Below are 72089 nucleotides of genomic sequence, written 5' to 3' on the forward strand. Positions count from 1 at the left end.
TCACAAGGTATTTTACACAGATGTTCATCAATACTTAATCAAATGCACTTAGCAGCACATGACATATTAAACATATTTTAACATAGTTAACATATTAAATGCTAAAACTGCTAGCATTAGCAAACAAATTGTAAGACATACACAACCTTCTTTTTAAATAGTCTCTGTAGTCACTACAAAATGAGTGTTTATCCTACCAGTAGTCTCTCAAAGTTGATGAACACATTGTGGCTTTTCCCAGCAGTCCTTGAATAAACTCAAAATGTAGTTTACTCCAAACTTCCTTACCAACTTGGGTAAGAGAGGCACATCCACCTTGTAAATAAAGATCCCTCTACATGCTGGTAATCACAGACACACCTGGTTCTATGTGACATCACCGTTTCAATGGCCAATCAGCTTTCTTGTTTCTTCCAGGTTGCACTGTGCTCACAACCAATAGCATCCATTAATTCTGATCTCACATTCAAACTCATTGTATCTGATAGACGTCCTTCATTTGACAATGATGATCTTTTTTAAATTTCAAGTTTAACTTAACAATGCTGTGGCCTAGCCCTATTTCTGAGACCATAGGCAGTATGGTCTTGACTCGCGCGGGAGACAAATGTGCCCGCATCGTTGTCGAGTCCCATACAATCCCCAGGAACATAGTCCTCTGGGACGGTGTCAACACACTCTTTTTTGTGTTGAGTCTCAGCCCCAAGCACTTTATGGGGGCCAGAAAGACATCTTGATGCTGAACTGCCATCTTGTACGACTGGGCCAATATGAGCCAGTCGTCGATATAGATGCCCTGAAGCCTCATTGGAGCCAGAGCTGCATCCATGCACTTCATGAATGTGTGTGGGGAGAGGGCTAGGCTGAAGGGAAGCACTCGATTAGTACGCTTCACCCCCGAAAGTGAACCTCAAGAACTTCCTGTGACACGGAAGGATGGAGATATGGAAGTATGCGTCCTTTAGATCTATTGTGACAAACCAGTCGGACTGGATCTGACTCACGATGATGGGAATAGTGAGCATTTTGAATCTTAATCTCCTCAGAGACCGATTCAAATACCTTAGATCTGAAATCGGACGCAACCCTTCCTTTTTGGGAACTATAAAGTACCAGTTGTAGAACCCGGACTCTCTCTCCAGTGGAGGAACGCGCTCTATGGCTTCCTTCGCCAGTAAGGATTTTACTTACTTTCTTTTAGTAAGTAATCTTTATTAACTTTGAATAAGGATTATATTGTTTGCTTAATGCTAATTGTGCTAATTTTAATTAACATTTAAACTTTTTTTATTATTATTTTGAATATATATATATATATATATATATATATGTATATATATATATATATATATATATATATATATATATATATATATATATATATATATATATAACTGAAACGGATACCTCTTACGCAAACTAACCCTGGAACATAACTTGCTCCGGAGCAGGTTATGTTCAGAAAGTGAGTTGCTATGGCTACTTACATACCCTGAAAGTTACCTGCGTTTTTGGAACCAATAGTTGAGGTTTTCCGCTAACTTACTATTAAAGGGGGGGTGAAATGCTGTTTCATGCATACTGATCTTTTTACACTGTTAAAGACTTGGAATCCCATACTAAACATAGACAAAGTTTCAAAAGTTAAGGTGGACATTTGATGGGAGTATTTCTTTGTCAAAAATACTACTTCCGGTTAGTCATAAGTTTCGGCAAGTTTTTTGAGATCATGCGTCCCCTTTGACGTTAATGGGGGCGGAATTCCCTTGTATGGGCCTTACGGACAATTCTACCGGAAGCGCGTGAGAGAGAGAGAGGGAGAGAGCGAAAGTAACAGGCTACGCCCATCAAAGCGCTGGCTTGTAGGATGCTGCACAGGTGATGTGCACATAACAATGTCACCAAAAAAGTGCGTTTTTGGTTGCCAGACCAAGACAGTCCTGCACAGATTCCCCAAAAACCCCGCGTTAAGGCAACAGTGGATGTAATTTGCTTTTCCAGATCAGCAACTGAGTTGCGCGAATGTTTATATCTGTTCGCTGCATTTCGGTGCCGACTGTTTCATAAACAAGGCCCAGCTCGACACAGGATTTTCCCGATCGCCTAATGCTGAATGATGGAGCAGTCCCAACGATAAAGGTCCCAACGTTAGAACCGCAGGCGGTGAGTGAGACTGCTTCAAATGTCTGTGTTTTTGCCTATGCTCATCAAGTAGCCCAAACATGATCACGTATAGTTAATTGATCAATGGAGCATGCGATGTGTAGTGCGTGTACATTTGTTTAGCTGGCCACTATATGTGTAACTTTATGTTTGTGTATTGTAAAAGCACCCCAAACAACAATACACAAAGAGGGGGGAAATATGTTGAACTAAATAAGCACGCTTCTTCATTCAAATGCGCTACTATTCCGTGTCTTTCTATGTAAACACTAACTTAGCCTGCCGTGCAAAACCAGTCCGCTTACTGTCTACACAAACCACGCGTAAACACACAAACACACGTGCACAACTGCACTTCCCACATGTACACCTTCAACGACAAAAATATGACGATATAATTCAAGTATAAATATGTAAATAACACAAGCCGCTAAGCATATTATATAGTTAGTGTATAACTTGTACCACATAGAGACGTCCTGCTCTAGTCGTTTTTGCTGCTGCTCCTGTTCAACTGCAGCCTCTGGGTCTGATTCCGAATCATAGATGTATGGCTGTATCTGATTAAAAGCCATATTTTTATTTTGAATAAAGTTTTTTTCCCGCTGTTAGGGATGACACAGCTTTACGACGCACTCGACTCAACACAATAGGCTTGTTCGACTTCACCTAGCGATGCGCAAACCGATCGGCGGCTGACTTGAAGCACTGCATGCCGGTTAGAAATGTTGTCCGACTTGAGACAGCGCCGACAGCACGTGACTGTGACGTACGTCAACAAAGTACCGCGAGAGCGATTCGAGAGCAGGGGGCTGATGCAGACGCTGCAGATTCTCAAGGGGGACTGCAAGAGCTCTGATGACGACACAGCTGATCCATGATTGGCCGATTCACCGCATGACAGCGAACACGTGCGTTTCGTGTTTATTCTTCAAACTTATGTCACGCTAATGCTCACAAATCATTTATTTATAACAGTAAAACCTCTTTTCATGTAGCTGCGATGTTATATCATCATGTTTATCAAACTAAAACTGATAAAAACCGTTGACAACACTTCATTGATAGTGTATGTTTATATGTTGAACATTAATCTTGTCCAAATAGACGCTTTATTAAGCAGTACATAAAGTGTTAAATGAAAATGTAATTTGAAACATCTGTATATTTGAGAAATATTGCATTTATTTAACTTCAGCTGTGATAAAGTTTGCAAACGCAGTGAAAGCGTCACCACAGGAAGCAGAAAGTGTCCGACTTCACGTCTCCGTCTGCAGCTCCTCCTGCCCGCCTGCACTCGGCTACTCTCGCCGATCGCATGCATCCAGCCGCAGCCGATGTCGAACACACCTGATAGATGTTACACAGATGTTTCAAATGATATTTTCATCCAATACTTTATATACTGCCTAATAAAGCGTCTGTTTGGACAAGATTAAAGGTTCAACATATAAACTACACTATCAATGAAGTGGTGTCAACGGTGTCAACGGTTTTTATCAGTTTTAGTTTGATAAACATGACAATACAACATCGCGACTACATGAAAAGAGGTTTTACTGTTATAAATAAATGATTTGTGAGCATTAGCGTGGCATAAGGTTTTAGAATAAACATGAAACGCACGTGATCGCTGTCATACGGCGAATCGGCCAATCGTGGATCAGCTGTGTCGTCATCAGAGCTTGTGCATCCTCCTGCAGTCCCCCTTGAGAATCTGCAACGGCTGCATCAGCCCCCTGCTCTCGAATCGCTCTCGCGGTACTTTGTTGACATACGTAACAGTCACGTGCCGTCGGCGCTGTCTCAAGTCGGACAAAATTTCTAACCGGCATGCACTGCTTTAAGTCAGCCGCCGATCGGTCTGCGCATCGCTAGGTGAAGTCGAACAAGCCTAATAGCAGCAGCGAGCACACGTCATTATTTAGCTCCGCTCACACGACACGCCCCCACCCGCTCTACTTTTTTCGGAAAGACTCGGAACAGCGCATCTTTCTTATATAATTATAAAAAAATAAAGACTTTTCGGAGATATGCAGGATGCAATGCTACTCTATAGGTACTCAAGATTGACATGACACTGACTGAAACAGAGTGTTTCACCCCCCCTTTAAATATACCAGGGTATGTCATATAACCTGCTTTCTGGAATACCCCTGGGTCCAAATAAACTGGTACTGACCCATCTTTCAAGAGCAAGTGTTTTTTGAATCCTGCATTAAACTCCGAGATTTGATTATAATGATATTTTTAGGGCAGTGTGATTCTAAAACAACTAGTTTTCACGCATTTCAGAATAGATTCTTTCTTTTAGGAGACAATTCCTTTATTTATTGTGCACTTTTGACTTTACAACTTTGTAGATGTTAAGAATGTGTGGTGCAGCAGAGAAGAGGAGATCCAGGACTTCCACATAGATAGACTTTATTCCAATAACCGTTAAAAAGAAAACCAATCACTAATAACATAGCGTGTAACATAACGTAGACCTGACAAGGGGCCTGTACCATGAAGTCGGTTTAGCTGGCTAGCCAGATTTGTTTAAGCTGGGTTTTAGGTACCATTTAAGTGGTTTGGCTTTTAGCTGTGTTCATCGCCATAGTAACTTGCGCTCCACAGCTAACCTGCTCTGGGGCAGGTTATGTTCTGGATAAGAGATCTCAAACTGAAATTGGGCCAATCAGCTGTGAGTAAAGGGACACACCTCTGATGCAATAAAGTCACTCCCCCTGTTTCTACTCCAAATTAAAGGCCACTACATAGAAAATGTTTTTTAAAGACTAAAGCGTCTCAAATTTAACTACTGTAAATCATGAACTAATAATTTTGAATGATTTAGATATAATTTATGTAATTATTATACCCTTAATCAATTACACATTTATCATTTTAGTTAATCAATCATTAATAGGCACTTTGTTACAATTAATATAAATAGCCTACATAAAGTCATATAAATAAGCTTTAAAATAAATAAATAAAACAATTAAAAAAAGAAGCTTACTGAGCTTAAATGTTCAATTTTCTCTATTCTCTATTTTCTCTCTTCATGGCGGTTCAAGGGCCCCTGGCCATGAGTCTTAGGCTGCATTTACACTGCAGGTCTTAATGCACTATTCCGATTTGGTGACTTTATCCAATTTTTTTGATGACCCGCTTACATCATCTTTTCAAAAGCCACCCATATCTGATATTTGCATTTACACTGTACACTGGCAAAACAGCCCAAGACGTTCTTAACCGGTGAAAGGAAGTAAAACAGTGCGATATGCAGTGGACACAGACAAAATGATTGCACAATGTTTTGCTGTCTGCTCTGTTCCACACATCTTTAAAGGTCGGCAAAACATTTCTTTCTTAAGGCGGAGAAAAAGAGGAGAGCCCTTGATGGGGTTGCCAGGTTTTGACAACAAAACCCGCCCAATTGCAACTCAAAACTGTGTTAAAGTACCCAATTCCGCATGAAAACCGCAGACTTGACAACACTGGATCGCAGTTTGTGTCCACCTGAGTTGACATTATTCGCCTCCGTCCTTTTTTCAATGACGTATGACTCGCATTTACTGGGGAATATCCGATCTGACTGCTTACATGGCAGACGCTAATGCACACATCCGAATCATATCGGATTTATTACCACATATGAGTGAGGCCTGAATCTGATCTGAGGATTTCGAAATTCATGCGTTTTTTTACTGCTTACGTGTTCACATATGTCATATCCGATCTGTGCCACATGAGAGGAAAAAAATCGGAATTGGGTCACTTAAACCATGCAGTGTAAATGGGGCCTTAGAGCGCCTAGGCAGGACATGAGTCTTAGGGCGCCTAGGCAGAACCAGAGCCCCACCCACGTGTCCCACCCACAGGTACATACAACCTGCCCCTAAAAAAATGATTTGCCAAATTTAGGGGTGGATTGGAGGGCTTGTGGACTGGGGCAGGATTGTGGGTGGGAGCAGGCTCGTGGGCGGCAGGAGTTTAATTTTTCAGCTAAACAAAATTCTTATTACAAGTGGTTCCTCTACTCATGCTTATCACATTTAATATCTTACCCCCATTATGAAATGTACTGTAATCCATTTATTCACTACTCCTTTAAATTTTGCCCAATTCCTACCAAAATAGGCTTAGATGATCACTGGTCCAAATCACTGGACTGGAATTGTGATATTCCTTTTTGTTTAAAATGTATGATGTGAATTTAACAATGGTTACCAAACTTTTTGAAACAAAACTCTGAATCAGCATCATGATCTGAGGGTACATACAACATTTAGGGAAAAAGCCACCTATTATGGGTCATGAGATTTTTTTTTTTTTTTTTTTAAATGTTCTTGGTATCTGCAGATTCATTGGGTCATGCTGAATCTGTCTATACTAATTTTGGATCAGACAAATAGCATCTATTTTAAAATTTGACATAAGCAGTGATCATTTTTAAATGCTTTTACATATCAACACAACATTTGGTAGGGTTTATTTGCATCAGCACTTCCTGAAGGCACCTGAGAAGTTTTAACACATCACCATCTAGTGTTCCAGAGATATAATGTTTTATGCAAAAACTTTAACATTGTTCAGAATGCTTTTCTCTGTCATTACTTTCCTTGGTTTATCCCAATTCTGACAATAACAAATTTGTCATTTTCCATCAGTTCGTCTATGCTCAATATCAATTGAAAAAACTGTTTTTTTGTTTTTTTTTTATGTAAGTTTAGTCCAAAATCTAGTCAGTAGATCTTTAAACCAAGCCCAATAATAATTATGAATGGATTTTGGAGCTGTGGTGCAGCAATGAATAGAATTTCAGTCTCATGCAAATATGTCCTGTTATGACAATTTTAAAGCACCATTTTCCTCTCTTACCAGCCTGCATTAATATTGCAACATTTTAGATTATTTTTAAGACATTACATTTCTTCTCTTTTATATATTCAATCTCTTTCTTCCCAGATGTGTTTTTCTCTCTCTGCTTGGCACTGATGGTGGCGAGTCTTCTGGAGACAATTCTCATTGTAAATATTCAGTGTGGCTCCATTAACTATGGACCGTTACCTCGATGGGTCAAGGTGCTTTTCCTCAACTACCTAGCTAGACTTGTTTTTTTAAGCAAGAAACCCAGTGATGACCAAAACTGTGATCCTGCAGGTGAGTCTTACCATAAAGGATTAAATAAGTCTGTCTAGTGTCATTTATAAAATTAAAACCTGCCAGATAAATGTTTGGATGTTGTTTTGCTGTGGTGACCCGAATCATTACTAAATGTATTCTATTCATGTATAAAAATTAATTTCAACACCTTCTCTTGAACCTGTAGAGCAGATAACTGAGACCAAATGCTGTGATCCTGGAGTTGACACCCCTCAGAGCAAAGCGGTCCATATGACATCTCCTTCTCTTCAGGAACTGAGGAAGATAAGCCATGAGTTACTATCCATCCGTCATCAGGTCGAGAAACATTTGAAAACTGATGAGAGCACCGATGAGTGGGTACATTTGGGTCAAGTCATTGATCGCTTGCTTTTTGGGCTGTATATTATCTTCCTCTTAGTGAGTTTCGTCACTATTTTTGTCATTTGGCTGTCCTGGTACCACAAAAATACATCATCAATATAAATTAACTACATGAACATGATTGCTGTATATGCATCACTGAAAGTTGCCATTTATTAAATTAAATAGTCTGTAATGCAAATATTCTGCCAATGTTAAGTTATGTACTTCTGTATTTGTATTTACTGTTTTTTGTATCTCAACTGATTATTCAGCATACATGCATGTTGTTGTTTTTTAGAAGTAACTAGGTAATAAGTTTATAAGTTATGATGTGATGAGTTCCTGACAAAAGTTTAGTATAGCAGTGGAAAATTAAATGAAGCACTGTAAAAACATCCTTCCTATGTGTTAATATGACAAATGGCTATGCAGTTTTAGATAACTGTATGTGAATGAGAGTTTATATAAAGATACAGTTAATGATTTCTGTTTTTGGAAATCACTGGTTGGTTGGGGAACATATTGCAAAACAAAAATTCCTTCTTTCTTTTGTTTGAAACTAGTTGAAAAAATGAATAAATTAAGCAACAGATATGTATGATTTTTGAAATGTGCTACTTTTTCATTTTGAAGGAGCTACCTTCATCATAAAAACTATAGAAAAGAGTCCAACCAAGACATGACCCTGACTTTTTTCAAGGATGAAGTGGCTTTACACAAAACATGAATTGTTACACCATGGATGTCCACCTTCTCATTACATTTCAGCACACAAGTACATCCTTTACATGCTTGCATTTAAAACTATATCAAAAATCATTAGTGTATTAAATATGGTCACACTATTATTGTAATTGTTGGGGTGCGCAGGAACAGGCTGAAGACTCAGAAGATAATAAGCAAACATAATTTTTAATCCAAATTTCACAAAAAACTGAAAATAGGTAACGGGAATCCAACTTAGCATAACAGTGACTAGACAAGACACATTGTCCCAATGTGAAAGCTGTACAGTTCGTAGGCTACATTCGAAGTGCTATTGCGTCACAGTGACGCAACACAGGCCATTCCAGCTTTCGAAGACAGAATGCTTTACCGTGGTGCAACTAATGCTGCTGCAATTTCAAAGCGACTTCAAAATGTGCCCTCCATTTATCAGGTAAAGGAAGGGTAATGCAGGTGGACCCTTTTGCAGCCAACCTATCCTAGAATTCATACCACACTAGCGACAACAAGATTTGTATAGACTGGTCTGAATTCCCACATCACACGATGAGATTTCTTGCAGCGTGGGATTTCATTTTCTGCGGTCGGAAACTCTGGTGTACTTTGGACAGCAGTGGGCGGTCTGAATATAGCCCGGGTGCGCCAGACACAACAGCGCAACCGCGCTTGAACATCCACACAGTTCCCTGCTCTAAGCAACCTTACAAAATAATATTTAAATTTACAATTTTAACTAATATTTTTTTTTATTTCTCAACCATTCTCTCAAGAACAGGAATCAGTCTGTCCATTCTCCCCGGTTTTGCTCTGTCTTTTTTCTTTTATCTTTCGTTTTTCCCTGCACTTTCTTTAAATACAAATTAGAGATCTACGTGGGGTTGTTTATTTTTTCTTATAGAATCTATTCCACACCCTCTCACTCATGTTTAATTTTGACTCAGTGATCACTAGCTAAAAGGATTTTATTCCCGACCCGACCAATCCCGATAAATTTAGGTTTTGTGTCCAAAATCTTTGACAGAAAATTATTTGATTAGCTGAGTACTCTCCACCTGTGTCAATTATCTGAAAGCCCTCCTCCCGAATCTTTGTTAATAAACATTGTTTCATGAGTTTCACACTTACATGTAATTATATAGAGTAAATTTAAATGCAAATTTGGCGTGCTGTCCGGGGGGAGGGATTCAAGCTCGAACTTGGCCCGAATCCAGAGTACCCCCCAAAAAATGCTAAAGAGTAAAGGACAGCCACCTGGCTAAATACCCCCCAAAAGAGCTGAGCTTGGCGGGCTGGCATTCGAGAAGGGGCCTAGTTGCTTGACCAGGAGGCCCCTGGAGTTGGTTTGTGGTTCATGGCTGGGAGATTGCCTAAAATAAGAAAAAAACCGAAAAAGAGAAACATGGGAGAGACAACAACAATAACAAAATTCATTGCTGTGTGAAAACATTCCACTCTTTCATGCTGCGTGAAAACATTCCACTCTCTCACTCTGCGTGGAAACATTCCACTCTTTCACTCTGGTTGAAACATTCCTCTCTTCCACTCTGAGTGGAAATATTCCACTCTTTCAGTCTTCGTGGAAACATTCCACTCTTTCACTCTTCGCAGAAACATTCCACTATTTCAAGCTTTGTTGAAACCTTCCACTCTTTCATGCCTGTGTGGAAACCTTCCACTCTTTCGTGCTGCCTGGGAACTTCCCACTGACTTGCTGCATGTAAACATGCTGAAAAACATGAAAGAAAACGTCTCAGGTTACGTATGTAACCATGGTTCCATGAGAGGGAACGAGACATGGCGTCGAAACGCTAGGGGAACGCCTCTGCGTGATGCGTCAAGAAGCACTCGTGAAATCAGTCCAATAGCGGGGAGATACGTAAATAGGCGGGTGACGTCATCGACCAGGAAGCTATAAAGCACACCCGGACCAAACAGTCATTAGCTTCTGAAAAAGCCAAACAAATCGATCACAGGCATGCCCGGAGTATGGCATAATGACGCCGCATCTCATTCCCTCTCAGGGAACCATGGTTACATACGTAACCTGAGACGTTCCCTATCTCGAGGGAACTTCGAGCTGCGTCGAAACGCTAGGGGAACTCAATACCCATGCCGCCAGAGTCCCAAATGTCTGTATGTGTGAATTTAACCCAGAAACACCCGGAACCCGGGGTAGAGGCCACATCTAGATTATAGAACCTCACAAATGTATGTGGAGAGGACCACCCAGCCGCATCACATACCTCTGACAATGAAACTCCCGAAATAAGAGCCATAGAGGCAGCCATACTCCTGGTGGAGTGGGCGTGGACCCTCATTGGTGAAGGCTATCCGGCCGACTCGTAAGCGAGCAAAATAGCCTCGATTATCCACTTGCTAAGCGTCTGCTTTGAAGCCGGTTTTCCCTTACTCGGGGACCCAAAACACACAAACAACTGTTCTGACTTTTGCCACAGGGCAGCTCTGTGGACATATGCATCTAGGGCCCTGACCGGACACAGCAGATTTAGCTTCTCTTGGTCTTGGTTTGTGAAAGGAGGCAGACAGAAAGCCTGCAGCATTACTGGTCCCGGCACCTTAGTCAGGACCTTGGGAACATATCCTTCTCTCGGGAAGAGAAATGCTTTTACCATTCCTGGTGCAAACTCAAGGCAAGAGGGTGCCACTGACAGAGCCTGTAGGTCTCCTACTGTAGGTCTCCTGTAGGCTATCAATAAGAGCTGAGCCCCGTCCCGGCGGACTCTCTCCAGCACTCCTGGGAGCAACGCCAGAGGGGGAAAGGCGTACAAACGCAGCCTCGGCCACGTCTGTACCATTGCGTCCACACCCCAGCGGGGCTGGATGTGTGAGGGAGAAAAATGCTGGACAGTGTGTTGTCTCTCGAGACGCAAACAGATCCACCTGGGCTCGCCCGAAGCGGATCCATAGCTCCTCCACCACCTCGGGGTGGAGTCTCCATTCTCCCGGCACGTCTCCCTGCCTCGACAGGGGGTCTGCCGCTACATTCAGGACCCCCGGGATGTACATCGCCCTGAGCGAGAGCATCTTGCCTTGGGCCCATGTTAGCATTTGATGCGTCAGCTTCCACAACCGACGCGATCTCAACCCCCCCTGGTGATTTATGTACGAGACCACCGAAGTGTTGTCTGACCGAACTAACACATGGCGGCCCCCCAGGTCTGGGAGAAAGTGTTTGAGTGATCGAAACACGGCCATCAGCTTCAGCTGGTTTATGTGCCAGGAGAGCTGATGGCCGCTCCACAGACCCTGGGCCGAGCGGCCACTCATGACTGCTCCCCAGCCAGTTAAGGCATCCGTTGTTAGCGTTACGCGATGACAAGGAGCCCCCAGAACTGGACCTTGGGATCGGAACCAAGGATCTTTCCACTTCACCAAGGCACGTAGGCAGCGCCGCGTGACCTTGATCAAGCGAAGCGGGTTTCCCCTCGGGGAGAACCCCTTGGTCCTGAGCCACCACTGTAGAGGTCTCATGTACAGCAGGCCAAAAGGTATCACGTTGGACGCTGCTGCCATCAGCCCCAACACTCTCTGAAAGTGTTTGACAGTGAGTGACTGACCTAGCTTTATCTGGTTGACGGTATTTAGGATCATTTTTATCCTGGGCGGAGATAGCCGAGCTGACATCGTTCTCGTGTCCCAAACTACCCCCAGAAAAATAATGCTCTGCTGAGGTGCCAACACACTTTTCTTTTCGTTCAACCTTAGCCCCAACACTCTCATGTGGGCAAGAACAGCATCTTGATGCTGAACTGCCAGCTGTTTCGACTGCGCTAACACCAGCCAATCGTCGATGTAATTGAGCACGTGGATGCCCTGGAGTCGTAACGGAGCCAGAGCTGCATCCACGCACTTCGTGAAAGTGCGGGGCGATAAAGCTAGACCGAATGGCTGCACTCGATATTGTTACGCTTTTCCCCCAAACGCGAACCTGAGGAACTGTCTGTGCTGCGGAAGGATGGAGATGTGGAAGTAGGCATCTTTTAGGTCTATCGTGACGCACCAGTCCTCGGACCTGATGTGACACACGGTCTGTTTTATCGTGAGCATTTTGAATTTTAATTTCTTTACTGCTCTCCTTAGTTGACGCAGATCTAAGATAGGCCTTAACCCCCCATCTTTCTTTGGAACTATGAAGTACCGGCTGTAAAACCCAGACTCTCTGCAGCGGGGAGGGACCCGTTCTATAGCCTCTTTTCGCAGGAGAGTCTGTACCTCTTGTTCCATGACCAGAGCCTGCTCGGGGCTTACTACATAGTAGTAACCCCGCTGAACACGGGCAGGTGTAACCCGAATTTAATTCTGTACCCTTTTTCTATTGTACGCAGGACCCATTCTGAGATATTCGGCAGAAGTTTCCACGCTGCCAGAAAATCTACTAAGGGAACCAGCCTCTCGAGGCTGGTCTCTGGATTCTCCTGGGTGGTCAGCCTGGTGTATGGAATATGATAAGCAGATATCGCCGACACACACTTTCAGTGTCGAAGGGGATAACCCTGCGGATAATTTTTAGTGTGTAGCAACCGAACTGACCGCCCAGGGGCCCTGGCGAGAGGGAGCGAACATCCCCACGCCGCTACGTTTCCGGGCGGACATGGAGATATATGTTCGCCGGGGACCGCCGCGCCCTGAAGCACCAATGGTGGCAGGGTTGGCAGACCGGCCCCCCGATGGCACCGGGAGAGAGCGGGCGCCTCGGTGAGCAGCCCCAGGGGGATATGATTTTCGGGGGAGAAATCTCTGGAATGCCGCCGCCTGTTTACTGGCCTCTTGGTAACGGTCGACGACCGTTACCAGCTGCGGGAACTTCTGCCTCAGCGCGAGCGGAAGAATCCGGAGAGCGTGCTTCCAACGAGCTGAGGCTTGAGATCCAGCGGGTAAGGGCAGAGATAGGGGATCACCCGTCTCTAACCCCGCCACTAGATCTAACTGCGATCCCCAGGACGCGAGCCTTCGCTGCGCCTCGGCAACAGCGGGACCCGAGCCCTGAGGACCGTGAGCCAAAGCACTCTCCTCGAAGAGTGCCCGGCGTGATCTTAGTGTACATTGGGAGTCTCTCGCAATGTTCTAAGCCAACCCCCTCGAGAGCTGACTGGGCATGCTCGTGCCCCAAACACATTACACACAGGTCGTGTGTATCCCCACCCGTGATGTAACGTGGGCAGGGAGTAACACAGCGCCTGAACTGACTAGACATATTTTCTTTTTGTTTGAACACACACACAATAAATGGACATACAATTCACACAGAGCGCTTTGTGAAGGCACAGAAGCTAATGGTTGTTTGGTCCGGGTGTTTTTTATAGCTTCCTGGTCGATGACGTCACCCGCCTATGAAGTATCTCCCCGCTATTGGACTGATTTCACGAGTGCTTCATAACGCATCACGCAGAGGCGTTCCCCTAGCGTTTCGACACAGCTCGAAGTTCCCTTGAGATAGGGAAACGTGTTTGACTGGGAGATTTCTCGCTGCTTCCGCTGGGAGACCAATGCTCACTTGATGGAGAGAAAAGAGGTTGAATTTTTAAAGCGATGGCGAGTTCCAAACATCTAAGAAAACCAAAAAGTTAGGATAAACTTAGCGTTAAGTGTTCTGGGGGTATTGAGAGGTTGGTAGCCTGTGCGGAGTGTACAAATACATTTGTGGAGGATGTCTAGTGTTATATCTTTGATGGAGAGAAAAATCAGGGAACGGTATATTGTAGGAGACGTGGGATGCTCTAAAGTTTCTCCAAACGATCACATAGGATTGCAGGGTCCTAGGAGAAACCACTTGGAGGATGGTGTCGAGCGATGCGTTGAGGAGGGGTTTTAATGGGTGGGTTACGGGAATATAAGTTGCGAATAGTGAGGTATTGGAGTTGTGAATTTGTCCGTCTCTGGAACCAGAGTCCTTGAATATCTGAAATAGAAAACGAAATAGGGAGACAGCAACTTGGTTTCTGGTCCAGGGACATGTTTAGCAATTATGACAACATATTGCTAAATAAATTATAATTGATCGCAATATAATATTGATTATTATAATATTATAATTATAATAATATTGAAATTATAATATTGATAATAATATTGATCGCAAGCTGAAATCCAAGTGAGGCACCATAGAAGTGGCATCATAGCAGGTGCATGGGAACAGCCTTTATTTATGCAATGCACCATTGTGCCGTTGTTGCAATGCCCTAAAATGCTTTTAGTGGCCCCTAATTTTCCCCTAAAGGAATGAGCTACTATAAGCGGTTAAAGCTTGAATGAGGACTGTGTTATGCTGAGGACTGTGTTATGTCCTGGAGCTGCGGTGGGCATGGAGAAGCGAACTAACTACCTTGATGAAATCCACCGAACCGATTGAGGGGGTAGTGTCTGTGAACAATTGGATGTCGATGGGGTATGAAATGAGATAGCTATAGAAAAAAGATAAGACGTTTCATTGATTTAGAAATATTAACCATAACCTGAGTTTATCACAACATGCTTGAGTTATGGAGATGGGATCCTCTAGCGAGTGGACGGAGGACACGAGCGAGAGGAGATGAAATATGAAGGAGCAATCCTGCGGAATGATGTGTAGTGCGAAGTTGAAATTGTCGAGCAGGGATAGAAGTTTACGTTTTGAATAATTGGATTTTCGAGGAGAGCAGAAGAGCAAGAATTAGCCAGAGAAAATGGGGGAGAAAAAGGGAACTGCTGTGGCAGAGGAGAAAATTAGTTAGAGAAACGGAACTCCTATGGGAGAGGAGGAAACAGCACTGCTGATGCAGTGGAGACAATTATTCAGAGAAACTGAGCTCTTGTGGAAGCAGAGGAAAACAGCACTGCTTGTGGAGAAAATTAGCCAGAGAAAATTATCTCCTGCAGGAGAGAAAAAAAGAGAGAAAAAGTTAGATGGGCAAATGGGGAAACACATTTGTGTAACCAGATCAGACTCTTTTGAAATGTAGGCCTGTATGCCTTATTATTGCAAAATGATCATTAAAATTCATATGAGGGACATAAAATACAGCTTTACAACTGTTTACGACATATGAAGATATAAATCACGGACAGTAATAAAACAAGCTTCGCATAAATGTCCAAAATGCTCTAAAGCATTCTGAAGCTCTGTTTGCAAGCCAGTAGAACACAACAGTGCCACGTTCAGATTTTGAAACGTGAACGCTCACATTTATTAAATGAAATCATAGCCTTTGAATTTTGAATATAGGTTCTCATCCTTAAAATATGAGATTGTGTCCAGTACTCATTAATATGCTTGTTATACAATAGCCTAACCTACTGTAAGGTATTGAGGTTACTTTTTTTAACCTGTTAAGCTGAATCCCCAATCCCTTTTGAAAAAAATCTAAGAAAGGCATTCTCAGACTAAAACAAATAGAGTTTGTGAATCCTTTGCACTAAAAGCATAATTATGGTCTCATTTGAAAGCAGACACCTGGCAGTTTACTGTAAAGTCAAAATGATAATATTTTTTATAATCAAAAATAGCTATAATAAGCTTCAAAGTTTTGTAAAGTTATTAGAAATGTATTTGTATGAAATATCTTTATGAAAATAAAATTGAAGTTGGCCTTGTAGCAATCTAGAAATGCACTACAGCTAAAGCCACAAGTCTGACCATGTTATATTTAAGATCTGAAGATGATCAGTCTAAAACTCTGAATTTTATTAAATGTTTTACAAGATCGTTTCATGTGATTTTATTTTGAGATATCTCTAAAATATCAACTTATGTTTATTGCCATGTCTTCTCAGATTTCATTCAGTATTGACTCTATTGTTTAGAGGTGCAAACTGCCCCATTCAGTTTGTCTCCCCGGCACACATTCACACTTCTGCGGACTGGTTATGGCTCTAATTATTATTCTTTTGTCTGCATTGTAATTACTAACGACTCTCTATTCAAACTGTTCTATTCAAACCTCATTTTTTAAATCAAACCTCTCACTTTACTTTCCTTGACTCTATCAGATGCATTTCGTCCAAATAAGTATTTCAGTAGTTTTACATTTAGAAAATGTTCATAAAAAAATAAGTCTTTACTCAGTGGCAGGTGCATCTAGGGCAAGCAAGCATGTTAGCTTAGCACACCAGAAAAACAACAATTTATACGATTAAAATCATGTTTTATTCAAAACTTGCTTCATATCATTTTATAATTTATAAGTAGAGTGTTTTATATAACAATCTGTGATCTCATGTAGTTTCGGGTCAAAAAATCTGACAGAAAATATACAATGCTAAAAGCTATGTGGAATAGCATTGCATTATAAATATAATCTATTATGAAACCACCCAACATGGCATAAAGAACACAGACCAACCATATATTGCAGCGATTTTGTGTTTATTATCTTCAAACGTGTCTATCTGCATGAAATAGCGATCTGACGATCTCTGGAAGCTGTTTTGGTTATGTCCATAGACAGTAAAAGAAATGGACTGAGCGATCCCATTGACGTCAACGGCGAAATAATGAAGTCAACCTAGGGGCACTCACTTCCTGATGGCTGAGTGAACTGCGCCGGCTCAGACTGAGCTTGAGGACGTAGATGTGACGTGAGCCTCCTGTCTGACAGCTGTAGGTCTTCTAGTAGTTGTGGAAGGTGAAAGCTGAATCACGTTATTTAAATGTTTTCTCCCGTTGCTTTTGGCTCACTATGGGCTTCTTCCCATTCTTCCCCCTTGACTTTATCAGACTTTATGTCTCCACGTCCCCCCGACTGCCTCATAGACAGTAAAGATTGCCTGCGAGCGTCTCTTCAGGTCTATACAGTAATTTCTCAACTGTGCGACAGAGTCGCGTTGGTTATGACGCAATCGTTAGCCTATTTTTACAAAAACAGCTTCTGCGGGGCGATAGTGTAAGATACAAGGTAATGGAGCCTTTTATGCATTGTCGTGTTTCTTTAGAAATAAACAATGGACAAATGGAGTCTTTAAACGCCTCAGATGTAAAGTTATTCACTGTCAGTGTGAAGTGACTCAAAAATGAATGGGAGTCAATGGGATGCTAACAGCAGGTGATGGCTTGGTTAGCAATGGCAGCCCCTAGGGGTGGAACGCTTTCCGAGCGCTATATTACCCCCTTGGTTATGTCAGATACTTCCTGAATGTCACATGGTGTGTCTGTTCTTCATGAGCCATATATGGAGTGAATTTTCAGTAGTACAGCTTTGCAGCGCCCTCCGGCTGCCAGAATGAATTGAAAACCAAGCCTGAAGTCTCCCTCTCATTTAATGAAGCTTTCGCGCCTCGATCGCCCCCCGGTGACCAGTCCCAGTATAGCCGCCCCTCTGTGTTTTCTAAAGGATGCTAGGCAAACTAAATAATAAAATTACACTTCTAATATTTTTTCCCCAAAGTTAGTTTATGTCACTGAAGGCAGATTTCATTTCAAGTGTTCGTTTTTAAAATGCCGTGCAGGCCGCCTAAAAGCTTCAAATCTGCCAAGCGGAAACGGATGATGTCGAGTCATCCATATTTTTTTACGGTCTATGTTGAAAACACAGCACATCACAGTCTACTAAGCTCATATTGATACATTCACGGATTTTGGATAAAGATTTAATAAATAATACTTCTCTGTATAGAAATTTGACTCAAACATATGAGAATCTATCAATATTTCTCCACATCTGCACACATTTGAAGTAAAAGCCCTGAGGAAAGTTGTTTTGTCAAGAGTCTTCATGACGACCACAGAGGAGTTTTTTATGAATGGAAGCAAATGACGCGCATATTACAATCAAAAGGTAGCGACGCCGATGATCATATTCATAACTCCTGGCACATATTAACACATTACGGTCACTATAAGACTTTGAGAATAAAACAGGGGTAAAAAAAATTCAACGTTAGTCTTAGATCTTTTTAATGATGTATAGTTGAAGTATAGTGAAGCCCCGACGTTGAGGCTCTGCCGCATGGGACGGTAAGAAGCGCTCATCAAGTTTACTTTTTCTTTGATGAGGCTGAGATCTTTCAACTGGACAGTCGATATTTAACCTGGCCACCGCCCTCGTGAGCACCTCAACTAGCGCCTCACCAGCGGGTGACTGAAGTGGCGATTCTTCAGTCGCGATGCTCTCAACGTCAACCTCCTCAGAGCTGGATAGTTGGAGCACCGGTGCCCCGCCCAGGGAGGAAGAAACCGCAGGGCGGGCTTCCAAACCCTGAGACGAGGCACTGGATCGCACAGGTGAGGGCTGAGATAAGGCTGGGCCCATCTCAAACCCTTCTGTGAGATCCATTTGTGAACCCCACAACTGAAGCCGCCGCTCTGCCTCAGCAGCAGCGGGACCCGAGCCGCAGGGGAACACGAGCCGAGGCACCTTCCTTGAAGAGTGCCCGGCGGGAGCGCAGCGTTCTTAGTGGAAGCTGCTCACAATGCTCACAAGCAGCCCCCTCGAGAGCTGCCTGGGCATGCTGCGCTCCCAAACAGACAACACACATAGAATGTGTATCCCCACCCATGATGTAATGAGGGCAGGGATGAACACATCTAGTAAATTGCTGTTCACTCAACATTTTTCTTCCTTTTTTCTCTTTATGTTATATATATTTATCTAGGGTTGGGCATCGTTTTGATTTGAACGATTCTGATTCCGATTCCGATTCTTACTTTCGATTCCAGTTCTTTTCGATTCTCGATTCTGATTCTTTGAGGGGTGGAGTCAAAACATGTCACATCGATATTCAATGCTATTTTCAATACAACGGGGGAAAAACGCTGCATATACTGTCACCAATTTGATGATAACCAATTTGCGCATCACACCTAGGCAACATTGATGCATGTGATCAATAGGGAACTGCTTAATCATATCAATAGGCGGTTGGCAAAATGGGGATCTGTCTGAAAGGAGGTGGTGTTCCTCCTGCGTCTTCTCTCTGAATGACCTATCTGTTCTGAGATTTAGGTTACTGACATCAGGATATATTACGCGATGGCCATCCCACAAACCGTTTTGTGTACACTTATCACAGCCATAATACCCTGAATACTGTTTGATACTTTTCACCAAAGCCTTGGCGGGAGCGTCACAGGTCAAAGAGCATAGAGACACTTTGATTTTTTCATTTCCAAATTCTAAACCAGTTTCCATCAAATTAGAGAGATCCCTGACAACATTGTCCAGAAATTTGAGGTCCCGCAGCGGAAAGCAAATGGGAAAAATGAATAAGGAGACAAATTAATTTTACACAGAACAGGCCAAAGTGACAAACTGATACTTTTAAATAGAGGTAAACCATCAAAGAAATGTCTAATTCCCTAAGCTTGCTTAAAACACTATGGGGATACATTTTCAAGTGCTTCAAAAGTTGTTCTTTGCAATCAAGGTACACATATTGCATGTCAGATTTTACCTGCAAGTTTACACTCTCACAAGTCTAAAGTAAAGTTCTTGCTGTTTTGGGAAGCTCTCTATGCCCATTTTTCCTAATAATCTTTAACAGTGAATTAACTGCATTATGCTTGATTTGGAATTCACTGGTCCACTGCGAAAGTCTCTGACATCTGACATCTGCATAGATTCTGCATGTGTTGAGTCAGGGTTTTTTTTTTAAATCTTTTTGCTCTTTTCCAGCATTTGGTATAGGCCTGATTTTTTCTTTGCATAATTCTATTTGAATATATATTTGAGTTGATGTATTAAAAAAGAAACTGGGGTCCAAAAATAGAAGCTATGAGGCAAAAACAAAAAACAAAAATTAAGATCATACCCAGTGGTCTATGCGCATGCTCCAACTCTTCTTCTCCATTCTAGCGTATCTCTGTGTCAAAATTACAACACTGCAAACTGGTCTGGCATGTACAATACATTGTGTTGAGTCGGTTTGAGTGGTTTCGTGTGGACACAGATTTTTTTTTACTGAATTAAACTTGATATATGCATATGCAAGAGTAAGAGTTGAACATTTGAGTAAACATTTTAGCATCATAGTCATATACAGTATATAGACATAGTATACCATATACAATTGTAGACAATTGCATGTGTCTTAACCTCAGCTTTGAGTATGCAAAAGTATGTTCCACCACAGACACCCCAGTTACCACCATATTTATTTTTGACACACAATAGATATTTTGCATGCTGGGCTTTTTTCTCAAATGTCTGATATTTCCAGAAGGTTTAAAAGTACAATGTTGAGTTTTGCGAAAGCGTTTATTGCCAGCAGAAGCCGGACGACCTATTCATATTTGCCTAAGCAAATCAGTTATTTGTATTTAGGATACATATGCTACATTCTAGCACATTACCTGTCAAACTGAGAAATGATTCTGAAATTAAAATCTATGGGTCACTGATAGTCACATTACTGACCAAGAAATGGATATAGAACTTCTGTCAATATTCAAGGTAAGAATCAGCAATTAAGAAGGCTGGGAAAGAAAGAGTTTTAACTGACAATAATTTGTTTTGTTTTAAGACTTTGAATTTACTCTTAGGCATGGAAGGAATGGTGGCAGTTCTGTTTAACATTTTTGATGCATGAAAAAGAAAAAAAGATATATACTTGGAAAAATTTTTTTTCCTAAACTTGGTGAATGGTCCTTCAATAAATTCATTAGCCATGTTGAATTTTGTTGTCAGAAATAAAAATAAAATGAAATATAAAGATGACAAAGTTAAAATAATGTAAAGTAATGACTAAAAAAGACATTTTGAGAGTATTGGGACACTAATTATTACTGAATATTGATAATTTATCAGAGTTAAACTATAATGTGGTCCACTGCACTGGTAAGAAAAAATGTATGATTAAAAAGTTATGAAAACGTGTTTTTACATTGCTTTGACTAAAAATAAGTTTAGCGATAAAATATTTTCAATAAGTAATACAAGATTCAACACATGTTTTCAGTTTAAGAATATATATATATATATATATATATATATATATATATATATATATATATATATACATAACTAATTATGCTAATTAAAATTATTATTAATGAAAACATCTGCAACTAGTGACTTTGCCTTTTGCAAAATGAAAGTTTGGGAGCGAATTTATTCAAAGCAGGGAAGCATGTGAAACAACCAAGCGCTTGCTGGAATCAACCAAGCATTGCGACCCAGCAGGTTTAACCCAATGACTGAAACTCCCCAATGGTGTTTAAAATGTGATCAAATAAACCAACAAAAATTACCCAACAGTCTTAACACAGCATTTTGGATTAAAAAATAACCCAGCATTATTTAGAGAGTAGGCTGTATAATATCCTTCCATAAACACAGACTTTACACAGAAAGAAAAATAGCTACTTATTTCAGAAATATTATTGTAGGTTGCCTCCCATCTGCACCCACAGTACCCCTCAGCTTACTTCTTTGACACACCACTGGCTTAGTTGAACTCAATAATCAAAAACAAAATCTCTGTGGCAATAAAGCTGTAGCCATGTTTATTATCACTGAGATGACAAATGTAAGGGGGGTTCAGGGGCATGGTCCCCCAAGAAAATTTTGATTTCTATGATCTACATATGTGTATTTTAAGATGTTCTGAAGGCCAAAAAATTAGATAACAATAGCTTGAAAACCATGTCACTCTGCACCGCTGCGGATTCAAGAACACAGTGACACAAAGACTAAAAGACGGGATGAAGCCGTAGCCGAAGCCTTGCGCCAGTTTCATATGTTTTAAAGGTGAATCACATATTTTTTTTAGGGGGGGCTGAGGCATAAGTTCATAAAAAAGAGCCTAGTGACGCCCATGGTTATGACAGTATTACTTGATCAATTTACATTAAACAGCTATCTCTGATGTAAATATGTTTTGTTTTTTTTAATTAAAATTAACTATGCTATAATGTTCTGCACCTAAAATAAATGAGCATGGCGTGTGGTCCGTCCAGTACTAATATTCAGTGTAATGTTTTGCTCAACGCTATGATAGAGCGACCAGCTTAGTAGAGAACAAGTAACCAATAAGTAGGCTAACATACCTGTATATTTCGCTTTCTTTTTTATATTTCCTCTTTTTACTATACTGAGCCCCTGATGGCTTTGACCTCTTCATGATGATGAAACTAATGCTGCCTTCATGTGCTATCGGAAGTTTCCTACTTCCCACTTCAGAAGTCGTGATTACGAGCTTGTTGTGTTCAGGTGCTTTGTTGTCGGAAAGAATGGAGGACGCCAGGTTCATACTTTTGTGTGTCTTGGGAAAATGTTTTTTTAACACTATAACCATTTCAGTCATTTCCCGGTCCCAGAAAATATTCCCGATATATCCCGATATTGAACGCGCGATCAGTTTAACGTTGGGAATGTGTTGTCGCGTCGCCTCTCGTGCATCTAACAGACAGGAATGTGCTTGTTCGCTCGCGCCAGTGAAAGTTGGAAAGTTGCCTAATTATTTATGACGGATGGCCAATGTGTCAAAAAGACAGAAGCCCTCTGATACAGGAATATAAAGGAATAAGGGGATAAAGACAGAAGTAAAGTGATGAAATGAATTAACAGTTTATCTAAATGCATTATCTAAATATGAATGTTTGCTCATTAATTCCAGTTATTTTTATCTTAAACTTTATGTAAGCAACTTAATAGCCTAATGTTTTTACTCAGTTGTGCAATTGTAAGGGGATATATGGTGTTTGTAAAATTTATTTTCTGAAATTAGTAATGATATTTGTATACAGGTTTATCTAAAATAGCTACAAAAAATAATGCACACTAAATATAAAAAATTCTTAAAAAGTTTAATTCATGGTGAAAAAATGAGGATGCATAGTTTAGTGGAGGATATACATTTACATTTACGCATTTGGCAGACGCTTTTATTCAAAGCGACTTACATTGCATTCAAGGTACACATTTTTTTACATTTTCTCAATTCTTGCTTTCCCTGGGAAACGAACCCATGACCTTAGCATGTGTGTGTGTGTGTGTGTGTGTGTGTGTGTGTGTGTGTGTGTGTGTGTGTGTGTGTGTGTGTGTGTGTGTGTGTGTGTGAATCATTTATCCATCACATAGACATCCAACAGCTTGCTATTCCCATGATGGGATTAGAAGATAGTAAAGATTCATATGGATGGTGTCAGGGTTGACTTCGAGCCTTGGAAAAGCTTTTAGTGACTCTGTGTCCCGATAACAATTTGAATTTATGTCTGTTGGTAATAAATGAGTCCCTTCTTCATGAGGTTCTACTCGCTGTTACGCTTGTAGAACAAAGAGGAAACACGTCATGTGACTCATCTTGTCCTTGTGCTGGTTTTGAGATAACGCAGATAAAGGGGGAGAGATGTTGTCTCTGGGCCAGTTGGGGCATCCTTGATTAGTTTTACGATCGGTTCAGGTTTCGGAGAGGGGGTCTCTGGAATGCTTTGTTGTGTCGACTCACTGCTGGAATATAGGCTACATATTCCTACAATATTTTCATATCTATCATATTTAAGCTTCATCTCTTGTCCAAAACTCAGTGTACTGTCTAAAATAATAAATATGACTGCTGCATATTTGCACTTAAATCGATACTTCGCTACAATATATCTGTTGCTGTCCAGTGGGTCATGCAGCTTTGAAGTAAGCTGATGGGTAATGTTGGTGCAGATGCGAGGTAACCTTTGATGAGAGAGTTAATTTTTCATAAACACTTTAAGAATCCGTCCAGCAGCGAAGGAATGTTATTCTGCACAGAACTGTGGAATCACTTAAAGCGGCACTGGTTGATCTTTGGGTGACCAATCAGTGGAATGGAGCGTTTCATGTCTGCCCACAAGTGGAAATCAAATATTCTATCCCTGAACCTAAAAATATAAAATCAAAACGAATTCTCTTCTTTTATTTTATTTGACGAAACAAAATATTTATAAATGAGCCGTTTGATATTAAATCGAAAAACGAATGAACGCAAAAGTACACAGACCCCAAAAGATACATAAACCCTTTTTATTGATTTATTACAGATTTGGTTGTTTCATGAATATAGAAACAAATGTTTATAATTGTCATTTCAGGCTAGACAATGAATTGCAAATCTTCTACAACTCACATCATCTTCACCTGCTTCATTATGCAATGTAAGATAGTTATTTTAATAATCAAGTCTAAAACATGATCAAATCATAAAAAGAGCCTGTCGTTCATGGCCTATTGGATTGTTCTACTTCTTTTTGGTTTAGTATGCATACATGTTGTTTCTGACTATCTTTGTCCTGTCTTCTCTCTTTGGGGCCGAACCCATATGACAGCTGCACTCATGAGATCTGCAGACACTATAAACTGCTCTCAACCAAACGCGGAGTCTCTCCTACAAGCGCTCAGAGAGAGTGTCTTCAACAAAACTCAAGTGCGGCCAGTTATTAATCCAAGAACGCCTACAAATATCAGTTTGGGTTTCATTTTGCATGCAATTTTAGATGTGGTGAGTACATTTCCATATATACCAATCCCAGTGTGCAGTGGGATTACGTCGATACTTTAATTTTTTTTCAAATGGCTAAATAGAAATTATGGATGTTTTTCTCTTTTAGGATGAAAAAGCTCAAACCTTGGAAACATTTATCTGTCTGTGGTTTGTAAGAGCTTTACACATCTATAATAAACTGTCACCTTGCTGTTTATTATTTGCATTCAGTTCCTAAAATCTTAAATATGTTATTTTGATACTCGTGAAATTGTTTTATATATTTTTTTAAAAATCTATATTTTTGTTTTGAAGGACTGGAACATTGAAGGTTTGAGCTGGGATCCTGTTGAATGTGGAACAGACAGAATCACACTGCCAAGAAAAAAACTCTGGAGGCCTGATATTGTCATCAATGAATTGTGAGTTCCAAAATACATCATTAAATGAGGCGTATTATGCTTTTTTATACCCTACACAACTTTCTTTAGTGTATAAGGTTGCCTTTTTGAAAAGGGTCTGTAAAGTGACAAATCACAAATTTACTAATTTTAAATTGAGTTATTCTCAATTTCAGTGTCACTGTTTCTAAACTCGCCTCCATTATAGTCTTCAGTTCCCTTTCATTTGGTCACTCTCTTCATCACATCAGGGAGTGACCAGACAAACTGGGATCTCGCTTGAGAGTTAAGCATGCTAAGGCATCGTTCATGGACACATCATGTCCCCACTGCAGAAACATGACCATCGCTGTGTTAAGATTAAGACTGAAGTACTGGTTCCTGGTTCCCAGAAGTGATGCGCCTTACAGCCCCTCCCTGATGCATTTATCTGAGGATGGATCTACTTTCTCAGAGATTGGGCCCCATATGGTACCCGCATCCAAATCTCTGGAATCTCCACGAGGTTCCTGGTCTCTGGACCTCTATGAGGTTCCTCTATGTGTTGAAGTGAAACATGTTTACTAAGTGGTGTTCTTCCCAACAGGAAGTCCCCTAGAGATGCTTGATTAGGACTGTGCTTTCCTTCCTGCAGCATAGGTTGGAGTGAAGGCTGTCTCCCTCCACCCTGAAAGTGTATTTTGCCACGTTTACTGTGCATCACAATGCAGTTGAGGGCAAGTCCATAGGAAAGCTTGACCTGATCATCAGGTTTCTGAGGGAAGCAAGAAGGTTAAATCCTCCTCAACCTAGTTCTATACCCTCTTGTGACTTGTCTCTGGTGCTGAGAACACTTTAGAGAACACCCTTTACTGTTGAACCTTTACAGTCAGCTTAGTTAATAATTCTGTCAATGAAGACAGTATTGCTGATCACACTGGTTTCATCAAGAGGGATGGGGACCTGCAAGCATTTTCGGTCAAAAAAATTGTGCCTGGAATTCGGGCTAGCTGATTCTCACATCATCCTGAAACCCTGCCTCAAACCAGAGGAAAGGCAAATCAAACATAAGATCTCCTTCTCAACTCACATCTTTCTCCTAGACAGAAATGAGATCAAGTGAACATCAAATTGAGACATAAGGCTGTCTCCTGCTTCTCACATGTTTCTACTGAGACAAAAAATGACATTCTCTCATGTTTATCTCCTCTAAAGTTTCATAAGAGATCTCTGTAACATTTCGCACTGTGCTCAGATTATTCTCCTTAACCAGAGACACTCACACTCTCATGTTTATCTCCTCTAAAGCTTCATAAGAGATCTCAGCTACATCACTCACTGAGCTCAGATTATTCTCCTTAACCAGAGACGCTTACACTCTCACATTTATCTCCTCTAAAGCTTCATAAGAGATCTCAGCTACATCACTCACTGAGCTCAGATTATTCTCCTTGACCAGAGACACTCACACTCTCACATTTATCTCCTCTAAAGCTTTATAAGAGATCTCAGTAACATCACTCACTGTGCTCAGATTATTCTCCTTAACCAGAGACACTCACACTCTCACATTGATCTCCTCTAAAGCTTCATAAGAGATCTCAGTAACATCACTCACTGAGCTCAGATTATTCTCCTTAACCAGAGACACTCACAGTCTCACGTTTATCTCCTCTAAAGCTTCATAAGAGATCTCAGCTAAATCGCTCACTGTGCTCAGATTCTTCTCCTTAATCAGAGTCACTCACAATCTCATACTCGTTTATCAGATTTTTCTCCTTAGCTAGAGAGACTGGATGGTTCATATTTGTCTCCTCTAAAGTTTCAGAAGAGATCTCAACAACATCACACACTGTGCTGGGATTTGTCTCCTTGGCTAGAGAGACTGGATGGCTCATATGTGTCTCCTTTAAAATTTCAGAAGAGATCTCAACAGTATCACACGCTGTGCTCAGACTTTTCTCCTCAGCTAGATACTCTGGAACTCTCCCTCTTTTCACCTCTAAAGTTTCATTAAAGGGTTACTTCAGCGATTAGCATATGGCTTTATATCAGTAGAAACCCTGGAGTAAATTCGAATGATTGTGCTTACCCCCTCATATCCCCCTGAGACAAGAGATTTATGCATTTCACCTGCACTGAGCCACAGGATCCGACGGGTTGTCCGTGAAGACACAGGTCGATCCTCAACCCAAATTAAGGCCCTTACTGATGCTGACTGCAGCCCAATAACCATAAGACGTCATCTGCTAGAGAAGGGCTTCAAGAACAAAAAACGTCTTCAAAGGCCACGTCTCCTCCCACTACACAAACTTGCCCGTTTAGAATTCGCAGGGGAGCACCAAACATGAGACATTGAAAAGACTGGTGTTGTGGGCTCGTGGAGGGTTGGAGCCGACTCTCGGAGCACTTGGGCGGACTCTGGGAGCGCTTGGGCGGACTCTGGGAGCGCTTGGGCGGACTCTGGGAGCCTCACAGGCGCCTCTCCGCTGCAGATTCCATGGCTGGGGACGCGGGAGAAGTGTGCCTCAGGAACACACCCATTGTACTGGAAGTCTGGTTAGTGGGTCCGGTCTTCTGTTACGGGCTTTTGTCCCAAGGAAGGAGATACCAAGACTTCCAAACTCAAAGACTCTTTATTAACGATATACTTGACTTCACCAGAAACATAGAGCACTTTCGAGACATGAACAACAACAATGTATGTATAACGGAGACCGGACAAGGAAGGACTGAACACGAGGGAACTAAATACACACACTGATGACTAGACAAACGAGGGGAACAGGTGAAACAGATGACTAGACACAGCTGACATAACTAAAGCTACAGGGGACTGAACAGTGGCGGGAAACTCAGAACAAAGGAACATGTGACAAAACAGAAAACCAGGAAGTACAGGGGGAAAAACACAGGAGACACAACTCTGGCACTCTCATATTTGTCAAACAAATTATGTGCCCTATGCACATAAACTGTACAGCTTTCTTATTGTATCAACAATTAACCTTATTTCCTGAGGTCTCTTCTAAAACTATAGAGGAGATAAATGTGAGAGCTTCAGGGTCTTTAGTTTGTGAGAAAAGTCTGAGCGCAGTGTGTTGTTGAGATATCTTCTAAACGTTCTAAACTTCAAAAGAATCTTCAGAGAAGACGTGTGAGGGCTCCAGTGTTTCTCGCTAAGGAGAAAAGTCTGAGCACAGTGTGTGATGATGTTGAGATCTCTTATGAATCTTCAGAGAAGACAGGTGTGAGAGCTCCAGTGTTTCTCGCTAAAGGAGAAAAGTCTGAGCACAGTGTGTGATGATGTTGAGATCTCTTATGAATCTTCAGAGAAGACAGGTGTGAGAGCTCCAGTGTTTCTCACCAAAGGAGAAAAGTCTGAGCACAGTGTGTTGTTGAGATATCTTCTAAACGTTCTAAACTTCAAAAGAATCTTCAGAGAAGACGTGTGAGGGCTCCAGTGTTTCTCGCTAAGGAGAAAAGTCTGAGCACAGTGTGTGATGATGTTGAGATCTCTTATGAATCTTCAGAGAAGACAGGTGTGAGAGCTCCAGTGTTTCTCGCTAAAGGAGAAAAGTCTGAGCACAGTGTGTGATGATGTTGAGATCTCTTATGAATCTTCAGAGAAGACAGGTGTGAGAGCTCCAGTGTTTCTCACCAAAGGAGAAAAGTCTGAGCACAGTGTGTGATGATGTTGAGATCTCTAATGAATCTTCAGAGAAGACGTGTGAGGGCTCCAGTGTTTCCTGCTAAGGGGAAAAGTCTGAGCAGTGTGTGATGATGTTGAGATCTCTTATGAATCTTCTCACATGTGTAAGAGCTCCAGTGTTTCTCGCCAAAGGAGAAAAGTCTGAGCACAGTGTGTGATGATGTTGAAGGAGACAAATATGAGAATGTTAGAGTTTTTGTCTCAGGAGACAAGTGTGAGAAACAGGAGACCTGAGCAAAAGTCTCAATTTAATGTTAATGTATCCTCATTTATGTCTTGCAGAAACATTTGAATTGTTAAAGGTTTTTTCCCCCCTCTGGGTAGCTTATATGTGATTCATCTATGCCATTTCAATCAAGCACAATACATACAAAGAACACAACAACGAGTGGTGTAGTCTACGTGATACGCAGGTATACGCCGTATACCCACTAGGAAAGGACAAGGATTTCCATATACCGACTTAAAAGAGCGTGAGGATACGTAACAATATCATTTTGTGACAGAAATTTCATTCATAAATTCACCACGTCTGTGTTGCGAACACAGACTGTGGTTGCGGTTGCAAATCACTAACCAAATGTGATATTGATCTGACGTCATCTACCAAGGAAAATAAGTTGCTTGGCGGAGTTTTTTGGCACAAGTTTGAAATTAACTAACTAATGTAAAAGAAGATATGAAACGAAAGTAGACTCTTTGAGTGTTTTCGGAAGCCTGCCCGTAAAGCTACAGCAGCTTCGCGTGACACTTCAGCTGTAGCAGATGACACGGACGTTACAGAAAATCCAGTGCGACTCGAAATTGACCAATCACCGCAACCTTTCTGCACTTTGATCAATAATTCGCATGCGTCCTGAAGCTCACTTGCTCATATCTGAGGTAAATAATTAACACCATTACCGCTTACCAGTGGTGGAATGTAACGAAATACAAATACTTTGTTACTTTACTTAACTACATTTTTCACGTATCTGTACTTTACTTAAGTAGAATAAATAGTGCATACTTTTTACTTTTACTTCGTTACATTTTGCAGCAGTTATTATACTTTCTACTCCACTAAATTTTGTAATGTGGACGCAGAGTCCGAAGCAGAATCCATTTGCAGTGTTTTTATTTGAGCAGCAGCAGAACAAACAAATACGTGAGCCAGGCAATGAGTCAATTTCTAGCAAATCAGTCCAATCTGTTAACAAAATCCAAGAGAAAATCCAAAGGCAGAGTGGAAGGCAGATAGCAGGTCAAAACAGATATCAGTCCGAACAGGCAACCAAGACAGGAGGGATAATCAGGTAAACGCAGTATAAATAGGCAGATACGTACACAAGGAAGGCAGTCAGGCAATCAGGAGAACGCTCAGTATGTCAGGGTGGCTGGCAATACTTCGCAAAGAGTGCCTATCACTTCTCTGGCTAAATAGTCACCAAACAGGAAGTGACAGTAGAAGCAGCAGAGGGAGTGGAACCAGGTCAGTATTCGGGAGATGGCTCCCTCTGCTGGCGTGGCGTTACAGAACCCCCTTCTCTAGGAGCGTCTCTTGACGCTTTCCGAGGCCGTCCCCTTGGTCGTGGTGCTGGTTGGTCAGGTCTGGCTCGATGAAATTCCTCGATAAGAGATGGGTCCAGAATGTCACGGGCAGCTACCCATGACCTTTCTTCAGGACCGTAGCCCTCCCAGTCCACCAGGTATTGAAGCTGGCCCCCTCTGCATCTTGAGTCCAACAACAGGTTCACCTTATAAGCAGGAACGCCTTCAATGTCCAATGGTGGTGGTGGGTCGAGCTTGATTGTTGGGGCCAGGCTCCACATGAACTGGTTTCAGGAGAGAGACGTGGAAGGAGGGAGATATACGGTAGTTAGCAGGAAGCTCTAGTTGGTAAGTGACCGCATTAATTCTTCTTAGGATCTTAAATGGGCCAACATACCTTGGGCTGAGCTTCCTGCTTGGTAGCTGCAATTTTAGATCCCTGGTGGAGAGCCAGACTCGTTGTCCAGGCTGGAAAGGGGGATGTGGGCGACGGCGTCGGTTAGCCTGCAGTTTCTGAGCTCTTATCGCTCTCTGTAGATGGACATGAGCACTATTCCACACCCTCTCACTGTGTCGGATCCAGTCGTCCACTGCTGGGACTGATGAAGGTTTTCCGGACCAGGGGAACAAGGGGGGTTGGAAGCCTAAGACACACTTGAAGGGGGTTATACCTGTAGATGAGTGGACAAGTGAATTTTGGGCATATTCGGCCCAAGGCAGGAACTCTGACCAACGGTGTTGATCTCTGCTACAGTATGTACGGAGATACCGGCTGATTTCTTGATTAAGACGTTCCACCTGGCCATTTGCTTGAGGGTGGTAACCGGAGGTGAGGCTGATGTTGATATCCAGTTGCTGACAGAAGGCCCTCCAAACTTGGGAAGTGAATTGGGTTCCTCTGTCACTGACTATGTCTTCAGGTAGACCATAGTTTCGGAAGACATGATGAAATAAAGCTTGAGCGGTTTCCATGGCTGTTGGGAGTCCCTTTAAAGGTACCAGACGGCAAGATTTAGAAAAGCGGTCAATGATGACTAGGATAGTGGTGAATCCATTTGAAGTAGGCAGATCTGTGACAAAATCTATGGTGAGGTGAGACCAGGGGCGTTTAGGAATAGGTAATGGCTGTAGGAGGCCTGAGGGGAATTCCTTGGGGGTCTTGGATTGAGCGCAGACTTGGCATGATTTTATATACTTGGTTAAAGCTTGTGACATAGCTGGCCACCAAAAGGAAGTTTTCAATAACTGGAGGGTGCGAGAAATGCCAGGATGACCTGAAGCAATGGATGAATGGACCCACTGCATGACACGGAGACGTAAACTTGAAGGTACATATTGTTTGCCAGGCGGGCAGTTGGCGGGTGCAGGTTCGACTTGTTGTTCTTTCTGAATTTCTTCCATGATATCCCAATGTACAGGAGTTATGATGAGGGAAGGTGGAAGAATGGGTTCAGGAGGGGTGTTGTCAGTGGGGAGGTCATACTGTCTGGATAGAGTGTCGGCTTTCCCATTCTTACTGCCTGGTCTATAGGTTACAGTAAAAACGGGAGAAGAATTGTGACCAACGGGCTTGGCCTGGGTTCAGACATTTTGCATTTTTTATGTATTCAAGGTTCTTATGGTCAGTAATGATCTGAAATGGATATGTTGCACCCTCTAGCCAGTGACGCCATTCCTCATGGGCGGCTTTCATGGAAAGAAGTTCCTTGTCTCCCACATCATAGTTCCTCTCAGCTGCTGTTAGTTTCTTGGAGAAAAATGCACAAGGAAATAGTTTGCTGGGCTGACCATGGCGCTGGGACAGAACTGCCCCTATTCCACAATTGAACGCGTCTACCTCGACGATGAAGGGCAAATCAGGATCAGGATGCTTTAAGATGGGGGCTGTAGTGAATCTCTCCTTCAGGGACTTGAAAGCCAGGTTGGCGTCATTTGTCCACCGCAGTTTTGCAGGTTTTCCCTTCAAGAGAGAGGTCAGGGGTGCAGCTATCATGCTGTAGTTACGTATAAAACGTCTATAGAAGTTCGCAAATCCCAAAAATCATTGGAGTTCTTTTACTGTGGAGGGCTTAGGCCATTCAATGACTGCTTTCACCTTGGTTGTATCCATTTTCACCCCTTGATGACTGATGTGGTAGCCAAGAAATGAGGTTTGCTTGCTATGGAATTCACATTTTTCTGCCTTGACGTAGAGTTGATTTTCCAGCAACCGCAAAAGGACTGTTCTGACGTGAGTGATGTGTTCTGCCTCTGTCTTGGAATAGATCAGGATGTCGTCAATGTATGCCACAACATATTGGTTCAATAGGTCCCGAAAGATTTAATTGATGAAAGATTGGAAAACAGCAGGTGAGTTAGCCAGGCCATATGGCATTACCTGATATTCTTAGTGCCCCCTGGTGGTCAGAAAGGCAGTTTTCCATTCGTCACCCTCCTTGATTCGGATCAGATTGAAGGCGCTTCGCAGATCCAGCTTGGTGTAGATGGTAGCTTCACGCAGTTGTTCTAACGCTGAGGGAACTAGTGGAAGGGGATAGCGAAATTTTACTGTTACCTTATTTAATCCTCTGTAATCAATTCAAGGTCTCAAGCCTCCATCTTTTTTCTCAACGAAGAAAAAACCGGCAGCGGCTGGCAAAGTGGAAGGTCGAATAAAACCAGAACTCAGGGCCTCCGTAATGTACTCCTCCATGGCTTGGCTTTCGTTTAGGGATAGGGGGTACATTTTACTCTTGGGAGGCATGGCGTTGGGCAGGAGATCAATTGCACAATCCCACGGACGATGAGGTGGTAACTGAGTCGCCTTGGTTTTGCTGAAGACCTCCATTAAATCCTGGTAGCAGGCTGGGATTTCCACTTTCAGGCTGGTCTCCGGGCTTTCTACACGGGTTGCTAGGCATGGAAGGGGGTTTGCAGTGAAACAACGATTCATGCAGCAATCAGACCAATGAGTTAGCTCACCGTGCTTCCAGGAGATGCTTGGGTCGTGAGTGTTCAGCCACGGAAATCCGTGTAAGAATGAGGTCATGCTTGGTAGAGTCCATGAGGTACAGAGAGATGGATTCTTGATGAAATAGCCCCACGTTGAGAGTTAAGGTTTTTGTTTGTTGAGTTATTCCTTATCCAATAGGTGTATCGTCAATAGCTTTGATCTTGATTGGTGGAATGCAGGGTTGAACCGGGATGCCATATTTTAGAGCCAGGTCCTTTTTGAGCAGGTTCAAGGCAGCTCCAGAATCTATCAGCGCTGTCAAATGAACAGAGAGACTCTTAATTCTTAGGGTAACGGGAAGTGTAAAGGACTTATTGCTAAGTAATGCAAAGTGTTCAATATTTACCCTAGAGACAATTCAGCTCTTCTGTGGACATCCTGAGCTGCGTTGACCTGCCTCGCCACAGTAAAAGCACAGACGGAGCTGACGACGTATTGCTCTCTCTTCTTCAGAAAGTCTAGAAAAGTTGAGTTGCATGGGTTCCTCATTGACCGGGGTCTCTGTGTGCATTACACGGAACGAAGGGGCTACAGGACTCTGTGGAACTCCTCTTGTACCTCTTCGTCGAGGAGCTTGTCTCATGAGGTTGTCAATCCGTATTGCCAGACTTACATAGTCAGAAAATGATAAATCATCACCCTTGCATGCCAACTCAGCTTGTAGTTCAGGGCTTAGACTTCGCTGAAATATGGCTTAGAGAGAGATATCGTTCCAGCCGCTCTGGGCTGCCAGCGTTCTAAACTCTACTGCATAGTCAGCTGCTGTGCGGGTGCCTTGGGAGAGGTGAAGAAGTTGTGTTGATATGTCCTTGCCCCCTGCAGGATATTCAAACACTTCTCTCAATTGTTTAATGAAATAATCCGCTGAAGTCTTGATTCGCCCATCACTATCCCACACAGCCGAAGCCCAGTCAATCGCTCTCCCAGTCAACAATGTCATTAAAAACACACACTTCTTTTCCTCTGACTCAAACTTCTCTTTATGATGATCAAAGTATATCTTGACTTGAAGAATGAAGCCTTTACAATGTTCAGCCGACCCATCAAACTTGTCAGGGCGAGCAAGGCTTACCGTGGTTGGAGAGGGTGGGGGAAGTGAGCGGATGTAGTGAGTCAGATGTTCATTGACCGATCGCAGTTGAGCTAGCTGGTCTTGAAAGCCCTGTATGGTTTCATGTTGGTAAGCCAACGCCGCTTGCAGATTGGCTACTTCTGCTGGATTCGTTAGGGGCGAAGTATTCTGTAATGAGGACGCAGAGTCCGAAGCAGAATCCATTTGCAGTGTTTTTATTTGAGCAGCAGCAGAACAAACAAATACCGTGAGCCAGGCAATGAGTCAATTTCTAGCAAATCAGTCCAATCTGTTAACAAAATCCAAGAGAAAATCCAAAGGCAGAGTGGAAGGCAGATAGCAGGTCAAAACAGATATCAGTCCGAACAGGCAACCAAGACAGGAGGGATAATCAGGTAAACGCAGTATAAACAGGCAGATACGTACACAAGGAAGGCAGTCAGGCAATCAGGAGAACGCTCAGTATGTCAGGGTGGCTGGCAATACTTCGCAAAGAGTGCCTATCACTTCTATGGCTAAATAGTCACCAAACAGGAAGTGACAGTAGAAGCAGCAGAGGGAGTGGAACCAGGTCAGTATTCGGGAGATGGCTCCCTCTGCTGGCGTGGCGTTACACATTTCTGCAATGTTTCGTTACATTTTCGTTACATTTTCTGATCAGTTTCAGGGCTCGAGATTAAAGGGGGGGTGAAATGCTGTTTCATGCATACTGAGCTTTTTACACTGTTAAAGACTTGGATTCCCATCCTAAACATAGACAAAGTTTCAAAAACTAATGTTGGACGTTTGATGGAGTATTTCTGTGTTAAAAATACTCCTTCCGGTTTCTCACAAGTTTCGGCGAGTTTTTTTCGAGTATGGGTCTATTTGACGTTAATAAGAGCGGAAGGTCCTTGTATGGGCCGTATGGGCTCTTCTCCCGGAAGGGTGCGCGCGCGCGTGGCTAGAGGGAGAGAGAGGAAATGCACGCTGTAAACAGTCTCTCGGGTGCAGATCCAGTCGTCCGCGCCGCGCTCCACTTTATTCCTATGGGTGACGTCGAGCGACTTCAGCGCTTCAGCACAGCATTCCGGGAAGGCAGCGCTGCATTTGAACCGATTTGAACGCAGAAATGACGGGAAGCTTCAAGGTATCGCTTCAGTCGCGTCGCAAAGTGGATTTCCACGGTCACTGCTGTCACAGGACTTCACCAAATCATACCAAAGAAGTGTGTTTTTGACAGAGCGGTCCTGCTTTGGAAGATGCCGGTGAGTAAATCAACTTCAAATGTCTCTGCTATTGGCTACCGTCGCATGAGTAAACATCAGTCAACGATACGATCGCGTGCTTCGTCATTCAAATGCGCTAACGGTTACTCCATTGTTGTTCTGTATAACGTTACACTATTCTGACTCTGACGTGCAAAACCGTTTTGTTTGCTACCTCTAAGGTCTAGTCACATACAATAGTCCATAAACCGAATCATGTCCTCATAAACTGCACACAAAGGCCCCTAAATACAGTCCATACCACAGAGACGGACATCCTGCTGTTGCCGTTTCTCCTGTTCAATTTATTTCAGCCTCAGATTTGATTGTGGATCATTATCTGTATTAGCTGAGATAGATGGGTTTCTCCACGCTTGAGGACGTCATCGCTTTGCGCTCTTGTCATTCTTTAGCTCCGCCCACACGATACGCCTCCAGGCGCTCGGTTTTTTCCGGAAAGACTCGGTACAGCCCATATTTCTTTTATAAATATGATAAAACTAAAGACTTTTCGGAGATATGAAGGATGCAATACTACTCTATAGGTACTCAAGATTGACATGAGATTGACTGAAACTGAGTGTTTCACCCCCCCTTTAAGGCTTGCCCGGATAATAATATATAATGTATGTTATTAGCTAATGAACTGACGGCGCTGTTGAGGCTCGCGCAGCCTCTCGAGGAGAAATGGAAACAAATCAGCCCCGCTCACACAAAGAAACTCAGTAACATACTGCATTAAAAATTCAAAATGTTTAGTTTTTATATTTTATAATAGTTAAAAAAAATCACATGACACGACCAACGAGTGTAGTTTTCCTGAATACCATCACGACAGAAAATGTGACACTGATTTCATTTGACAATTCCATAAACAATGATTTAACATCAAGTCACTTACATTTTGTTGATTGCTTTATTGCTTTTGTTCTATTTCAGCAGCAAAAATATTTCCAAGATCAGATTTCCACATCCGAACCATAACGTATTGCACAGCAACAGTGCGTTACTGACTCAAAGATTCAATGCCCTATTCATAAACGACTGCCTCATTTATGAACGAATCAGCCGTTTGAACGAATCGACTCAATGACTCTCTCATAAGGATTCACCTGCCGCCATCTACTGGTGGTTTAGTTAACTTTTTTTAGTTAAAGGGGGGGGTGAAACACTCAGTTTCAGTCAGTGTCATGTCAATCTTGAGTACCTATAGAGTAGCATTGCATCCTGCATATCTCCGAAAAGTCTTTATTTTTTTAATAATTATATAAGAAAGATGCGCTGTTCCGAGTCTTTCCGAAAAAAGCCGAGCGGGTGGGGGCGTATCGTGTGAGCGGAGCTATATAATGACGTGTGCACGCTGCTGCTATTGTGTTGAGTCGAGTGCGTCGTAAAGCTGTGTCATCCCTAACAGCGGGAAAAACTTTATTCAAAATAAAAATATGGCTTTTAATCAGATACAGCCATACATCTATGATCCGGAATCAGACCCAGAGGCTGCAGTTGAACAGGAGCAGCAGCAAAAACGACTAGAGCAGGACGTCTCTATGTGGTACAAGTTATACACTAACTATATAATATGCTTAGCGACTTGTGTTATTTACATATTTATACTTGAATTATATCGTCGTATTTTTGTCTTTGAAGGTGTACATGTGAGAAGTGCAGATGTGCACGTGTGTGTGTGTGTGTGTGTTTACGCGTGGTTTGTGTAGACAATTGTAACGTTATTAAGCGGACTGGTTTTGCACGGCAGGCTAAGTTAGTGTTTACATAGAAAGACACGGAATAGTAGCTCATTTAAATGAAGAAGCGCGCTTATTTAGTTCAACATATTTCCCCACTCTTTGTGTATTGTTGTTTGGAGTGCTTTTACAATACACAAACATAAAGTTACACATATAGTGGCCAGCTAAACAAATGTACACGCACTACACATCGCATGCTCCATTGATCAATTTCTATATATAGTAATATATATAGTAACTATACGTGATCATGTTTGGGCTACTTGATGAGCATAGGCAAAAACACAGACATTTGAAGCAGTCTAACTCACCGCCTGCGGTTCTAACGTTGGGACCTTTATTGTTGGGACTGCTCCATCCTTCAGCATTAGGCGATTGGAAAATCCGGCGTCGAGCTGGGCCTTGTTTATGAAACAGTCGGCACCGAAATGCAGCGAACAGATATAAACATTCGCGCAACTCAGTTGCTGATCCGGAAAAGCAAATTCCATCCACTGTTGCCTTACCGCGGGGTTTTTGGGGAATCTGTGCAGGACTGTCTTGGTCTGGCAACCAAAAACGCACTTTTTGATGTCATTGTTAATTGTGCACATTACCTGTGCAGCGCAGCCTACGAGCCAGCGCTTTGATGGGCATAGCCTGTTGCTTTCGCTCTCTCCCTCTCTCTCTCTCTCTCTCACGCTCTTCCAGTAGAATTGTCCGTAAGGCCCATACAAGGAAATTCCGCCCCCATTAACGTCAAAGGGGACGCATGATCGCAAAAAACTTGCCGAAACTTATGACTAACCGGAAGTAGTATTTTTGACAAAGAAATACTCCCATCAAACGTCCAGCTTAACTTTTGAAACTTTGTCTATGTTTAGTATGGGATTCCATGTCTTTAACAGTGTAAAAAGATCAGTATGCATGAAACAGCATTTCACCCCCCCCCCCCTTAAAACAATCTTATAGCATTATTTAGTGCAGTTGTAATTTTTCAGTGTTAATTATTTAATTTGATTGGTAACAACCCTATTGTGTCTTATTTTAATTTAATTCATAAATATGAAGATTTAAATACATCAAAGCTGACGAGAATGTTGCTTCAGAAAAATGACATTTAACTTTGCAGATAACCAGAATTGTAAGTCAGAACGTAAACTAGGCAACAGATGGTAAGAACAATTACATTAACCCAAAACGAACTAAATTAAAATGCCACCGCTCATACTGTTTTCTTCTTTTTAATTATTAGAATTAGACATTAAGAGAATACATTTTTATGCAAGTACTTTTACTTTTAATACTTAAAGTACATTTAAAATCAGGTACTTTTTACTTCTTACTTAAGTAGGGTTGTCGTTGTAGTACTTCTACTTTTACTAAAGTAAATATATTTCTGGTTACTTGTACTTTTACTTAAGTACTGAGATTTAGTACTTCCTCCACCACTGCCGCTTACATTACATGTTTTATTGAACTATTACATTGCAATCGGACAAAACGAATAGTTCCTTTTCTAAACAAAAGCGCCCCAAGTCCGTGTTTCTCACACTGTTCGTGTGAATCGCGGCACAGTTCTGCACACACACACACACACAAAATACAGGCAGTTCAATGGGGGACGCGCATCTTTTAAAGGGGCAGCGCTATATTCCTCCTCCAGGTATGGTGTGGTTCTGGTGCGCTTCCTGGTCCGCATGACAGCTTTCACATTACCAAATTTTCATAAGAACTGTGCCCTGTTCTGAACTAAACTGCAAGTGTAAAAACTCTGAAACTCAGAAGAAAACAATCTTCAAGCTACAGTAAAGCTCCCATGTATAACGGATTGGCACCTCAAAATAATGTGTGTGTGTGTGTGTGTGTGTGTGTGTGTGTGTGTGTGATGGGTAGGTTTAGGGGTAGGGGTATTTGTGTGTCTGTGTCTGTGTGTGATTGGTAGGTTTAGGGGTAGGGGCATTGTGTGTGTTTGTTTGTGTGTGTGTGTAAGGGGTAGGTTTAGGGGCTGTGTAAGGGGATAGAATGTACAGTTTGTACAGTATAAAAAACATTATGCCTACGGAGAATCTCCACAAAGATAGTGAACCAGGTGTGTGTGTGTGTGTGTGTGTGTGTGTGTGTGTGTGTGTGTGTGTGTGTGTGTGTGTGTGTGTGTGTGTGTGTGTGTGTGGTAAACAGAATACAATGTTATATCTCCTTGTTATTTCAGATGATGAGAGAAATGAGAACTTCTGACCAGCCTTGTCAACAGAAAGTCAGGCTAGGGAATTTAAAAACAAGCATTGGTTAGAGTGGAGGCTGGAGGGACAGTAAATTAGGCAGATAACCACTGATAAAACTTGTGTTCCAGGTACCATTTTCATATAACATTTAAGGTTAAATATAGCTCTTAAAGGTATAGATCACCCAAAAATGTAAATTGTGTTATAATTTCCTCACCCTTAATTTGTTCCAAAACTGTGTGAGTTTCTTTCTTCTGTTTAATGCAAAAGATGATATTTTGAAAAATGTTGGTAAACAGACAGCTGGCAGCATGCATTGACTTATAGTCTATATTTTTTCCTACTGTGGAAGTCACTGGGTGCTGCCAACTGTCTGATTAACAATATTTATCCTTAAATGTTATATGAATATGTCACCTGGACCACAGGTTTTTGCTTAAAATGAGCAAAATAATCTGCCAAAGGGGGGAGAGAAATAGTCAGATAGTTAATTCAAACAGAAAACAAGATTATTTTTCTTACCCCAATGATAGCGGAATCCCTTCAGCAACCCAGGGAGTAACATTAATGGAATGTAAGCTTATTGATAGATGGTTTAGAAATAACATTACCTTTTGGCGGCAAGCTTTAACTACTGAATATGCATATGAACGCATTCTTTATGCATTAGTGAGTGTGGTGGTGCCTGTTGTGTGTTGGCGTATGAGGCTGATATGGGGGGGGGGGAATCACTACAAAAATCTAGACTACACCACTGACAACAACCTATGTTTACATGCATGCAAAATGGGTTTGTACAAGATAAACTTTGTAATGTTAAACGAAGAACAAAAAGGTTAAGCAGTAACCATGAAGCACTTGTACACTATACTATTTGTTATAAAGCCATAATATCTTGTCAATAGCTATAATAATAAGTATAATTGTTGTGATTACAGCATAAGTGATAACCGAGCCCCAGACACCTATTATGTTTATCTTTACAACAACGGCAAAGCAGAAGATCGGCAGCCACTCCATGTGATCAGCTCCTGCAACATGGACATCTACACCTTTCCATTTGATATTCAAAACTGCACGTACACATTTGGCTCATACAAACACACAAGTAAGTAATAACTGTTTTAGCTGTCAATTAAAATATATAATCATGATTAATAACATGCTAACATGTTTTTTTATGTGGATAGCATAATAATAAATAGCATAAGCAGACTATTAAACTCGAAAAAGCAAAAAAGTGCTCTTGGCATTATGCTCACAAAAGAAATGGTTTCTCAAAAATGTTTGTGATTGATGCAAATTAATGTAATTTCTCCCTCTACAGTAAGAGATGTTCAGATATTCTTTTCAGAACCAGCTGAAGCCACGTTACAAAAATCTCTAGAATACATGGAGACTAAAGGAGAGTGGCAACTGATTGACATAATCACTGGAGAAACTACCAACGCATCATATTTTAGCATGGGTGGATTGGACAGCTGGGATGATCTTGTTTACCATGTTTGTGTCACCCTTACTTCCTAAATATTGTAGTTGATAAATATTGCAATTACTAGCAAGACATTTTTTTACAAAGATTAAGTTATGTTAATTCAAAGTTAGTTCAGAATTTTTTTTCTTTCTTGATTTTTTTTCCTTTTTTTTCTAATGGTTGACACATATTAGGTTGTCCTGAAGCGCAGACCAACTCTATATGTGGTGAACCTCCTGATCCCCAGCTACAGCCTGATTACCGTAGACCTGTTCAGCTTCCTCCTGCCTCCTCAAAAAGTGGACCGTTCTACCTTCAAAATGACTCTCATCCTGGGCTACACCGTCTTTCTTCTGATCATGAACGATCTGCTTCCTGTTACAGGAGACACCATCCCTCTAATAAGTCTGTTATCACTGTATATAAATAGAAGGGTCCAAAAGTATTGAGTCCACTTGTGATACACTATAATGCCAAATGTATTGGCCCACCCCTCCAACTCATTGAATTCAAGTGTTGCAATCACTTCACTTCACGGCCACAGATATATATGTATCAATCAAGCACTAGGCATGTAGACGCTTCTACAAACATTTGTGAAAGAATGGGTCACTCTCAGGACCTTAATAAATGTTGTGCAATAAGTCCATTTGTGAAATGTCCTCACTACTAAATATTTCACGTTCAACTGTTAGTGGGATTATTAAAGTGTTTGCATTAATTATTTTTATATTAAATATTTTTATATTAGCTTGTAGTAAAAGCTTGCAACCACACCCTATTTGTAAAACATCTATTAAGCTTACATTAAATCAATGTTTTTTACAGCTAATTCCAGTAACGTTATTTACCGGGCCTCCGCTATCATTCACCAACATTTTCTTTTGTTATTCGGTCGTAATAGTCCCTCGATGAAACATCATACAGGCAGGAGTACTGTTGCCACAGCTCCACTATCCTTTCCTTCATTTTATAATTCCACCTAAAGTTAGCTGCAACATCCTCTCTCTTTCTTTTCGCTGTTTAAAAGCTGTACAACTAAAAGTGTCTGTGATCCGGTTGGTCCGGTTGGTTCCATGTGACAGAACCAGTAGTGAACCGATTAAAAAAATTAAACATTCTTTCTGTCGAGACGTCGTGAAATAACGCAGACCTGGATTCGGTTGTCGTATTCTATGACACACTATACGAGATGAAACCGCCTATACAGAGTCCTTACCGCAACCATGACTGAACACCTTAGGGATGAATGGATGAGAAGGCCAGGCCTTCTCATCCAACATCAGTGCCTGCCCGTACAAATGTGCTTCTAGAAGAATGGCCAAAATTTCCCATGAACACACTCCTTAACCTTGTGGAAAGCCTTCCCAAAAGAGCTGAAGCTGTTATAGCTGCGAAGGCTTGGCTCACTCCATATTAAACCCTACGGATTAAGAATGTGATGACATTAAAGTTAATGTGCAGGAAAAGGCAGGCATCCCAAAACTTTTGGCAATTTAGTGTACGTATCTAATATAATTCTAATATAAATGTAATACAAATTACATTTAAATCTCAGACTTTTGGACCCCACTGTACTTTTGGACCTATATGTGACATATGTGGTGTGGCAAGCAGAGGGGCGAGGGACCGCGAGAGCGGGCCGGTGACGAGTGGTAATGAGTACCAGCTGCGTGCACACCGGTCTTGTCTCGTGGCCAAGGGACAGGAGCATAAAAGGAGAGGCGAAGGCAGCGTAAGGGGAGAGAGGACCAGGCCTGGACTTTATGTTATGTTTTGTTTACGTTTTATTGATGTGTGTTTGGGCAGTCGTCCGTGAGGGGCTGCCCACATTATTATGTGTGTGTATGGGCGGGCAGTCATCCGTGATGGGCTGCCTGCGGGTTACTTTCGTTTTATTTATTTATTTTGGAATTAAAAAGTTGTTGAACGTTCACCGGTTCCCGCCTCCTTCCTTGGCCGCGAGACGAGACCGGTGTGTCACGCAGCTGGTACTCATTACCACTCGTCACCGGCCCGCTCTCGCAGTCCCTCGCCCCACTGCTTGCCACACCACAATATATATATTTAAAATTAAATCATATATATCAGTGGTTCTCAAACTATTCAGGCAGCCTTAATGAAATCAGAACATTCAAGTACCAACTATGGGCAAACTATGTTCCATTCTTTTTATTATTACTATTATCGATTTTTAAATTAACGTTTAATTTATTATTTAAAGCTGCAGTAGGGAGTTTTTAAAAAGCGTTGACTTAGCCTGAAAATTTGAACAAGCACAACTCACAGGTCACTCCCCCTTGCTCTCTGCTGAGCTACAAGCCATCGCTCCGCCGCTCATCCCCCTCCACAGCTCCTCCCCTTTCACAACAGAGAACGAACAGGATAGTAAACAAGCAGGTCCACCGATGATGGCAGATAAAGTTATGGCACATTCACTGGTACGGACATCAACAATATGATTTACATTGACTATGGCCTGCCCATACTTTGACTACAAACTTGGTCCTCAAAACATAACATATTTTGCAATACATGCAATGTAACTATATGACGTTGCACTATTTCTATAAGTAATAAATAGCTAGTAAGATAAAATAACAGTAACTAACGTTACAGTATGCAAGTAATTATTCTATCGATATGTAATGCTAAATAAGGTTTGCTATTACATTATTTCAACAACATGACCAGCCAGTGAATTAGTAGGTTTCAATAGTTGCTTTGCACAGTGTGGGATATTTTGTCTGTATGGAAGCTCTGAACCGCAAGGTGATACATATTTTTTTTCACTCAATTATGTCATTTTAACGAGATCTTATGTCGTTTTAACAACATCTTTTCTCATAATAGCGAAATGCTGTCGTAAAAAAGACAATTTTCTCGTAATAACAAGATGTTACGCCGTAAAAACAAAAAAATTCTCGTTAAAATTACATATATTTTATCCTAATAAGGACGTGTTGTATGATGTGTACAAAATATGCCTTTATCCACATTAGAACATTTATAAAGCATATGTGCCTTTGTCACACTTGTTTGAAAAGCAGAAGCAAGCTCAGCATAATCTTCCGCTGCCTGTATCAGTGGTAGTGCCCAAAGCATGAAATTGTTGTAGTTTATTGATGTAGCTTACAGTTCATAACAGATCCCCATCTTGAAAATGTACCAATTTTGACAGACCCTGGTCTAGCCACGAATATCATAACTATATATAGGCATGTAAGACATATATTTAAGACTTATTAATAGCAGAAATACTCTATAATTTCAGTTTCACTGGAAACAGGCCAGTGGGTTCGTTACACACCTCAGTCCATTCCCAGCATTCTTGGTTTGCCTCTTATTTATTAAATATACCACCAATTATTGACTAAACATTGATCAAAATAGTGATCAAAATCATTTCTGACCCCACTCCATGTCTTCAGACATATTGCGCATCTTATAATACAGCTATCGTATGCTGCTCACTTTTTATAGTAAACATATGAAATAATATATATACACTCTAAAAATACTTGGTTAAAAACAACCCAAGTTGGGTTGGAAATGGACAAACCCAGAATTTGGGATGTTTGAACCCTAGCAAATGGACCCATTCAAACAACACAATTTCTGGGTTTGTCCATTTTAAACACAACTTGTTAACCCAGCATTTTTTACAGTATATATATATATATGCTAAATAAATAAACTCAAATATACTACAACACTATACCATAAATGAAGGAGTAGGCTATTTTAAGTTGCTATAGGTCTACGGGGGAAATCGTCTCAAGTTACGTATGTAACCATGGTTCCCTGAGAGGGAACGAGACGCTGCATCGATACGCTAGGGGAACACCTCTGCGTGATGCGTCATGAAGCACTCAGAAACAGTCATTAGCTTCTGAAAAAGCCAAACAAATCGATCACAGGCATGCCGGGAGTATGGCATAACGACGCAGCGTCTCGTTCCCTCTCAGGGAACCATGGTTACATACGTAATCTCGAGGGAACTTCGAGCTGCGTCGAAATGCTAGGGGAACTCAATACCCACGCCGCCAGAGTCCCAAATGTCTGTATGTGTGAATTTAAACCAGAAACACCTGGGACCCCAGGGTAGAGGCCACATCTAGATTATAGAACCTCACAAATGTATGCGGAGAGGACCACCCAGCCGCATCACATACCTCTGACAATGAAACTCCCGAAATAAGAGCCATAGAGGCAGCCATACTCCTGATGGAGTGGGCGCGGACCCTCATTGGTGAAGGCTGTCCGGCCGACTCGTAAACGAGTGAAATAGCCTCGACTATCCACTTGCTAAGCGTCTGCTTTGAAGCCGGTTTTCCCTTACATGGGGACCCAAAACACACGAACAACTGTTCTGACTTTCGCCACAGGGCAGCTCTGTGGACATATGGATCTAGGGCCCTGACCGGACACAGCAGATTTAGCTTCTCTTGGTCTTGTTTTGTGAAAGGAGGCGGACCGAAAGCCTGCAGCATTACTGGTCCCAGCACATTAGTCGGGACCTTGGGAACATATCCTTCCCTCAGGAAGAGAAATGCTTTTACCATTCCTGGTGCAAACTCAAGGCAAGAGGGTGCCACTTACAGAGCCTGTAGGCCTCCTACTCTTTTCAGCGATGAAACTGCTAGAAGGAATACCGTCTTTAGCGTGAGGAACTTTTCTGACACTTCCTCTAATGGCTCGAAAGGGGACAACATAAGGCCTTCTAAAACTATGACCAGGTCCCAGGTAGGCACCCTCGAGCGTGCCGCAGGTCTGAGCCTAAAAGTACCACGAAGGAAACGCGTGACCCAAGGGTGTTTCACTAATGATGCGTTATCTAATGGAATATGATAAGCAGATATCGCCGACACATACACTTTCAGTGTCGAAGGGGATAACCCTGCAGAGAATTTTTCTTGTAGGAACTCAAGTACTGAACCGACCGGACAGTTAACAGGGTCCAAAGCCTGGCCCATACACCAGGCGACAAAAACTCTCCATTTGAGTGCGTAAAGTCTCCTTGTGGATGGTGCTCTGGAGTGCAACATGGTCTCTATCACCTCGGTAGATAGACCTGTGTTTATGAGCTGGGCCCCCTCAGGGGCCAAGTCCACAGTTTCCACAGCTCCGGACGGGGGTGCAGTACTGACCCCCCGGCCTGCGAGAGAAGGTCCCTCCTGACTGGGATTTCCCAGGGAGGACCCTCGAGGAGAGACTTAATGTCGGCTAGCCATACTCGGCCCGGCCAGAGCGGGGCTATCAATAAGAGCTGAGCCCCATCCCGGCGGACTCTCTCCAGCACTCCTGGGAGCAACGCCAGAGGGGGAAAGGCGTACAGATGCAGCCTCGGCCGCGTCTGTACCATTGCGTCCAGCCCCAGCGGGGCTGGATGTGTGAGGGAGAAAAATGCTGGACAGTGTGTTGTCTCTCGAGATGCAAACAGATCCACCTGGGCTCGCCCGAAGCAGATCCATAGCTCCTCCACCACCTCGGGGTCTCCATTCTCCCGGCACCACTCCCTGCCTCGACAGGGAGTCTGCCGCTCCATTCAGGACCCCCAGGATGTACATCGCCCTGAGCTAGAGCATCTTGCCTTGGGCCATGTTAGCATTTGATGCGTCAGCTTCCACAACCGACGCGATCTCAACCCCCCCTGGTGATTTATGTACGAGGCCACCGAAGTGTTGTCTGACTGAACTAACACATGGCGGCCCCGCAGGTCTGGGAGAAAGTGTTTGAGTGATTGGAACACAGCCATCAGCTCCAGCTGGTTTATGTGCCAGGAGAGCTGACAGCCGCTCCACAGACCTTGGACCGAGCGGCCACTCATGACCTCTCCCCAGCCAGTTAGGGAGGCATCCGTCGTTAGTGTTACGCGACGACAAGGAGCCCCCAGAACTGGACCTTGGGACAGGAACCAAGGATCTTTCTACTTCACTAAGGCACGTAGGCAGCGCTGCGTGACCTTGATCTAGCGAAAAGGGTTTCCCCTCGGGGAGAACCCCTTGGTCCTGAGCCACCACTGTAAGGGTCTCATGTACAGCAGGCCAAAAGGTATCACGTTGGACGCTGCTGCCATCAGCCCCAACACTCTCTGAAAGTGTTTGACAGTGAGTGAGTGACTGATCTAGCTTTATCTGGTTGACGGTATTTAGGATCGTTTTTTATCCTGGGCGGAGATAGCCGAGCCGACATAGTTCTCGTGTCCCAAACTACCCCCATAAAAGTAATGCTCTGCTGAGGTGCCAGCACACTTTTCTTTTCGTTCAACCTTAGCCCCAACACTCTCATGTGGGCAAGAACAGCATCTCGATGCTGAATTGCCAGCTGTTTCGACTGCGCTATGTTACGACCAGCTCGGTTTAAGCCGCAACATAAAAGAGGGATCAAACACCAACGTTTAATCAAATTAAATTATATTTATTTGTATTAACAAATATAACAATAATTACAAATAACAAACATAAGACTAGGGAAAATAAAGAAACAAAGATATAAACAAAATATTAAAGCTACATGATATAAGAAAGGTACAAGAAAGAAACTAAATGAAAAGCAAAGAGCCACTCCCGTGAGAAACTATCCCACAGAGAATGCTAACTCAAATGAAAACTAAGAGCACTTAAATACCCTAATCTACAAATTATCAATTAAGAAGAGGGTGTGACTCAGAAACTCCCACAGTCTGCCACCAATGGGTAGAGAGAAACACTCAGGGTCGTTACAGCTAACACCAGCCAATCGTCGATGTAATTGAGCACGCGGATGCCCTGGAGTCGCAACGGAGCCAGAGCTGCATCCATGCACTTCGTGAAAGTGCGGGGCGATAAAGCTAGAGCGAATGGCAGCACTCGATATTGGTACACTTTTCCCCCAAAAGCGAACCTGAGGAACTGTCTGTGCTGCGGAAGGATAGAGATGTGGAAGTATGCATCTTTTAGGTCTATCGTGACGCACCAGTCCTCGGACCTGGTGTGACACACGATCGGTTTTATCGTGACCATTTTGAATTTTAATTTCTTTACTGCTCTGTTTAGTTGACGCAGATCTAAGATAGGCCTTAACCCCCCATCCTTCTTTGGAACTATGAAGTACCGGCTGTAAAACCCCGACTCTCTGCAGCGGGGAGGGACCCGTTCTACAGCCTCTTTTCGCAGGAGAGTCTGTACCTCTTGTTCCATGACCAGAGCCTGCTCGGGGCTTACTACCGTAGTAGTAACCTCGCTGAACACGGGCGGGTGTAACCCAAATTGAATTCTGTACCCTTTTTCTATTGTACGCAGGACCCATTCTGAGATATTCGGCAGAAGTTTCCACGCTGCCAGAAAATCTACTAAGGGAACCAGCCTCTCGAGGCTTGTCTCTGGATTCTCCTGGGTGGTCAACCGGCAGTAACGGATAACCGGCAGGTAGCAACCGAACTGACCGCCCAGGGGCCCTCCCGAGAGGGCGCGAACATCCCCACGCCGCTACGTTTCCGGGCGGACATGGAGATATATGTTTACCGGGGACCGCCGCGCCCTGAAGCATCAATGGTGGCAGGGTTGGCAGACCAGCCCCACGATGGCACCGGGAGAGAGCGGGCGCCTCGGCGAGCCGCACTTTCCCTGAGGGGACTGCCATCGGAAGTCCTGCGCTTCTGGCGTCAGGACTTCTTAGCCGAGGCCTTCCTGGCGATAAGGACGGTCCTCAGATCCGTCCTACCGCGGGAAGGTCCCGGCTGAGCGCATCGCCCGGACCCCCGTTCTCTCTGCGGGGGGGCCCAAGCAGCCACGCTCTGTTTTTGCTGCGCTCGATGCGCTGAGGAGGAGGACGTACTCGGCTGGGGATGCCCCCGCCCGGCAGCCCCAGGTGGATATGATTTTCGGGGAAAAATCTCTGGAATGCCGCCGCCTGTTTTCTGGCCTCTTGGTAACGGTCGACGACTGTTGTTACTGCGTCACCAAAGAGGCCAGAGGGCGAGACGGGCGCATCCATAAGGAACTTTCTGTCTCTTTCCTTAGTGTCTGAAAGATTAAGCCACAGATGTTTCTCCGTGGCCTCCAGGGCTGCCATAGAGCAACATACTCTGATGTTGAAGGGTTGAAGACTCTGGCTGAAGCTGGTTTAGCCCAGGACCTCGACACCTCAGTGTGGAGGTCCGGGAAAAATGGCAAGCCCCGCCTAGGAGGTTGTGTGTAAGAAGGCAGAAATCTTTTATCTAACCTACTCTGATGCTTTCTTTGTGATTCATACTGCTCGGTCGGCCAGTCAAGGCTTAATCTGGCTACGGCACGAGTCACAACCTCCATAAGCTCCTCCTGAGCGTGTGTGTGCAGTGGTGGTAACTCATCGTCAGTTTCTTCAATGCTAACAAAATCCAGTTCCTCGGAACTGGAGTGTTGTCGCTGATCATGTGCCTCAGCACGAGCGGAAGTAACGGCAGAGCGTGTTTCCAACTCGCGAGCTGAGGCTTGAGATCCAGCGGGTAAGGGCAGAGATAGGGGATCACCCGTCTCTAACCCCGCCACTAGATCTAATTTCGATCCCCAGGACACGAGCCTTCGCTGCGCCTCGGCAAAAGCGGGACCCGAGCCCTGAGGACCACGAGCCAAAGCACTCTCCTCGAAGAGTGCCCGGCGTGATCTTAGTATACGCATTGGGAGTCTCTCGCAATGCTCGCAGCCAACCCCCTCGAGAGCTGACTGGGGATGCTCGAGCCCCAAACACATTACACACAGGTAATGTGTATCCCCACCCGTGATGTAACGTGGGCAGGGAGTAACACAACGCCTGAACTGACTAGACATATTTTCTCTTTTTGTTTGAACACACACACAATAAATGGACATACAATTCACACAGAGCGCTTTGTGAAGGCACAGAAGCTAATGACTGTTTGGTCCGGGTATGCTTTATAGCTTCCTGGTCGATGATGTCACCCGCCTATGACGTATCTTCCCGCTATTGGACTGATTTCACGAGTGCTTCATGAGGCATCACGCAAAGGCGTTCCCCTAGCGTTTCGACGCAGCTCGAAGTTCCCTCGAGATAGGGAACCAAATTTCACAGTCTATTAATCATCAAACTGAAAATGTTATCAAAAAACAGAAAAAGTTATTTGGCTAAAGTTATACTGTCTGTTATATACAATCATGACTGCCGCTCTACAGTGGTGTTATTCCAAACACGTTTTTGCTCACTTGAATGTTGTTTTAGACTGGGACACGAGTCATACAAATCGTTACTATAATAAATAGTTTAGCACCCAAGTGCGAATATAGAAATATTAGGATTTGTGCAGAATAGTTTCAGTTTCAGAATAGTTTCAGCTTTGGGAGTGGCCTCGCAGGGCAGTGAAGCATTCTGGGAATTGTAGTCTTTCATCCCCATGAGACAAAAATATATGTTATGTCTTTTCTCAGTCTAGATGGCACCAAATTCAACAATAATTTCACATTTCTACTAAATTAATGACCTAGTTTAAATACAGATTCATCTTTCCAGTGCTGAAGTACCCCTTTAAGTCTTGCCCAGTGCATATACTCGGGTGTAACTCAGTGTTACAAAGGCACATAGGTTATATAAATTCTCTAATGTGGACAAATCCACATTTTGTAACTACACATCACTATACAATGCATGTTCTTATAAGGAGAAAATATATGTAATTTTAACAAGAAAATTATGTTGTTTTTACGACATAATTTTCTTGTAATAACGAGATATGTAATTTTTACAGCATAACATCTTGTTATTACGCGAAAAGATGTTGTTAAAATGACATAAGATCTCATTATTACGACATAATTGAGTGAAAAAAAAAGTATCACCTTGCGGCTCAGGGCTTCCGTATATCTGTCTGTTATGCGGCTAGAGTTATAACACTGAGTCAATGGGCTCCGACGAGGACACAGTGTCTTCGAGGAATGAAACGAATCAAGCAGGGATATGCTAACTCTGCATCTGTTTTAATGTAACGTTAGCTCCCTCCACCTCGGAAAAGTCGCTCCGATATTTAGCCTTGTTTTATTTTTAGGCTCTATCGAATTCTTTCTTTTTGTCTTTTTTTATCATTGTCTTTTTCCATTTACCCATCTTTATTTTAGGAGCAAGTGCCAATTGACAATTTGGATTGTTTGTCTGCCATAAGCAAAGTTGCGGCACAGCTGGGGCCCGTTCTTCGTACCTCGCTTAACACATCCGAGATGATTTGACAGATCCCATCGTGATAACTGATCTCTGGCTAATTTGGTTCTTCAAATGAATTTGCAGATTGGATTAAAATATCTGGATTAAGTTATCTGAGATCACTGCTCGTGTCTGTGTTCCCTGAAGAGGGCAGATGATCGATACTCGAAACCACGATCAGCAGCGATTGGCTGGTGTCAAGACAACGTAATGACATCATATAATTAAAAAAGCCACCTGGCAAAAAACTTGACAAAAAAAAAAAAAAACATTTTCTGGACCTTTATAAGAGAACATCTAAACCACCATATAAATTAGATAAATTAAATGTGCACTGTTTTGATGAACATGATTCCCAATTATTTATATACACGATTTTATAGTATTTGTACACCCTTTACATTTTTATTTCAATTTTTTATTCAATTTTTAATTCAATTTGAAGCAGATTTGTTACGGGAGTGTTAATTAAAGTTTCTTAACAATCAAGATCATATTATCTGCATCTCTTGCGCTGCATCCAGCCACTCCCATATTATCCGTAATCACTTAAATTAATGCACGACCACTATCTATACATAGATCAGTGTGCTCGGCGCCATATTAACCCCATGCCTTTCAAAGATCATAAACGGCCTCAGATTACCATTGTTCAACATTCACTGCTCGTTAAACATCACACTATATTACTTTATCTGGACAAACTCAGTATCATCAGAAAGATTATAAAGACTCCAGCTTCGATATTTGAACACTGTTTATGATAAAACTGGGTTGCAGAGACATTAATTTCTTAATTGATGTCAGGAGTGCATTATTATCGATCCATTATGAACGATATTTTGAATAGATAATCAGACTAACGTTCATTCTCTCTGCAATGGCTCAGTTGTGTTCACAGAGATCGCAAAGAACAGCTTTCAGTTTAGCTCTTAGTTCAAAAGTGCTTATATTTGGAGAGATATTGACATATTATCACATGTTTGCAAAATATTTCGTCATACAGAATACCATTTCTATTCATTTCTTCCGGAATTATTCAATATAAAAGAGTTAAAACATGCGCAGACCTCTCTCTGGGTCTCTTCTTAATGATATGCATCAGATATGACTCATCAGGCGTTCATTTGCTGACTAAGCTGTCAGTCATCATACAGCTCAACTCCGCCCTCCCATTGACGTGCTCCTCCTGTCTCGGACACTCCCTTACTCTGACTCAGTGAAGAACGACCTATTCTACATTTCTACGTGTGAACTAAGAAGCCAATAAACACATGGAAACTATGGAATAAGGTTTTTGTGTGATTTTTCATTTGATTTCGCTGTAACGTGTAAACCTCCAAAACTATAAAGTAATTATTCCATCACAAATAAATCTCTCAATCAAGTGACTTTCTCTATAGTAGGCTATTATATGCACCTTTAATATTATAATATTATTTTTAAATAAACTATTATTATTATTATTTAAAATGATTATTGTCCCTGGTACAGTAAGGAACTCCTGTAATAAAGTAGCAGTAGCTGGGACACCTAAGTATCACCTCAAGATGCGATCAAATCCTATTTACATGAAATAAAAGTTGACGGACCTGTTGCTATGACATTTAGACTAAGATGACCGTCGAAGAACCAAACAATCTGAGATCAATCCAAATCGTCAACACTCAAATCCAGCTAACTAAGTTAGCGACGTACGAAGAACGGACCCCTATAATCTTGAATTTGAACACCTGCGTTTCTTACCGGGAGCGGTGTATTTCTGCAAATGGCGATATGACCACTGGGAGGAGCCAGATTATCTGTCTCATATTCTACTGTCAGGACATAATGATAGGTTTAACAAATATGTAATAAAAATACATTTTTACAAAAGTTACCGACTGCAGCGTTAAATTTGTTTAATATGTTCCTCTGCTCTATAACACAATCCAGCAGGTGGGTATTATTGAAGCTGATTTTAACATAAAATAATCATGTACTTTGCAGAAGTGTGACTGGTATTTATTTATTTAGAGCAAAATCATAATGTAGAAAAATACAATAAAACAAAGAGGGAACTTCTACAGTATGAATATCATAACTTGTCGTAATTCTTTCATTTTTCTTAATGTTTTAAATATAAAGGGATTTCTAAGAACACAAAAAAGTAACATTTTCATGGTGATCATTTAAAGCTTATCAAGTATCATAAGAGTAGTTAAAGTCATGAAGTATCTATCTGATAGTTTCCAGTCTATTAAAAGGGTCTTCAGGTTATCAAACTGAACATGAGGTATGCTTTATGTTTTAATATCTATCATCATGTTGTATGCCTTCTATAACACAGTTTAAGAACCACTGATATATACATCAATAAGTTTAATTTGAAGGTTGGGAACTTATATCATTGTCTTCCTCTCTCCCTGCAGATGTGTTTTTCTCTCTGTGTTTAGTGCTGATGGTGGCCAGTCTATTGGAGACAATTGTTGTTACTAATATTCTTTGTGGCTCGAATGACTATCCTCCTCTACCAAGCTGGGTTAAAGTGTTGTTCCTGCATTACCTGGCACGAATGGTTTGTTTGGGCCAGAAAACCTCTGACCAGAATCATGCCCCTCAAAGTGAGTCTTATACCGACTGAAAAAACAGTCATTTTCTGCAAAAATAAATAAATGATATTAACACAATTGGACAACTGACAATACATAGTGTGAGCCTATACATAAACATAAATGAGTAAAATACTAAATATATATATAAAAAATTAGTCATACGTTTAAAAAAGTGCAGTGTCTATTTACAACATATCAATGATGAATATTGTGTTTACCTACCTATAGATCACATTAATAAATCAAACTCTTTCTGCCAACAGAAAACACCAATGACATCATTTCCTGTTCATCTGAGATAGAAATAAACCAAATTAGACACCACAAAAAGGGCATTAAAACAGCACTAAATCTTGATGATGAAGAAGTAAAGGAGCTAAGAATGCTACATGAAGATTTACTCACCATTCGCCAGCATGTTGATAAGCATTTCTCCAGTGATCAGAAGTCAGAGAAGTGGAAACACTTGGGGGAGGTCATGGATCGATTTCTGTTCATTTTGTATGTTGTTTTCCTCACTGTAAGCTTCTTCACCATACTAATATTCTGGATGTACTGGTACAGTTTTGACAAAAAAGCATAATGCCCCGGCCAAGACTGTGGGTGTGTAAATGCAGATATTATACAGTAGTTTTTATTTTTAGTTACACCGAGCATTCAGTAGTTGCTCATGAATGGGAATGATAACATTGTAAGCTTTTAATTAGTAATTGGTAGACCAAGGTCAATCAAATAAGAAATGTAGCCCACATTAGGTGATGTTCTGTTCAAAACAACCTTTAACCTAAAATGAATTTGAAACCTCTGGCTTAAGGCAATAGAAGTATGCTACAAATAATGTTAGAAAAAGACAAGCCATGAGATAAGACTTGTTCAATGATCAGGAGTTATTCTAGTCTCATGATAAACATTCTGTCCTCTAACATGCTGCAGAATATATAAATCACTTAAGTCATGAAATAAGAATTGGTGCATCTTTAATGTTTTATTTTATATGAAATATCACATTTTTCTTGTCATAAATATTTTATTTTGCATTAATAAAGCAATCTTGTGAAAACAATGCATATCGTGGTGGTTTCTTCAGTAGCAAGCTCACCACACAGTCACTAGAGGTCGCCCTCACTCTTTTTCTGTTATTCTCTCATTAAACCTCCATTGCAAATATATTACTGCAACACTGAGTCAATTTGAGCCTATTGTACAGTGTATAATGCACATAAAATATAAAGAGAGAGAGAGAGGGAGAGAGAGAGAGAGAGAGAGAGAGAGAATTGAATTTTAAAAAACAGATCTTTATTCCACAATCATCTTAATACAAAATTGTTAACAAACCAAAGAAGAAACCATAAATAAAACTAAAATAAATAAAAATAAAATAAAATAAATTACAGACAAAAAAATTTCATTTTCAGCAGTGACTTCACCAGTGTTAAAAATATCTCACTGATATTTTGACCCGTTTTCTGTTCAATTTTGTCCCTTCTACTAATATATTTTGCCATTTTTGCTTGTCCAATTATAAAATTTAATAACTGACAAATATTCTTATTTTTTGACAGTATTTAAACCCCAAAATAAACATATTTTCAGATTCATTAAAACAAAGAAAAAACTTTTCTAAAGAATCAAATAATGACACCAGTCTAGAACATTGTACAAATGCATGAAATATTGTTCCTCGTTGCAAGCAAAAGGGACAATCATCATTAACTTCAACATTTATAACAGAAACAAAAGAATTAACAGCTAAAATACCATGAAGAATCCTCCATTGCAAATCTCCAACCTTTTTTTTCTAATGGCGGTTTATATATAACTCTCCATTCCGGTTTTACATTTTCAGTTAACCCAAAAAACACTCTCCACAGTGTATCTGGTTTTTTTGCAAGGTGATTTTTGTTAAAAACTATTACACAAGCTCCATACAATTGTTTTCATTTACTGGATAATAAATCTAACCACTGGGAGTCCCAGTTTTTAAAAGGAAAACCTTTAAACCCATCTAGCTTTGGTGAAATCATCAAGCAAGGAAAAAAATATTTTTCATCAGGAACCGATACTCCAGAAAAGTAATCTTGTATCATTAAACTGTCCTCTGTTGTAAAGGTAGACTTTAACTTAGCTAAAAAATTAAAAACCTGTCGAGTAGATCTGGTGCTTAAAACATCTAAACGTGCCCCAAGAATTAAAGATTCTTCCAGCAACCAATAAATTGAATATGTGTCTTCAGATTTCTTAAATCTGAAACAAACTCCAAATTTTGAAAAGACTCTTATAAAAAGGTGGAAAAACAGACAAGTTCATTTTTAAAGGGTTCAATAAAAATAGATGTTTATCTAAACCAAAGTCTCCAAAATTGTGCAAAACACTATGGGCCATTGCCCTCCAGCTGACATCCGAATCACCGTCAAAAAGTCTTTGCAGAAATTTCAAACGAAAAGCAGCAGTTCTGCTTTGTAAAGGAATCAGTCCTTGTCCTCCTTCATCCTTTGGTAAATAAAGAACACTTTATTGAATCCAGTGTAATTTGTCCCAAAAAAAGTCTACAAGAATTGCTTGTCTCTTTATCAGTAGTTGAGGAGGAGGGTCAATACACGCCAGCTTATGCCACAGTGAAGATGCGACCAGGTTATTGATGATAAGAATGCGTCCTCTATAAGACATTTTTGGGAGTAGCCATTTCCATTTCTCTAGTCGTCCTTTAATCTTTTCAACCACTCCATCCCAGTTCTTTTGTTGAGTCAAGTCATCACCTAGAAAAATGCCCAAATATTTTAATCCCCCTTTCCCCCAGACCAAACCTTCAGGAAGTTTTGGTCAACCATTATTCCATTTGCCTACTAAAAGTGTTTCACATTTTTTCCAATTTACCTTTGCTGAAGATACAAGTGTAAAATCATTAATTTTATTAAATATGGAACAAGGAAAAATATCTTATATCATTTTAAATGCATCTTGATTTAAGAATTGTTAGATATTTAGACTAGAAACAAGACAAAGACTTTTTTGCAGTGCAATGCACAAGCATATATTGTAGACCTGGACAAAACACCCAGAACTGGTGCCTGCTCACACAATGTCTGTCCTGTTTTATCCAACCCGATCACACATAAATGCGTATAAATAGTACGAGTGTGCAATGTCGTGGAATGTATATGCCAAAACTCATTTTGGCGTGCATATGATACGCTGTTTTTCGCGTGCATATGATACGCTCTTTATGGCGTATATATGACACGCGCTTGGGTAGGTTTAGGGTAGCGGGGCGTATATATGACACGCGCTTGGGTAGGTTTAGGGTAGTGGGGCGTATATATGACACATGCTTGGGTAGGTTTAGGGTAGTGGGGCGTATATATGACACGCGTTTGGGTAGGTTTAGGGTAGTGGGGCGTATATATGACACGCGTTTGGGTAGGTTTAGGGTAGTGGGGCGTATATATGACACATGCTTGGGTAGGTTTAGGGTAGTGGGGCGTATATATGACACGCGTTTGGGTAGGTTTAGGTTAGTGGGGCGAATATATGACACGCGTTTGGGTAGGTATAGGGTAGTGGGGCATATATGACACGCGTTTGGGTAGGTTTAGGGTAGCGGGGCGTATATATGACACGCGCTTGGGTAGGTTTAGGGTAGTGGGGCGTATATATGACACGCGTTTGGGTAGGTATAGGGTAGTGGGGCGTATATGACACGCGTTTGGGTAGGTATAGGGTAGTGGGGCGTATATGACACGCGTTTGGGTAGGTTTAGGGTGGTGGGGTGGGGGGTTTGTATGTATAATACGCCATAAAATGCGTATCATATGCACGCGAAAAACAGCGTGCCATAGACATGCCAAAATGAGTTTTGGCGTATACATCCAACGACATTGCACACTCGTACTATTTATACGCATATTTGTGAGAATACCCTGGTTTTAGCAGTGAAAAAGACTGTGGCTTGTGCTTAAGTATTAGTCAAGGCCTTTACCATTCTGCAGAATGTTCTTATTTGATTTTGACTTGCTACCATGTCCGTTTTGGCGGTTAATGGTTAATCTACACTTTCTTTATCACACAAAAATATTCAATGGAGTCAGTGAGCAGGCGACCTTGGGTCCTTTGAAAGGCGCTATATAAATTAAATTTATAACTATTATTATTAGCTCATCTATTTATTCAATTCAATTTTAATTTATAGGCTATAGCGCTTTTTCACTATTTTTTCATTGTTTCAAAGCAGCTTTACATTAATAAAAACAGGAGTACACAAAGAAAAAATCAGTGGACAACATAAGAAGCAGAGTACAACGACTAAGATTAAACCGTACTACTGAGCGTAGTAATAATGTAAGGCTTTGATAATAATTTATCAAAGCGGTATACAGGATGATATTTACAGGCCTCCGAAATACTCTCGAAACTTTATTGAGTACTTTACAGAACTGTTATCAATAATTTCCTCAGAGTTTGACTGTTTTGCTATTGCTGGGGATTTTAACTTTCACATAGATAATATTGAATCCAGTACAACAAAAGAGCTCATGACTGTTCTTAACACTTTGGATTTGACACAGCATGTACATGGACCCACACACAATCGTGGACACACTCTAGATTTACTTATCAGTAAGGGTCTAAACATTTCATCAATTGTTATTAAGGATGTGGCACTGTCTGATCGTTTCTGTATTTTCTTTGACATATCAATCACTCCTGCCATTGAAACTAGATCTGTCTCTGTCAAAAGGAGATACTTAAATGAGAACACTAATGTCTTGTTTATGAAGGCTATACGCTAACACCAACCATATCTGCAGACTCTGTTGATTTTCTACTTGACTCCTTTAGCTCAAAAGTAAAGAGTGTAAGAGTGATGATATTGCTCCTCTGAAAGTCAGGAAAAAGAGTGGAAAACAAAAGGCACCATGGAGAAACTCAACAGCAGTTCGAATAATGAAAAGACAATGCAGGAAATCTGAACGCATGTGCAGAAGAGTCCATTAGAACTACATCTATATAGACAGCCTTAATGCTTTCAATATGGAACAGGCAAAGCTTGACAGACTTTCTTCTCAAATATTATAAACAGAAACATTAACAACACACATACTCTTTTTGCTACTGTAGAGAGACCAACAAATCCCCCTGAGTCACATTCCCAGCCAAATGCTCTCAGACAGCAAATGCAGCGAGTTTGCTTCCTTCTTCTCCAAGAAAATTAATAATATCAGAAAGGCAATCAGCACATCCTTGAGTTGCTCTGGGGTCTGTCAGATCAGACCACAACATCAGAAAGTTACTATGTCTAATTTCGTAGCAATTGATGGTAACATTTTAGAAGAAACAGGAGAGCAACATCAACCTGTGCCCTTGACACAGTGTCACATGCCTGTCCTGTCTTATGTGCACATGTGGGTTTTGTTATTTTGAGCATGTGCTCCTGTCACTGTCTGATCCCTCCCCCTTGTTATCTGATTAGTGTTTGATTTCTCCCACCTGTTCCTTCTTGATTTCTTCCCTTTATAAGCTCCTTGTGTTTGTCAGTCTTTGTCAGATTGCTGTCGTGTCTAGGTCTCCAGTTTCAACGTGATTTATGTGGTATGTTTAAGTTGATTGATTAATTCTTATAATTCTTATTTTTGTCTTCCGTGTGGGCCTCTGACATGAACTCACGAAGCACCACGAGGCATGCTCTATGATATGACATAGAGCTGATAAAGCTAGTTTACCTCAATGTATCACTCAATGTAGTATAGCCTATTGATGAGAAATATAATGTATAGCCTATAAAGATGTGTAGCTGACCGGGTATAGTTGTAACATGGGGAGAGTTGTAACACTACCAGTTCCATGAATCCTTGATAAGATAGGAGTCATATTAAAGGAAGACTCTGGCTTCCTTTAAGATCCAACATGAATGTTTTCCAGTCCGTGTTGATATCTTTCCTGAAGCTACAGCAGAAAATCTAATTCGCTAATCTAATAATAAAAAAGATTTTTTTTAAGTACATCTACCATTTTAGATAATGTTGTACGAGTTATATCAGATCAAAGTGTATTTTTTTCTAGTAAAGAATGGTGTATCAACCTCCTGCTAATTTCAAAGCACCTGCTAATACAGCTAGTTGCAGAAATGTTAATTGTTGCCAGTAATAGTAGACTGGTTTCAGACATCTAGCTAAAAAAGGTAGTTTTAGGTGCTGAAGAAAAAAGTGTTAAAGCCATACCCAGTCTCCCCTACTTTCTACAATCCTTTGTAGGAAACCACACATATAGCCTATACATAAACACTCTTCTAAAACAGCATCACAAGACTGATCAGTTGACATTCATATTGTCTACTTTGGATATATTTAAAACCAAAAAATAAAAACTTGTACGGTTAATTTATCATCAAAACAAATAAAAATATTCTTAACAAATCAAATAAATTATTTTAAAGTCTTGAGTAGTGCATAAAACATGAAAATCAGATTCTCTTTGAGAGGAAAAAAGACACTCTTGACCAACAGTTGACCGCAGACGGCCCCAAATTACTATTGTTCAACATTCACTGCTCGTTAAATCCGCATCAGGTGACTTTTCAACCCTCCTAATATATTTTCAAGTATTTTCAAGTTTCTACGCTTGTGATGATACATCGACTTACAATAGGTTGAATGACATGTCTGCCATAGCCTGATGGGGTCTGTATCTTTTTTAATCACTCCCGTCACCCCCCCCCCCCACACACACACACACACACACACACTTCCTTAAATTCAGACGTGTGAGTCCAACTATTGTTTGTTTCACGAGTTCACACTTACATTTAATCATATAGAGTAAATTTAAATGCATATTTGGCGTGCTGTCCAGAGGGAGGGATTCAAGCTCGAACTTGGCCCGAACCCAGAGTACCCCCCAAAAAATACTAAAGAGTATAGGACAGCCGCCTGGCTAAATACCCCCCAAAAGAGCTGAGCTTGGAGGGCTGGCATTCGAGAAGGGGCCTAGTTGCTTGACCAGGAGGCCCCTGGAGTTGGTTTGTGGTGCATAGCTGGGAGATTGCCTAAAAGAAGGAAAAAACGGGAAAAGAGAAATATGGGAGAGACAACAACAATACAACATTTCCTTGCTGCGAGGAAACATTCCACTCTTTCACACTGCGAGGAAACATTCCACTCTTTCACACTGCGAGGAAACATTCCACTCTTTCACACTGCGAGGAAACATTGCACTCTTTCACTCTGCGAGGAAACATTCCACTCTTTCACTCTGCGAGGAAACATTCCACTCTTTCACACTGCGTGGAAACATTGCACTCTTTCACACTGCGTGGAAACATTCCACTCTTTCACTCTGCGAGGAAACATTCCACTCTTTCACACTGCGAGGAAACATTCCACTCTTTCACTCTGCGTGGAAACATTCCACTCTTTCACACTGCGTGGAAACATTGCACTCTTTCACTCTGCGAGGAAACATTCCACTCTTTCACACTGCGAGGAAACATTCCACTCTTTCACTCTGCGTGGAAACATTCCACTCTTTCACACTGCGTGGAAACATTGCACTCTTTCACTCTGCGAGGAAACATTCCACTCTTTCACACTGCGAGGAAACATTCCACTCTTTCACTCTGCGTGGAAACATTGCACTCTTTCACACTGCGTGGAAACATTCCACTCTTTCACACTGCGAGGAAACATTCCACTCTTTCACACTGCGAGGAAACATTCCACTCTTTCACTCTGCGAGGAAACATTCCACTCTTTCACACTGCGTGGAAACATTCCACTCTTTCACTCTGCGAGGAAACATTCCACTCTTTCACTCTGCGAGGAAACATTCCACTCTTTCACACTGCGAGGAAACATTCCACTCTTTCACACTGCGTGGAAACATTCCACTCTTTCACTCTGCGAGGAAACATTCCACTCTTTCACTCTGCGAGGAAACATTCCACTCTTTCACACTGCGAGGAAACATTCCACTCTTTCACTCTGCGTGGAAACATTGCACTCTTTCACACTGCGAGGAAACATTCCACTCTTTCACACTGCGAGGAAACATTCCACTCTTTCACACTGCGAGGAAACATTCCACTCTTTCACACTGCGTGGAAACATTCCACTCTTTCACACTGCGTGGAAACATTCCACTCTTTCACACTGCGAGGAAACATTCCACTCTTTCACTCTGCGAGGAAACATTCCACTCTTTCACTCTGCGAGGAAACATTCCACTCTTTCACACTGCGAGGAAACATTTCACTCTTTCACACTGCGTGGAAACATTCCACTCTTTCACTCTGCGTGGAAACATTGCACTCTTTCACTCTGCGAGGAAACATTTCACTCTTTCACACTGCGTGGAAACATTCCACTCTTTCACACTGCGAGGAAACATTCCACTCTTTCACACTGCGTGGAAACATTCCACTCTTTCACACTGCGAGGAAACATTCCACTCTTTCACACTGCGAGGAAACATTCCACTCTTTCACACTGCGTGGAAACATTCCACTCTTTCACACTGCGAGGAAACTTTCCACTCTTTCACACTGCGAGGAAACATTCCACTCTTTCACTCTGCGAGGAAACATTCCACTCTTTCACACTGCGAGGAAACATTCCACTCTTTCACACTGCGAGGAAACATTCCACTCTTTCACTCTGCGAGGAAACATTCCACTCTTTCACACTGCGAGGAAACATTCCACTCTTTCACTCTGCGAGGAAACATTCCACTCTTTCACACTGCGAGGAAACATTCCACTCTTTCACACTGTGAGGAAACATTCCACTCTTTCACTCTGCGAGGAAACATTCCACTCTTTCACACTGCGTGGAAACATTCCACTCTTTCACACTGCGTGGAAACATTCCACTCTTTCACACTGCGAGGAAACATTCCACTCTTTCACACTGCGAGGAAACATTCCACTCTTTCACACTGCGAGGAAACATTCCACTCTTTCACACTGCGAGGAAACATTCCACTCTTTCACTCTGCGAGGAAACATTCCACTCTTTCACACTGCGTGGAAACATTCCACTCTTTCACTCTGCGAGGAAACATTCCACTCTTTCACACTGCGTGGAAACATTCCACTCTTTCACTCTGCGAGGAAACATTCCACTCTTTCACACTGCGAGGAAACATTCCACTCTTTCACTCTGCGAGGAAACATTCCACTCTTTCACTCTGCGAGGAAACATTCCACTCTTTCACACTGCGAGGAAACATTTCACTCTTTCACACTGCGTGGAAACATTCCACTCTTTCACTCTGCGTGGAAACATTGCACTCTTTCACTCTGCGAGGAAACATTTCACTCTTTCACACTGCGTGGAAACATTCCACTCTTTCACACTGCGAGGAAACATTCCACTCTTTCACTCTGTGAGGAAACATTCCACTCTTTCACGCTGCGAGGAAACATTCCACTCTTTCACTCTGCGTGGAAACATTCCACTCTTTCACACTGCGTGGAAACATTCCACTCTTTCACACTGCGAGGAAACATTCCACTCTTTCACTCTGCGAGGAAACATTCCACTCTTTCACACTGCGTGGAAACATTCCACTCTTTCACACTGCGAGGAAACATTCCACTCTTTCACTCTGCGAGGAAACATTCCACTCTTTCACACTGCGTGGAAACATTCCACTCTTTCACTCTGCGAGGAAACATTCCACTCTTTCACTCTGGGTGGAAACATTCCACTCTTTCACGCTGCCTGGGAACTTCCTGGTGATTTGCTGAGGGAAAGCTAAATTTCTCATGATGATAAATTTGAAAAAAGGGAAATGTTGATTTTTAAGAGACTCTTTTGAGTTGCTATTATATTTGGTGTTTCTTATAAAGGGTTACTTCAGCGATTAGCATATGGCTTTGTATCAGTAGAAACCCTGGAGTATATTCAAATGATTGTGCTTTCCCCCCTCATATCCCCCTGAGACAAGAGATTTATGCATTTTATTTCTGGAAAAATTCCTCCTATGATGCAAATTGACGATTTTTGCATCATAGGAGGAATGTTTGCCTAGAGGCTAAAGACTACAGCCAGCAGAGGGAGACATTTCCGCATGTTTTGAATCTGCGCATGGGGGAGGGGATATAACACTCAGCTTGCAGGGAGAGCTCAGCTGGCAACTACAAGCACTCATTTAAACGGAGCTATGGTAAGCAATGTAAGTCTTTTAACTTCTCAAATTAATTTCTATGAAAGTTAAGCTTGCAAAGGCATGAACTGAAACGCGCCAGACTGAACTCTCGTTGTGAATGTATGCCGCGAGTGTAGTCGCGATTACCTCAGCTCTCATCACTCGTGCAGTTAGTGCTCAGTGCTGTGATACTCGCGCGGTGACTCACTCATTATATTGAACACACACGTTCAGTTTTTAATTGTAGTGTCTCTAACTCAGTCACTGTAATCAAGTAGGTGGCTGGGAATGGCCTCACAGGGCAGCGAAGCATTCTGGGAATTGTAGTCTTTAATCCCCATGGGAAAAAAATACATTTTCTGTCTTTTCTCAGTCTAGAAGACACCAAATTCAAAAATAATTTCACATTTCTACTGCATTGATGACCCAGTTTAAATACAGATTCATCTTCCCAGCGCTGAAGTACCCCTTAAGTGACTTGTTAGTGACTTTTTTTGTTTGTTCACTGTGAGTTCTAGTGGGTATGTTATCACTAAGGTATATCTTTTTGTTCATTAAATGCAAGAGGACTAAAGGACAAAGTAAAACAGAAAGGTATATTTTTGTATTTGTAAGGGGCAGAAGTCACATTTTGTTTTTCTACAAGAGACTCACTCTACAGAAGAAGATGCTGCGCTTTGGAGAATGCAATGGGGAGATAGAATTTTGTTTAGTCATGACTCCAGTTGATCAGCAGGTGTCGCCATATGCCTGAACAATTGCCCTGGGAAGGTTGGGACATTTCAGTCGGATGCTCATGGACATTGGCTTGCTGCTGTGCAACTGTAAAGGTTTTTTTTTTGCCATTTTAGTTAATGTTTATGTTATAGCACTACTGGGCAGAGCAAGATTTTATTTGCTTATATCACAGAGGTTGTCACGCAGCTAAAATTGAAGTTTCATACAAATTTGATACTAATTGGTGGTGACTTTAATTTTGCACCTGACGAGTGGCTGGATAGATCTCCTTCTAGTTATACAAGCCACCATTTCAATAGTTTTATTCGGTAACACTTTACTTGAAGGGGTGTGCATAAGACTGACATGACACCTTCATAATCATGACATGACACGTGTCATGAATATGAAGGAGTTTTTATACATCTTTATGACAACTGTCATTAAGTGTCATTCGCTTAATTATGTCATTTTTAATGCAATGATGACATTTCAGAGTTGTCTTTGTTATGACAACTTGACATAAACCAATACATCATAACCTGTCAGTGTCATTGTCATGACAACTTGACATTACCAAGACAACATAACCTGTCATAAACATGACATAACAGATTATCAAATTTAAGAAACTACTTATCTTATAGGGTTAACCTTAAACTGTTATGTGGTTGGTTTTGATGTTGACTGAGGCCATTATAATGTCAAATAATTTTTTTCAGTGGCACAAGTTTAAGTTGTCATTAAAATGCAATTAGGTGTTAATACGCTGTCAAATTATTTTTTTAATAACAGCATCATTAATATTTTTCAGTTCACAATGTTTTATTTTATTTTTTAAGTTTCCTCCACATGCTTCAACAGAAGGTTAGATAATAGACAATTTCAAAGGTCTTAAAAATATGAAAAGGGGTTTGAGAAATAAAATCAATCATTTAATTTTTAAGACCTGCCCTCTCACAGAACTGACTCTTAAAAACACAAGGCATGAATTTATACACAGGTGACCAGCACCAATTAACGCAAAAAGGGGAAAACACGTACACAAATAATGGCCATTACACAAAATAAACATATATATATCAACATCATATACACACATAAACAAACACAGAAAAATAACACTTTGTCAAATGACTTCACTTTATAAATTATCTTCCGATGTATAAAAATAAGAGGAATAGTCTTTAGAGCCCCACCCCGGGCTGAATGGTTGCGACTAGAGCCTAGGCCGGAACATTATATATAGGGCCAACGTTTCCGCCCGAACCCCTTTAGACGGTGCACCAGCACACGGGACTCCCAAGGGGGTAATCTAGCGCTCGGAAAGCGTTCCACCCCTAGGGGCTGCCATTGCTAACCAAGCCATCACCTGCTGTTAGCATCCCATTGACTCCCATTCATTTTTGAGTCACTTTGACAGTGAATAACTTTACATCAGAGGCGTTTAAAGACTCCATTTGTCCATTGTATATTTCTAAAGAAACACGACAATGTATAAAAGGCTCCATTACCTTGTATCTTACACTATCGCCCCGCAGAAGCTGTTTTTGTAAAAATAGGCTAACGATTGCGTCATAACCATCGCGACCCTGTCGCACAGTTGAGAAATTACCGTATAGACCTGAGGAGACGCTCGCAGGCAATCTTTTACTGTCTATGAGACAGTCGGGGGGACGTGGAGACATGTCCTGGAGACTAGTCTGATAAAGTCAAGGGGGAAGAATGGGTAGAAGCCCATAGTGAGCCAAAAGCAACGGGAGAAAATATTTAAACAACGTGATTCAGCTTTCGCTTTCCACATCTACTAGAAGACCTACAGCTGTCCGACAGGAGGCTCACGTCACATCTACGTCGTCAAGCTCAGTCTGAGCCGGCGCAGTTCACTCAGCCATCAGGAAGTGAGTGCCCCTAGGTTGACTTCATTATTTCGCCGTAGACGTCAATGGGGTCGCTGTGTCCATTTCTTTTACTGTCTATGGGGACTCCGCCATAACAAACAGACAAACAAAGAAATGGTAAGAATAAACTCAAACTATTCGTTAAAGAGTGAGCGAAAGTTTAAATAAAGTATATTAAACCCAAAATAACGTTGTTGTGAATTTTTTACTTACTGCAAACTAAATTGACATTAAAAACCTAAACAAACTAACCTGACTGAGGCTCTGCCAACAACTGTTACAGCGTACACATTACCAGAGGTGCCACCATAGACATCATCATATAGGTGTATATGTCTATGCCACTCTATCATTTTGAGTTATATTAATAGTTTTTAATGACTCTGTACGATTTCCTCTATGATGCCATATTTCAGGTCAAGCTAAATATTCATGACACTGTTATAAAATAATTTGACAGAGTATTGACACTTAATGACATGTTAATGACAAATTCAACTTGTACCACTGTAGTTTAGGTCAAGAAATATATTCATGACAATGTTATAAAATATTTTGACAGAGTATTGACACTTAATGACATGTAAATGACAAATTAAATTTATAAAAAAATCATGACATTATAATAGCCTAATGACAGCCAACGTCAAAACCAACCACATGACAGTTTAATAATAATAATAATAATAGTAATAGATTTTATTTATAACGCACTTTTCATTCCGAAGAATCTCAAAGTGCAACAAAGGGAAAAAATAACAATACATGAATAACAAGTAAAAATGACATCTCAACATCATGCCGGACGCTGATGACGCTAGCCTGGTGCAAACTTCAGTCACCATGCAGTTCAAGCCCGAGGGAGACCACCAGTGAGCAGCCGACACCCAGAAGAGAGAGCAGCCGCAGCGAGCAACATCAAATGTCCTTCAAACCAAAACCAACCACAAATTCAAACAAAAACAGAAGAGAAGTGGTGAAAAAACGGCAAACAACGTCCTCTCAGTGGCTGCCAGCAATCAGCAACAGTCCCAATAATAGCTCTGTTAGACTAGTCACAAACATAAGAAAATATAATAAAATCTAAATTTAATAGTAAAGTTAACATGATTTGTGGGTGGAGAAGCGGCGAACAGACAACGCCAGCATCCTCTCCCCACGTTGCCTAGCAACTAATGTAATGTAAACCCAAAAAGCTAAGTAGTTTCTTAAATTTGATAATTAATCTGCTGTCATTTCATGTCTGTTTATGACAGGTTATGTTGTCTTGGTAATGTCAAGTTGTCATGACAAAGACACTGACAGGTTATGATGTATTGGTTTATGTCAAGTTGTCATAACAAAGACAACTCTGAAATGTCATCATTGCATTAAAAATGACATAATTAAGCGAATGACACTTAATGACAGTTGTCAAAACATGCATAAAAACGTCATAATCATGTCATGATTATGAAGGTGTCATGTCAGTCTTATGCACACCCCTTCAAGTAAAGTGTTACCTATTATTCAAGAGCTATGCCGTTAAAATTATATTGTATTAATATTCGGCGGATGGACTCGATGTTTCTGATCGCTTTTGGGGATTTTCTTCACAGAAATCAATCGTTTGGCCTCGGAACACTTCTATATCCTGCTATACGCCTGCTATATGCTGTTTTTTTTTATATAATACACAAATGGGTAGGTTTAGGGAAGGGATGGAGTTAAGTGTTCAGAATGTGTCTGAATAAAAAGAAAAATAAATGTAAATAAATTATGCTGACTGAATCAAACTGACGAATATAAGGTGTTGGAACAGGGAATCCGTGTGTGGACCACGGACGCTGACTGTCATTGACTAACATAGGCATCACTTTCGTGAACCCATCACGGAATTTTCAGCGATTCTGAAACTACCATGGATTTTTCAGTCAGTAGAGTCAGTGAGATCAGGTTGAAGAGACACCACAGTATGATTCAAATATGACAGATTTTATTTATTGTGAACCTAACATTGCACAAACTTGCTAGTAATAGACAATTTTAGTGCATGTTAAACATACTAGTAAGTGTGTGTGTGTGTGGGGGGGGGGGGGGGCATGTTTGTGACATATGAGGACACAAATGTGTATAATGACATGGGTATGAAAGGTATTACAAGGAGAGGGTGAAATATGAGGACATTGGCCAGGTCCCCACTTTTCAAATTACTTATAAATCATACAGGATGAGGTAAAAATGCCGAATGTTTCCTATGATTAGGTAAGTTTAGAGGCAGGGGCAGTGTAAGGGGATAGAAAATACATTTTTTACAGTATAAAAATCAATACGCCCTAGCAATGTTGGTTTGTTTCCATTTCTTCAAGAGAGGCTGCACGATTGTCAACAGCACAACCGTCAGTTCATATATTATATATTATTATCCATTAATTATCCGTACAAGCCTTAATCTCGAGCCCTGAATCTGATTAGAAAATGTAACGAAAATGTAACGGAACGTTGTAGAAATGTAGTGGAGTAGAAAGTAAAATATTTGCTGCAAAATATAACGAAGTAAAAGTAAAAAGTATGCACTATTGATTCTACTTAAGTAAAGTACAGATACGTGAAAAATGTACTTAAGTAAAGTAATGAAGTATTTGTACTTCGTTACATTCCACTACTGGTCGTGTGGAGTGAACACATCGCTAGTCCTAAACTCCAGTTCACAAAGAATCAATGCATTTGTGGCAGTGAAGTTACACAAGGTAATCATACGCACGTTGAACTTCTCTTAACTTAAATTCACTGCTTTTAGAATGCCTTTTCATACGCGACAAGAGACGCACATGCAACAGTCAGCAACTATAGCAGCAAGTACTACTGTGTGTTTTCATGTTTGCATAATATTGACAGGCTCAAAGGTTTTATCATTGTTTTCACAAATAATTTACTACTAATAACATTATTATCCGTGTAGAGACATTTCCCCACAAAGTAGGGAATACCAGGACACACACAAAGAGCACAACAGTGTGTGTTGGACTTGGCTGTAGTCAGATGACTTTAGCTGTGGATACACTACTAGCCTACATTGTACACTGTAAAATTGTAAAAATAAATAAAAAGTTGCTTAGAAAAAGTGAGGAAACCGATTGCCTTTTCAAGAATTTTCAAGTAAAGTAGCGTCTTATTTTTTTGGTTGGCAAAACTTAAAATTTGTACATAAAACTTGTTAATGAAGTATACTTAACTCAAAAGTATTAGTTGTGTTAACTTGTTATTAGTGCTCACACTACTAGGAAAATATTAGGAAAACGATTGCCTTAGAATTCTCAAGTAAGCTAAACTTTAAAATATGTGAAGACAAAAAGCAACAACTGAACTCCATTCAACACGTATTTATTACTTATCGATAGTCTACAGGTACTACAGTGTAAAAGACACAAAAATTGTTATTATGAGATACAAATCCCCCCCCCCCCCCCCCCAAAAAAAAATTCTTGTAACATTAATAAGTTAAGGCACAAAAAACGCATTGTTATTCTTGTTAATACTAATCAAATGTGCAAAGTGCAACTAAAAATAAATAAATAAATAAATAAAACACTGAATTAGGAATCGTGACTTTTTTGACAATCTTTTGCCTAAGACTGAACAGCTGAAATTTTAAAATAAACAATTTTAGCTTAATTCAAGACCTAATTTTAACACTCAGAACTGTAAATTCTGTCACATTCTGGACACCTCTAAAACACCACTATGTCCAACTGTCTTCATCCTTCGTTTAGTAAGGTCTGATTGCACTCTGACAATGGCAGTGATGTCTTGTGCATATACTTCAATGAGTGCAACACATCACTGCCGTTGTCAGAGCGCAATCAGACATCACTAAGCGAATGAACACAGTTGGACATAGTGGTGTTTTAGATGTAAAAAATTAAATAAATACTGTTTGGTTTCTCACACAAACCATCGTTTTGTGTCTTAGGACATCATGTGTCATCATGAGGCGCAGAGTCTGAATGTTTATTTGACTCTTATTGTTCGAGTTCCATTCACTCCCATTATTTGACTGACAGACGGCAGAGCTTGGAGTTAAAAATCATAATTTGTATTCTAGTGAAGAAACATAGTCACCTACATCTTGGATGCCCTGGGAGTAAGCAGAAAATATCACATTTTCATTTTTGGGTGAACTATCCCTTTAAAGGTTTAGTTCAGCCAAAAAATGAAATTCCTGTCATTAATTACTCACCTTCATGTTGTTCCCACACCCATAATACTTTCTTATCATCTTCAGAACACAAGTTAAGATATTTTTGATGAAATCTAAGAGGGTTTTTTATCCTCAATACAAAGTAATGGAAATACCACATTTAATGTCCAGACAGGTACTAAAGGCATCATTTAAACAGTCACACTACAGGGGTTCAACCTTCATTTTATGTAGCAGAGATAATACTTTTTGTACGCAAAAATAACAACTTTATTCAACAAATTCGTCTCTCCTACACTATTTTCATTCCAGGTTCTATGTCAAAATGCAGACTCAATATTGTCAGATGGCTGTTCATGTGAGCAGCATGGCGCATGCATGTGTGGCATTCCGAAGGGAGAGTTATAGATTTAATTCAGCGACTACGCCACCCTGGAAATTCGCCAGGGACGATACCAAGTAAATTCTCTTTTGTTAAGACACCACAGGTTCGTTATCTATATGGGTGAAGAGACGCAAGTCGCATTTATGAAAAATTACCACATTATTGTATCAATATTAAATAAAAGACAACTTCAGAGCAGGAGTCGCCAATCTGCATCCGACACACACACACACACACACACACACACACACACACACACACACACACACAATAAAAATAATACAAAATGACCAGAAGCGGAGGTATCTGGAGGGTTGGGCCCACTGTCCAAATTAAAATGTTCCCGTGATACAATACACGCCCATACCACACGTGAAGATTGGATACAAGAAAACACACAGCACTATGTGTGAATACCACACTATGGCAGCAGGACGTCGCCCTCCAGAAACTCTCAGCTCCTGTAACAAAACAAAAACACGATGAAAGACAATCTGAACAGAAACCAAAAACAACAGAACACAAAATGAAACATTAAAAGTTGAAAATATCCCTAAATTAAATTAAAGACAAATTCACACTAAACACACTTAACATTCACTCTGACTTCTGGCAGTCCAGTTACAATATCAGAGTGAGGTAACGTTAACATACGTTGACTGAATGCACAGTACTGATATACAGCCACTAGAATCAAACAGGTACGTGGCAGTCGGCGGAAACAGATCGGCCAGCCAGGCCGCTCAGACCTCAGAGGCGATAATCTCAGAAACAGTTACTATTAGGAAGATAAAACTAAACAGCACAATGATGAAACCGTGGTAACAGCAGACTTTCAGGAAAACCGAGTGGCAATAAAACAGTCGGACTTG

This window comes from Pseudorasbora parva, chromosome 14 (genome assembly GCF_024679245.1).
Source record: "Pseudorasbora parva isolate DD20220531a chromosome 14, ASM2467924v1, whole genome shotgun sequence".
Taxonomy (NCBI): Eukaryota; Metazoa; Chordata; class Actinopteri; order Cypriniformes; family Gobionidae; genus Pseudorasbora; species Pseudorasbora parva.